The 70,129-nt window shown below is 39.7% G+C and overlaps 8 protein-coding genes across 12 annotated transcripts; 5 read left to right on the top strand and 3 right to left on the bottom strand.

Annotated features, from left to right (window-relative positions):
* Positions 1-2,199: 2,199 nt before the first annotated feature.
* Positions 2,200-5,436, bottom strand: LOC129729047 (collagen alpha-2(I) chain-like). Its single transcript, XM_055687525.1, has one exon. It carries the CDS (start codon positions 5,434-5,436, stop codon positions 2,200-2,202), a length of 3,237 nt encoding a protein of 1,078 aa, XP_055543500.1.
* Positions 5,437-5,474: 38 nt separating this feature from the next.
* LOC129729046 (uncharacterized) lies at positions 5,475-8,771 on the top strand. Its single transcript, XM_055687524.1, has one exon. It carries the CDS (start codon positions 5,475-5,477, stop codon positions 8,769-8,771), a length of 3,297 nt encoding a protein of 1,098 aa, XP_055543499.1.
* A 195-nt stretch (positions 8,772-8,966) lies between these two features.
* LOC129729045 (uncharacterized) lies at positions 8,967-10,841 on the top strand. Its single transcript, XM_055687523.1, has one exon. The coding sequence runs from the start codon at positions 8,967-8,969 to the stop codon at positions 10,839-10,841; it is 1,875 nt and encodes a 624-aa protein (XP_055543498.1).
* Positions 10,842-19,453: 8,612 nt separating this feature from the next.
* On the top strand, positions 19,454-21,244 carry LOC129729666 (ribokinase). Of its 4 annotated transcripts, none has more exons than XM_055688409.1 (6): positions 19,454-19,620; positions 19,690-19,807; positions 19,875-20,028; positions 20,091-20,636; positions 20,692-20,845; positions 20,906-21,244. In XM_055688409.1, exons 3-6 carry the CDS (start codon positions 19,973-19,975, stop codon positions 21,110-21,112), a joined length of 963 nt encoding a protein of 320 aa, XP_055544384.1. In that variant the 5' UTR covers positions 19,454-19,620; positions 19,690-19,807; positions 19,875-19,972; the 3' UTR covers positions 21,113-21,244. The 4 variants fall into 4 exon arrangements, with proteins under 4 accessions (XP_055544384.1, XP_055544385.1, XP_055544383.1 ...); XM_055688410.1 differs by having other exon boundaries at positions 19,673-19,807; XM_055688411.1 differs by having other exon boundaries at positions 19,525-19,543.
* On the bottom strand, positions 21,134-35,867 carry LOC129729665 (nucleolar protein dao-5). Its single transcript, XM_055688407.1, has 5 exons — positions 35,395-35,867; positions 34,371-34,911; positions 32,386-34,282; positions 31,683-32,317; positions 21,134-21,452 (listed from the first exon to the last, which is right to left on the bottom strand). Exons 2-4 carry the CDS (start codon positions 34,855-34,857, stop codon positions 31,855-31,857), a joined length of 2,847 nt encoding a protein of 948 aa, XP_055544382.1. The 5' UTR covers positions 34,858-34,911; positions 35,395-35,867; the 3' UTR covers positions 21,134-21,452; positions 31,683-31,854.
* A 7,599-nt stretch (positions 35,868-43,466) lies between these two features.
* On the top strand, positions 43,467-44,676 carry LOC129731053 (26S proteasome non-ATPase regulatory subunit 8). 2 transcript variants are annotated; one of them, XM_055690785.1, is made up of 4 exons: positions 43,467-43,560; positions 43,624-43,774; positions 43,832-44,004; positions 44,064-44,676. In XM_055690785.1, the coding sequence occupies exons 2-4, from the start codon at positions 43,676-43,678 to the stop codon at positions 44,575-44,577; spliced, it is 786 nt and encodes a 261-aa protein (XP_055546760.1). In that variant the 5' UTR covers positions 43,467-43,560; positions 43,624-43,675; the 3' UTR covers positions 44,578-44,676. The 2 variants fall into 2 exon arrangements, with proteins under 2 accessions (XP_055546760.1, XP_055546759.1); XM_055690784.1 differs by having other exon boundaries at positions 43,495-43,774.
* LOC129731052 (DNA repair protein XRCC1) lies at positions 44,610-47,425 on the bottom strand. The gene is made up of 5 exons (XM_055690783.1): positions 47,144-47,425; positions 45,718-47,085; positions 45,559-45,647; positions 44,892-45,464; positions 44,610-44,833 (listed from the first exon to the last, which is right to left on the bottom strand). Exons 1-5 carry the CDS (start codon positions 47,192-47,194, stop codon positions 44,677-44,679), a joined length of 2,238 nt encoding a protein of 745 aa, XP_055546758.1. The 5' UTR covers positions 47,195-47,425; the 3' UTR covers positions 44,610-44,676.
* A 16,501-nt stretch (positions 47,426-63,926) lies between these two features.
* On the top strand, positions 63,927-69,036 carry LOC129730213 (splicing factor U2AF 50 kDa subunit). Its single transcript, XM_055689365.1, has 6 exons — positions 63,927-64,092; positions 64,219-64,833; positions 64,894-64,985; positions 67,358-67,480; positions 67,552-67,665; positions 67,741-69,036. The coding sequence occupies exons 1-6, from the start codon at positions 64,089-64,091 to the stop codon at positions 68,080-68,082; spliced, it is 1,290 nt and encodes a 429-aa protein (XP_055545340.1). The 5' UTR covers positions 63,927-64,088; the 3' UTR covers positions 68,083-69,036.
* Positions 69,037-70,129: the final 1,093 nt, after the last annotated feature.

Raw genomic sequence — 70,129 nt, 5'->3', positions numbered from 1 at the left:
ATGTTCAGCAAAGTGTTCAGTTCCTAGTTCACTTTTTCCAGCAACGGCTACAGTGACTTTTGGTTTTTGTGTTCGTTTTTTTGTGTATACTGGTAAATCCATTATGTAGAATATCAGATATCTGTGTAATATCTGTATTATACTAAATGTCTGTATAAAATCTGTAGGCTTATGCGTGTCTGTATCGCAACACAGAAAGTCTGTATAATACAGATTTGTCTGTATATCTGGCATCTCTGTCTGCGATAACGCACACATATATGAATTTTGACAGCAGTAAATCCCCCCTGTCAATGAGCACTTTGATGCACACTTTTTTGTTGTTGCCAGTTGTTGCACTTTCAAACTGTGCAGTCCATTTTGGTGGGAAGCTCGCAGTACATCGCTTCGAAGACATTGTGGACGTGTGTGATGATCATACCTGTGCGTTCGGATTGCGTTCGCAAAACCAGCAAGCGTCCACTTTTACTCAAAAGACTGCGTTCAATCCATGAAGATTTTTTATCAGTACTTCGCCTCATTTTCAATTCGACCTGCTATAAAATACGCCACCACAATTGGAGAGCCAATCTAGCATTTGCGCAGTGCGTATGTACTAGTCATCTGGGCAGACAAAAAAAAAGTTTCAATTTAAAAAAAATGTTTCAATTTTGAGATTTTTTAATTGGGTTGTTTAGCTATATTAGTTTTTTTATAACATCTTAAAGAGCTGCATTTTCTAAACGAAACGTGATTTTCAAAAATTTTCTATCGTTGTCCTTCAATTTTCAAACCACGAAAACTGCTCAAAATCTGCTCGAAATCGCTACATGGACAATTCGCCCATATACAAACTGTCATTGTAGCGATTTGGAGCAATTTTTATTCTTCATTTAAAAATCGAAGAACAATGATATGATTTTTTTTATATCACGTTTCGCTCAGAAAATTACACTCTTATAGATGATATATAAAAATCAGAAATCCGTGAATAGCTAAACAACCCCATTGTCAATTTTGATTTGGCTGGATTTCGCACAGATGTTATTACTGCGAAAAAAATTATTGTAAGAAAAATTTAAAATTTAATTTAAAATTTAAAATTTAAGTTGTATTATTTATCTTTAAAAGCTCATTTTTTAAATTATCTTTCATGAAAACTTTAAAAGGTTAGCTTAATCATGATGGCGAACATGAAAAATGAAACTTTCTGGAACAAAGAAAAAATAAAATTAAAACCAGAACAAGTTTTTTATTTGTATGATGTCTTAGGCGAATTTGCAGGCAGTAATTTTGTCATTTTTCTACACTGTTAGACATAAATATATTTAAAGACAAAACCACAAAATATTCTCTTATAAAGTAAATGTCTTAAAAACTCCTTTTTTGAAAATCTTCTATTTTCACTGAAAAATTTACACAATGTTAGCTAAAAATTGATAATTCTTTAAACTTGGAGACAAAAAATAAAAAAAACAGGTTTTTCGCAGAGTATATTTGTTTAGTAAAAAACAATATTATCTGCAAACTTCACTAAAGATACTATACCAATCAAACAAATAGATCATTGCACGATGACGTCACAAAACAAGAAGAAGAAAGAGATTTGACAGTTGTCGCGGGTTTGTTTATATAGTAAAATTTTCGTCTCGAATAAAAATGCGGAAGTATCTTGTTCAAAATTGCGTTTCCAAGAATAAACCAAAAGATCACAGTATTGAATTCGAATAGGCGGAGATTTTTTAAAGTTCTGCGTTTTTTTTCGTACTCGTATCATTCATTTTCACTCCTATCCCAAAAAAGTGGCTGGAACACCTTGTAAACAAACCCGTGGGAAATGTCAGAAAAGTGAGGTTATTTTTCGTGTGCAATGATCTATTGGAGCAAATTATTTGGCTCTAAAAATATTCTACGTGATTCACAGTATTTATACTGATTGCAACACACATTCCGTACGAAAAGTAACACGCATGAGTTTGTTTACTTTGCACACTTGGAGCCTCGATTTGACGGTTCACTTGGAGTTTTCGACCTCACTCTCTGCGTAACTGTTCATAACACCGTCTGTATTCTATACCATTAATAAAATTTCAGTTGATCAATGATTGTTGGCGACAAGCAAGCCATGCACGGATAAGTAGTGAAAAATTTTCATTCCTTAACAACCATTGTAACAAACCAGTCGATAAAATAAATAGCTCTTCAAGATTTGTTCGAACATTAATCGACGAGTGAAAAATAGTTTCTTGTTCCGATTTCGTCCCCTTGTCCGGATCCTATCTGGTCGTGAAGTCGCCCCGTCAAGATAGTCCGTCGCAACACACTGGTTGCTGACAGCGGTCCGTTCTCTCCGGCAGGTACGTCTCGCCCCGTCAAGATAGTCCGTCGCAACACACTGGTTGCTGAAAGTGGTCCGTTCTCTCCGGCAGGTACGTCTCGCCCCGTCAAGATAGTCCGTCGCAACACACTGGTTGCTGACAGTGGTCCGTTCTCTCCGGCAGGTACGTCTCGCCCCATCAAGATAGTCCGTCGCAACACACTGGTTGCTGACAGTGGTCCGTTCTCTCCGGCAGGTACGTCTCGCCCCGTCAAGATAGTCCGTCGCAACACACTGGTTGCTGACAGTGGTCCGTTCTCTCCGGCAGGTACGTCTCGCCCCGTCAAGATAGTCCGTCGCAACACACTGGTTGCTAACAGTGGTCCGTTCTCTCCGGGAGGTACGTCTCGCCCCGTCAAGATAGTCCGTCGCAACACACTGGTTGCTGACAGTGGTCCGTTCTCTCCGGCAGGTACGTCTCGCCCCGTCAAGATAGTCCGTCGCAACACACTGGTTGCTGACAGTGGTCCGTTCTCTCCGGCACGTACGTCTCGCCCCGTCAAGATAGTCCGTCGCAACACACTGGTTGCTGACAGTGGTTCGTTCTCTCCGGCAGGTACGTCTCGCCCCGTCAAGATAGTCCGTCGCAACACACTGGTTGCTGACAGTGGTCCGTTCTCTCCGGCAGGTACGTCTCGCCCCGTCAAGATAGTCCGTCGCAACACACTGGTTGCTGACAGTGGTCCGTTCTCTCCAGCAGGTACGTCTCGCCCCGTCAAGATAGTCCGTCGCAACACACTGGTTGCTAACAGTGGTCCGTTCTCTCCGGGAGGTACGTCTCGCCCCGTCAAGATAGTCCGTCGCAACACACTGGTTGCTGACAGTGGTCCGTTCTCTCCGGCAGGTACGTCTCGCCCCGTCAAGATAGTCCGTCGCAACACACTGGTTGCTGACAGTGGTCCGTTCTCTCCGGCAGGTACGTCTCGCCCCGTCAAGATAGTCCGTCGCAACACACTGGTTGCTGACAGTGGTTCGTTCTCTCCGGCAGGTACGTCTCGCCCCGTCAAGATAGTCCGTCGCAACACACTGGTTGCTGACAGTGGTTCGTTCTCTCCGGCAGGTACGTCTCGCCCCGTCAAGATAGTCCGTCGCAACACACTGGTTGCTGACAGTGGTCCGTTCTCTCCGGCAGGTACGTCTCGCCCCATCAAGATAGTCCGTCGCAACACACTGGTTGCTGACAGTGGTCCGTTCTCTCCGGCACGTACGTCTCGCCCCGTCAAGATAGTCCGTCGCAACACACTGGTTGCTGACAGTGGTCCGTTCACTCCGGCAGGTACGTCTCGCCCCGTCAAAATAGTCCGTCGCAACACACTGGGTGCTGACAGTGGTCCGTTCTCTCCGGCAGGTACGTCTCGCCCCGTCAAGATAGTCCGTCGCAACACACTGGTTGCTGACAGTGGTCCGTTCTCTCCGGCAGGTACGTCTCGCCCCGTCAAGATAGTCCGTCGCAACACACTGGTTGCTGACAGTGGTCCGTTCTCTCCGGCAGGTACGTCTCGCCCCGTCAAGATAGTCCGTCGCAACACACTGGTTGCTGACAGTGGTCCGTTCTCTCCGGCACGTACGTCTCGCCCCGTCAAGATAGTCCGTCGCAACACACTGGTTGCTGACAGTGGTTCGTTCTCTCCGGCAGGTACGTCTCGCCCCGTCAAGATAGTCCGTCGCAACACACTGGTTGCTGACAGTGGTCCGTTCTCTCCGGCAGGTACGTCTCGCCCCGTCAAAATAGTCCGTCGCAACACACTGGGTGCTGACAGTGGTCCGTTCTCTCCGGCAGGTACGTCTCGCCCCGTCAAGATAGTCCGTCGCAACACACTGGTTGCTGACAGTGGTCCGTTCTCTCCGGCAGGTACGTCTCGCCCCGTCAAAATAGTCCGTCGCAACACACTGGGTGCTGACAGTGGTCCGTTCTCTCCGGCAGGTACGTCTCGCCCCGTCAAGATAGTCCGTCGCAACACACTGGTTGCTGACAGTGGTCCGTTCTCTCCGGCAGGTACGTCTCGCCCCGTCAAGATAGTCCGTCGCAACACACTGGTTGCTGACAGTGGTCCGTTCTCTCCGGCAGGTACGTCTCGCCCCGTCAAGATAGTCCGTCGCAACACACTGGTTGCTGACAGCGGTCCGTCCTCTCCGGCAGGTACGTCTCGCCCCGTCAAGATAGTCCGTCGCAACACACTGGTTGCTGACAGTGGTCCGTTCTCTCCGGCAGGTACGTCTCGCCCCGTCAAGATAGTCCATCGCAACACACTGGTTGCTGACAGTGGTCCGTTCTCTCCGGCAGGTACGTCTCGCCCCGTCAAGATAGTCCGTCGCAACACACTGGTTGCTGACAGTGGTCCGTTCTCTCCGGCAGGTACGTCTCGCCCCGTCAAAATAGTCCGTCGCAACACACTGGGTGCTGACAGTGGTCCGTTCTCTCCGGCAGGTACGTCTCGCCCCGTCAAGATAGTCCGTCGCAACACACTGGTTGCTGACAGTGGTCCGTTCTCTCCGGCAGGTACGTCTCGCCCCGTCAAGATAGTCCGTCGCAACACACTGGTTGCTGACAGTGGTCCGTTCTCTCCGGCAGGTACGTCTCGCCCCGTCAAGATAGTCCGTCGCAACACACTGGTTGCTGACAGTGGTCCGTTCTCTCCGGCAGGTACGTCTCGCCCCGTCAAGATAGTCCGTCGCAACACACTGGTTGCTGACAGTGGTCCGTTCTCTCCGGCAGGTACGTCTCGCCCCGTCAAGATAGTCCGTCGCAACACACTGGTTGCTGACAGTGGTCCGTTCTCTCCGGCAGGTACGTCTCGCCCCATCAAGATAGTCCATCGCAACACACTGGTTGCTGACAGTGGTCCGTTCTCTCCGGCAGGTACGTCTCGCCCCGTCAAGATAGTCCGTCGCAACACACTGGTTGCTGACAGTGGTCCGTTCTCTCCGGCAGGTACGTCTCGCCCCGTCAAGATAGTCCGTCGCAACACACTGGTTGCTGACAGTGGTCCTTCGAAACCAACTTCCAGTTTATATGGAAAACCGCCTACCCCGGCCCAAAAGGCGTAACGCAGGAATAGTCCCCAAAACCCTTCTGTCATATTATTACGAAATACCAACGCTTACGCAAAACAGCAATATGCTACGAGCTCCCGCAAGGCAAATTGAGTCATCTGAGCAGCCTGTCGTTGTCCCTGAAGATATTATTGACGAACAAAATGCTACTAGTGGTGTCAACAACGAAGTAGACGATGTGTCCATAACGGTGCGAAATAAGGTTTTCGTACGTGGTGGTAGCAGGATATCGCATAGAAGCAGAAGATCTTCGGCTATTAATGCAAGCCAAATCCGTGCGTTAGAACTCGTCGAGGAATTCGAAGAAGACGAACTGCATGTCTCTTCAGAGCAGGACCGTATAGTAGCAGAGCAGCGTTTGGAAGAGTTGAAAATTCAAAAGGAGTTAGAGCTTAAAAGCCAGCAGAAAAAAGCTGAATTCCTCAGAAAAAAGCGCGAACGAACAATCCAAATCAACGAGTTACGATCCCGTTCCGATTCTTCATGTTGTAGTTCATTTCGGCGTGTTCAAGACTGCCAAAACTGGGTAAACGCAAGTGAGTTACCATTGGAAGAGCCCGAATATTGTTCTGTTCGTCCCGACCGTTCTGTTCGTTCTGACCGTCAAGACCGTCCGGATTATGCTGCTTTTCCCGTTCGTCCTGAACATCCTGACCGCTCAGGAAATCTCCAATATAATGTAGCAGCCACTGGTACAAACGAGGTTCTATGTCAAGCGTTCAAGGCCCTCCAAAATCGGCGTGTGAGAGATCTACCACAGTTCTCGGGAAACATCATGGATTGGCCAATCTTCGAGAACGAGTTTAGAACATCCACTGCGGAGTGCAAGCTGACAGATCGGAAAAACCTCAGGCGATTGAATAACGCTTTGCAGGGTAAGGCTCGTAAAACCGTTGAGTCTTTGTTATCTGACCCTGAAAACGTTGGCCTGGTAATGAAGATGCTCAAATCGAATTTTGGACGCACCGACTGGGTGGTAGCCAACCGTATGGAGCAACTCAGAAACTTGGATCCTGTTAAGGACGGCAACATTGAATCGTTCCGTTCTTTCTTTAACACTGTCATTGGTACAGCAGCAGCGCTAAAAAATGTAAAAGCTGATGTGTACCTGATGAACCCCGAGCTTACCTCTCACTTAGCTGAAAAGCTTCCACCTTTTAGCAAGCAAATGTGGGTGAGGCATAAAGCATCACTTATGAAGGGGGACAAGCTCGTCGATTTTCATACATTTTCGCGTTGGTTGGAGGATGAAATGAAAAACCAGTTAGCAAGTATAAATCCTCACTTTTTTGGCAAAAAGGACCGCAAGGATCAGCAGTTTGTGCCGTTTACAAAACCGAAACCTCCTGTCCTAAATGTCAACACTCGTGAACCTGAGCAGAAGGGAAAATGTCCCCTATGTAAGTTGAGCGGTCATGTGAGTCTGGTAAAGTGCGAACAGTTCGCCAAGCTTTCCGTAGAGCAACGTCGCTCTGTTGCAAGATCCTGTAGAGTTTGTTACTTGTGCCTAAAGCAGGATCATTCTCGGCGTGATTGCCGATCCGATAGGACATGTTCGCTGTGTGACCAGAACCATCATGAGTTGGTGCACTCGGATATTGAAAGCAAGAAACCAGCACGGAAGATCGAGAAGTCCTCCGAAGATCTTTGCCATGTGAACGGTAGAGATTCCAATACTCTTCTTCGTATCGGAAGAGTAAAGATTCGATGCAACGGTTCCCTCCGAATTGTTTTCGCGCTGTTCGACGAAGGATCTTCCCTGTCAATGGTCGACGCGGAACTGGCTGATCAAATGAAACTGCGTGGTCCGATATCTCCAGTTACCTACCGCTGGACAAATGGAATTTCGCACAAGGATGATACGTCAATGTTGTTGTCTCTTCATGTTTCCGGACCGGCCGAGAAGGCAAAATGGTATGAAATGAGCAACGTACGGACCATAAATAACATTAACTTACCACGAGTAAGTATCGATATCGAGAAAATTGAGCGATTGTATTCACTTCTGGAGGAAGATAAACTGGCGGCCATACAGAACGCTGTACCGAAAATGCTGATTGGTTCCAACAACGCTGGCCTAATCGTCCCTTTGAAAACCGTACAGTATTCAACAAGAGGTCTACAACTGACGCGTTGTCATCTTAGTTGGACTATCCATGGGGAAGTAGAACCTGCAACAGACGACATCGTTGACCAATTCCATGTGTTTATTTGTAATGACCAGGATTTGAAGCTGACGGAGCTGGTCAGAGAAATGTATAAAGTAGAAGATTTCGGCATCAAGCAACAAGACCCGAAGATGTCTGAAGAAGACGAGAGAGCACTGGATATCATGAACAGAACATTAAAACGTAATGGAGACCGATTTGAGGTCGGTAAACTTTACAAATACAACAACTTTACGTTCCCGGATAGCAAGCCTCAGGCACTTCGTCGTCTAGCGATCATTGAGAAGAAGATGGATGCTGATCAGAAATTTGCTGAACAATATTGTCAGAAAATTGAAGATTACATCGAAAAGGGATATGCGAGGAAACTGCGAACTGAAGAACTACCGGAAACACCCAATACTTGGTATCTGTCGCATTTCAGCGTTGTTAATGCAAACAAATTTCGATTAGTGATGGATGCCAAAGCCAAATCGCATGGTTTTTCACTGAATGATTTGCTGCTTAAAGGGTCGGATTTCGTTCCATCTTTGATTGGAGTACTAATTAGAGGAAGACAGAAAAAGATCGCTTTCATGGCCGACATAAAAGAGATGTTCCATCAGATCCTGATTAGACAGATGGATCAGAATTCCCAGCGTTTCTTCTGGCGTGGCATGGATCGTACTTCTGCTCCTCAAGTATATGTCATGATGGCGATGATTTTTGGAGCTGTATCATCTCCTTCCATTGCTCAATTCATTAAGAATTTCAACGCTAGGGAACTCGAGGACCGATTTCCTGGTGTGGAACGTGCAATAGTTAGGCAACACTACGTTGATGACTATTTTGATTCAACAGACAGTGAAATCGAAGCAATCATTCTAGCCAAAAATGTTATCGAGGCGCACAAGCAAGGCGGATTCAAGCTAGTCAAATTCGTCTCCAACTCAAGCGCAGTGCTGAAGTCTCTGGATCCTGCAATGAGAGCTGAACCGAAGGCAGATGTTCATGTCCTGGGCCTGCAGTGGCATCTATCTACTGACGAGTTTGTGTTCCCTCTGAATTTTCCGAAGCTTGATACAGTTTTGCGATCTGGAGCTGGTATCCCCACCAAACGGCAATTGCTAAAATTTATGATGGGGATTTTTGATCCGTTGAGTAAACTTAGTCCCATCACTATTCATTTGAAGATATTGTTTCAAGATTTATGACGTTTGCAAGTTGCTTGGGATGACACATTACCTGATGGGTTGATCTCAAAATGGAATGATTGGCTTGAGCAAACGGCGAAATTGAAGGAAATACGTGTGCCGAGATACTACTTTCCTGATATTCCGTATGTCAAGACGGTTGAACTTCATGCATTTTCGGATGCAAGCGATAAAGCTTTCGCTAGTGTGGTATACATGGTACATCGATACTTGAACAACACCCATGTTTCATTAGTTCTGGCCAAATCAAGAGTGGCACCCCTCAAATCGCAGACTGTCCCTAGACTTGAATTGCAAGGATGTGTGCTTTCTAGTCAGCTGGTAAAGGTGGTACAGGAGGAACTAGAGGTGGAAGTAACGTCAACACACTTTTGGACGGATTCGAAAATTTGTCTTGCTTGGTTATGCACCAGAGAAAAGCTGAACGCCTACGTTGGATCTCGAATTGGCAAAATTAAGGAAAATGGACACAATACGGCAATGTGGAATTGGATTCCATCAAATTTGAACGTTGCAGATTTAGCTACAAAGTCTTCAAAGTTTGCAAGTATTAAAGAATGGCTGACTGGACCAGATTTTTTGAAACATGACCGAAGCGAGTGGCCGAATCAGGACTGCGTTGCGTTGTCAATGAGCGAAGGTGTGAATTATCATGATGAATTTCAAGATGAAGAAGAAACAGTATACTTTCTAACCGTTGAGAAAATTGTGGATTTACCTGATATTACTAGATTTTCGGACTACAATCGTTTAATAAGATCGACAGCTTATTATTTTAAGATGAGAAAGATTCTTGGCCTTCCTAAAAAGTATAAACCAAAGAAGTTTTCAATTAACGTTCAGGACATGGAGGAAGCGAAAAATCTGTGGTATAGAAAAGTACAAATGGATATATTTCACGACGAGGTCCACAGTTTGAGGACAACCGGCTATGTGAAAAGGTCAAGTCGATTGTTCACGTACTCCCCCATATTGGTCAACGGAGTCATAAGAATGAAAGGCCGCATTCAAGATCTGGACAAGTTCAATGTCAACAATCCTGTGATTCTACCGGACAATCATAATTTCACCAACTTGTTAATACGTACGTTCCACAATGCAAATGCTCATCAAGGACTGGAAACAATAATCAATAACCTGAAACATCGGTATCGTATTTTGAAGGTCCGTTCTCAAGTTAAAAAATTTGGACAAACATGCGTGAGATGCAGAGAGTTAGGTGCTAAACCAAGCGTGGCTCAGATGAGTAACTTGCCACCGAAGCGGACAACTCCGTTCGTTTTTCCTTTTACTCATACAGGGATCGATTATTTTGGACCTTTAACCGTAAAAGTTGGACGACGACCTAAAAAACGTTGGGTTGTGCTTTTCACGTGCATGACGAGTCGGGCAGTACACCTGGAAGTGGTTCCATCACTGGATACGAGCAGCTGCATGATGGCAATTAGATGTTTTATGGCGATTCGTGGAGTTCCAAAGAAGATCCTATCTGACAACGGGACCAATTTCACCGGAGCAAACCAAGAATTGAAAAAGTTGGTGAAAGAGCTTGACGAGAATCAAATAGAAGAAACATTGAGCGCGAGAGGAGTAGAATGGTCATTTATACCACCTGGAGCGCCTCATTTTGGCGGTTGCTGGGAGCGGTTAGTTCGGTCTGTCAAATCGGGTTTACAAGGTATGCTGAAAGACAGAAACCCTTCTGATTTAGTTCTACGAACAACACTATGCGAGGTAATGAATGTTATCAATAATCGACCGTTAACGCATGTATCAGATGATCCTCACGATGCTGAGCCTTTGACGCCAAATATGCTGCTACTAGGAAGAAACAACCACATGCAATATGATCACAATTTCGATGAGAATAGCGTGATGACGAGAGCTGCTTACAAACACGCACAAGTTTACGCGGATCGTTTCTGGCGAAAATGGGTGTCAACTTATCGTCCGGAATTAATAAAACGACAGAAATGGCCAGACAATCGTAGTTACTACGAGTATTCGGTAGCCGATCTGGTGATGATTATTGACGAGAACCTACATCGAGGCTGTTGGCAAATATCTTAAAATGACAATATAGTTCACTCTCGAATTTCCCATATATTCCCGTGAAGACAGACAGGGAACACCCCCTCTTGTGGTGAAAAAGGTAACTAAACTCATTGCACAGTGGTACAGTAAGGCAATTTAGGCGGACATAGGCTTTTCGTTGCGATTTTGGTTTGCGGTTTAAAGCCATAGTTTTTGTAAAAAGTTGTTTCTTATACATAGTCCTCGATTCATGTGCGAATGAAAATTAGGGTGGTCCTAAAATCAACGAAATAAAACATTCTTTGGCAAACTTGTAGACCAACTAATTCTAAGTAACTTTGTAAAAAAACTTTTTTGTAGACATGAAATTTGGTTTCCAAAAACAGTCTTTTCGCTCTATTTTTTCAATTCAAATTTAAAAACAAAGTTTTCTTCGGTAACTTTAATCAAAAATACGCCAATTTTGACGAAAAAACATTGTCGATATATTATACAGATGAAGAGTTTTCACTATTTCTATTTTAAAAATAGGCCCTTTTGATATATTGATGTCTCCGTTTAGGGCAAACATAAATAATATTTTTTGGTATCATTTGATAGAACAAATATTGTATAAATATTGTGAAGAAATACCGAAAGTTGCTTAAAATTAGTTGATCTACAACTGTGCCGATGAATGTATACATTTATTTATGCTAATAAAAAGTTAGTTTTTTCGTTTAGTCGATTTCAGGACCACCCTAATTTTCATTTGCACATAAAAAATAGACTAAATATAAGAAACAAGTTCTTAGAAAAAAATTTTACTCTAAAACCACAAAATCGCATCGAAAAACTCGTGTCCGCCTACATTGCCTTACTGTACCACTGTGCGTTGTTGTTGAATTTCTGTGAGCTCGTGACATTCTCACACACGAAACTGAATTTACTCAATTTTAGATTTAGTTGACTCAATTTCATACTTTCACAGAAAAAAATATGTTGCAGATTTCGTGCGTATATTGTTTGTATGTAAAACTAACGCCATTCCGGGAGTTAAATATTGATAATATAATAGATGTAACTTATCGAGGCACGAAGAAGAAATATTCAAATAATCAGGCCACGACGTGTAAATGGTAAACTAATCCCAAGTTGCTATATACGTGGTTCCCCGTGTAATTCACTAGCTCAGATCCATCACGGGAAGCAACTACGAAATGTGCGGCCGTCAAGCTCAAGCTCAATAATCAGGCCACGAAGTGTACAAATAAATGAATATTTCAATTACCTCGTGAAAAAGATAAAAAGAGAAACCGCACAATGGTTGTCAATAGTCGTATATGGTTGTTGTGCAACTTTTAGCTTAGCTAACACTTGAATGTTCTATCAATTTAACAATTTAAGTATGGATACATATCATGTTGTAATTGGTTTAAAAGCTTTATTATATTATATATAAAAGATATTCAACAAAACAAACATAATTAGTGATAACAACTGTTATGCAAAAACTATTATTTAATGTTTAGTTTTCTTCGTTTTGAAAGTATTTTTTGTTTTTTTATCCCTCCGAATTTTTTGCTCTCGAGTTCTAATCTTCGTATTCATCACTTGCAGCTTTGCTTTAACCAGCATATTTATGTATTTACTAGCTGACCCGGCAAACTTCGTCCCGCCTATTTTTGTGTTTAATTCAATAATTTTCAACATTCCAAATTCATTGATTTCTTGCGATTTGTTTATATCGTTTGAAATTATTGGTTTTATCGGAATGACAACATCCTTGACTTTTGCCTTTAGTACATCACCTCTATTCCGAAAACACTCATATTGGGTGGTATTCAGTTATTTTCGTTGTTTTCCAGAAACTGAAAGTGGTCATCTTCGAATTCAATATGGTGTCCAGGGTCAATGCTTGGCTTCTTTACATTATTTCGATTACGGAAATATTCATATGCAGTAGTATTCGGCTGTTTCCCAGAAGTTGCCATATTACAATTCAAAATGGTGTCTGAGGTCAATTTTTAGCTCCATGCATCATTCTGGTTAAAGAAACACTCATATTGGGTGGTATTCGGTCCCTTTAGGCTATTTTTTTGGAGACAATTTCTGGCCCCTGAGCGTCATTCTGGTTAGAGAAACACCAATAATAGGTGTTATTTAGTCATTTTCGGCTGTTCTACAGAAACCGGAAGTCACCATCTTAGAATTCAAAATGTTGTCTGTGGTCGATTCTAGCTCCTGTGTATCATTCTGATATCGAAACATCTTATATTGGATGGAAATCGGCCGGTTGAAGAAATACCCATATTGGGTGTTATTTGGTTATTTTCGGCAGTTTCCCATTCACCGGAAGTCGTCATTTTACAATTCATAATGTTATCTGAGGTCGATTTGTAGCTTCAGTGCATCATAACAATCCCGGAAATACCCATAATGAGTGTTATTTGGTCTGTTGCCACTGTTGTTTAGGAACCGGAAGTCGCCATATTGGATTTCAAAATGGCATTTGGAGACAAATTCTGGCCTCTGAGCATCATTCTGGTTAAAGAAACACCCATATTTGGTTGTATTTGGGTCATTTTCGGCAGTTTTCCAGTCACCAAAAGTCGCCATTTTACTACTCAAAATGTTGTCTGAGGTCGATTTGTGGTTTCAGTGCATCATCACGATTTCGGAAATACCCATATTGGATGGTATTTGGTCATATCTCGCTGTTTCTCTGAAACCGGAAGTCGCCATCTTGGATTTCAAAATGGTATTCAGAGACAATTTCTGGCCTCTGAGCGTCATTCTAGTTAAAGAAACATCCATATTGGTGGTATTTGGTCATTTTCCTCTTTTTTCCAATCACTGGAAGTCGCCATCTTACAATTCAAAATTTTGTCTGATTTTTCAAAAACCGGAAGTCGCCATCTTGGATTTCAAACTGGCATTTCGAGACAATTTCTGGCCTCTGAGCGTCATTCTGGTTAAAAAACACCCATATTAGGTGGTATTTGGTCATTTTCGGCAGTTTCCCAGTCACCGGAAGTCGCCATTTTACAACTCAAAATATTGTCGGAGGTCGACAAACGTACAAACCGTGGAACACCACCCATGGATTGCCTTATGCATAGGTGAACATTATTATTATAAAATATTCGGCCGAGTTCACTTCACAATAAAATGTGAATTTTTTTCAGTGTACCCATTAGGGTAATATTATTGTCAAAAGTTACTCTATTTCGCATGTCGTGTAGAACAAAATCAGAAGTGGCGCACCTAGCGGTCGAAAAGGTGACTAACGCTTCTGTCATTTTCAATTTGTCTTCATAATTTCACGTAAGTGAACTATATTGGTATTTAATATATTTGCTGTTGGCCTAAGGGTGTAATTGAACAGGTGTATAAGGGACCCGATGGAAGAATCCGAACAGTAAAGATACGGACTTCAAAATCAACCTATCTTAGACCAACGACGAAGATAATCCTATTTTGGGCAAGTTCCGCTGGTGGCCCGGAGGATGTTGGCGACAAGCAAGCCATGCACGGATAAGCAGTGAAAAATTTTCATTCCTTAACAACCATTGTAACAAACCAGTCGATAAAATAAATAGCTCTTCAAGATTTGTTCGAACTTTAATCGACGAGTGAAAAATAGTTTCTTGTTCCGATTTCGTCCCCTTGTCCGGATCCTATCTGGTCGTGAAGTCGCCCCGTCAAGATAGTCCGTCGCAACACACTGGTTGCTGACAGTGGTCCGTTCTCTCCGGCAGGTACGTCTCGCCCCGTCAAGATAGTCCGTCGCAACACACTGGTTGCTGACAAAGATTGTCGATTAAAATGGACAACCCTTTTTTTGTTCAAGCTCTATTTAGAGTTCCAAGTGAAAATCTCATACAAAATGTTCATTTTTTCACGCTCGTGAAAAATACAACCTGCAAAAATTTCACTTCGCTTGGAACTGTGGACAAATTCGATCCAGCGAAATCGAAGGTTGTGGATCTCCTCTTTCTCACTTGGGTTTGTCTTTTTCACGCATGCAAACGCTGGTGGAAAAAGCAGTAGCGAGCGACAATTTGCGTGCGTTCCTATTCTGTCAGTTGCAACCAATTTTCACTTCGCTCGGAGTGTAAACTCGTGAATTTCGCTTCACTTAAACTGTAAACTGTAGGCTGGTGAAATACCTGCGTGTTCCACAAACGGGTTTCACGACAGATTTCGCAAGCGAAAATATACGCTTTTTCACTTCGCTTGGAACTGTAAACTATGCTTCAAAAGTAAAATTGAAGTCATTTTTTGCTAGAATCGGTAAATTTGTGATTATGAAAAAGTGCATACGTTATCGGGATTAGTTTATGAAATGAAACGACAAAATAAAAGTAATCGCTGATCGGAAGATATTCTAGAATTTGTAATTTGAGTGAGGTTGGCAAATGGTTTGAAACGCGTAACTTGAGACCCTAATGTGGTCATTCACCTCTGTCCAGCAACTCCTTTCCCAACCTCTCCGAGGTGCCGACCGGGATACGAGTAACTTTAGCTGAAATCGGGTAACCAACCCCCGGTGGAAACTATGGTCGTATGCTGACTGGAAAGGGGGTCGTACGCGGCTGTGCTTCTGATCCGGAGCGGGCGGCTGAATTATGGAATGCTGTATCTCGCCAGCTACACCTAAGATGGCAGCCCAATCAGCAGGATGTAGGTATCGCGACCCTGGTAAGGTAGCATAACGAATTCTTTCTTTCATCCACGAACAACGAAATTAGAAATATGGAACGGATCAATCGGCAAAGACCTAGGCTACGAACACGGAAAAAGGTTACGGTAAACGATTGGAAATTAGAAACATGGAACATCCGATCTCTCAATGAACCGGCGCGAGCTGGCTTACTTGCTCGAGAACTACAACGGCAGAGAGTCGAAATCGCAGCGATTCAGGAGGTTCGGTGGCCAAATTCCGTAGAAAGGTAATTCCGTGCAGTAAACCCTATTGCACGCACTTCTTTCATGCACCACATCTACTACAGAGGCGGCAAAGCAGCGGAACGGGGCGTCAGTTTCGTAGTGCTGGGAAATTAGAAAACAAGAGTCATCCGGTGGAGGCCCGTAGATGCGTGTTGAGGATTAAGGGCAAATTTTTCAACTACAGTTTAATCAACACTTACGCACCGACAAATGACAAATCCGATGATGTCAAAGATGAGTTCTATGACCAGCTTGAGCAAATCTATGAAGAGTGCCCTAAACATGACGTAAAAGTCGGCATCGGAGACGCAAACGCACAGGCCAGATGAATGACCAGGCCATATGCAGCTCCTACTTCCCACGTTTGAACGATCACGTACTGGTTGACGGTCGGCACTTTTCGTATGTTACTGATGATTGGTCTTTTCTGGGACCAAACATTGACTCTGACCATTATCTCGCCGTTTGTAAGATCCGCGCACGGTTGTCGAACGTGCTGAAATCTCGCACAGAGAGGACGATACGTTTCAACATTCAGCGCTTAAAGGCTGATGGTGTGGCAGCAGAATGCGCCAAAGAGCTGTATCAACGGTTCGCAGAACAGCAGAAGGAAGGAATGAAAGACATAAATAAGCCGTGGAGCAGTATCCACAGATGAGAAGAACCGTGCCAGGAGCCGCATGCTCACTGCGGCTACGCGTCAGAGCAGAGAGAAGTACAGCGGGCAAGAAGCGGAAGAAGCGTGGGTACGAGGAGCAGGTTCTCGCCAGCGCAAAGGACACCTATGCTCAAAACGACGTACGGAGCTTTTATAGAACCGTCAACAGAGTCAGGAATTTCCCTGTGTCGGTCGGGGTCATGTATAATGACGGCCACCTGCTCACTGATAAACCGACGGTTGCAGCCAGGAGGAAGGAGCATTTTCAGGCGCGATTGAACGGTGAGGAGCCGGATGAGCAGAGCAGGAACAAAATGACGATTATGAGTGACGAACAAGCTGTGGAGCCACCAACACAGGAGTGAGCTGAAAACAAAACAAGGCCGTTGGGAAGGACGGTATCCCGGCCAAACTTTTAAAAGCGGGAAGCGAACTGCACTGTACTGTACTGAACTATGCGATCCACCAGATAATACTAAGGATCTGGGTGAATGAACAAAATGGCCTCATATGCCCTATCTATAAGAAGGGTTGCAACCATCGAGGCATTACGTTGCTCAACTCCTGACTGAGACCGTTAACGAAATCCTTTGTTGGCGAATACCAGGCTGGTTTTTGACAGGGGCGTTCAATCTGTTTGTGGATTTCAAGGCGGCATACGACTCAGTGAAAAGAAACGAGCTGTGGCAGATCGTGCTGGAACATGGTTTTCCGACGAAACTATTTAAGCTGAGTCGTATGACACTGGAGGGATCGAAATCATGCGTGCGGACAGCTGGCGGGACATCGGCCGCGTTCGTAACGTTGGATGGACTGAAGCAGGGGGATGCGTTCTCTAACTTACTATTCAACATCACCTTTGAAGGTGCATTACGAAGAGCAAACGTGCAAAGAAACGGTACGATCATCAGAATCTCTTATGCTTCTTGGTTTTACGGACGACATCGATATCATCGGTATCGACCGTAGGGCCGTGGAGAAGGCCTTCGTACCTTTTAAGAGGGAAGCAGCGAGATTGGGACTTGTCATTAGCTTTGCCAAAACGAAGTACATGATAGCTGGCGGGAAGCGTGGGAGTTCCCGTGGTGTTGGTACTGAGGTGAAGATAGATGGGGAACGATTTGAAGTGGTTAACGAATTCGTTTATCTTGGTGCGCTTGTGACATGTGACAACGATATGAGCCGTGAAGTGAAACGACGAGTTGCAGCTGCGAACAGGGCCTTCTACGGACTACGTAATCAGCTAAGGTCCCGTAGTTTGCAAACTCGCACAAAACTAACGCTGTATAGGACGCTAATGCCCCCGGTGGCCCTTTACGGACATGAAGCATGGACGCTGAAGGAAGCTGATCGAGGAGTGCTCGGAGTTTTTGAGCGTAAAGTTCTGCGGTCGATATTTGGTGGTAAATTGGAAGATGGAGTGTGGCGCAGGCGCAGGAAGCATCACGAATTGTACCAGGTATACAAACATGCTGATATAGTGAAGGTAATTCAGCGGAGCAGGCTTAAGTGGGCTGAACATGTAGCCAGAATGCCTGACGAGAGAGCCGCCAAAACTATCTTCAGTAGAACACCAGGAAGAGGCCGTCGACTCCGTGGTAGGCCTCGCACGTGGTGGATGTGCACAGTGGAAGAAGATGCACGATCTGCTGGTGAACGGCTGCCCAAGCCAGAAGAAGCTGGACATCTCTAATTGGGTTGTTTAGCTATATCAGTTTTTTATATCATCTGAAAGACTTGCATTTTCTAAGTAAAAAGCGATTAAAAAATTTTTCTATCGTTGTCCTTCGCTTTTTAAATCACGATTTAAAAAAACTGCTCGAAATCTGCTCGAAATCGCTACAATGACAGTTCGCCCCAGGGATACCAGATGTGCAGATTTGTCTGCAAAACGCAGATTTTTAGAGTCCGTGTGCAGATTTTTATTGATTTGCAGATATTCACAGATTTTCCATAGTTTCTGCAGATTTTTGTCAGAGTCTCCGCAGTATTTCTCAAAATGTGTGCAGATTTTCACAGACTTTTACCAGCGCGAGCGAAATTTTTTCGAATCACCAATAGTTTTTTTTCAGATTTCAAGCTGATTTTTTCAGTTTTTCGAGCAGTTGACGACATATTTCAAAAAACTCTAACATCTCTGGTTCGCCCATATACCAACTGTCATTGTAGCGATTTTAGGCGAATTTTAATTCTTCATTTAAAAATCGAAGGATAATGATATAAAGTTTCGAAAAATCACGTTTTGCTCAGAAAATTACACTTTTTCAGATGATATATAAAAATCGGAAATCCGTGAATAGCTAAACAACCCAATTCGTTCGGCCCTAGACCAACGAACAGTCCGTTAGCCAAAAAAGTAAAGTAAAGGAGGGGTCAGCGAAACGTTCCGTTCCGAACCGACTCAGAAGAACGGCTCATGGTTCACAACGTTTCACGAGCGTTGACAGTTCGTGTTGTCTCGGTGAACTTCGCGCGCTCCTATCAGTTATGGTGCGCTCAAAGAACCGTGGCTCTTGTTCGTGAGCCATTCGTACTTTCGCTCTTTTCTAAGAACCGGTTCATATGAACGGCTAAGCGTAGATTATGATTTTTGTTATTCATTGATGTGTTAACACTGTAATGACCATTCATTGATAATTTATAAATTTGCATTTTCAATCAATATATTATGGGTATTCATGTCGAGCTCGTATACAAATACCCAGCCGTAAAAATACCCGCCTCCACTGACGAGTAACAGAAGATACACAGTGAACGGCTGGGTATTTGTATACAAGCTCAATGTGAACACCCCTATTATCTCTTCGGGGTTGAATAAATAAATAATAATAGAATTTTTACCATAAAAATTGGATTGGATTTGATTGGATTCACAAAGAAACAGGTGAACAACTCTCATATCGCAGCAAAGTAAATTAATGGTCAATCTGCGTGTAAGTGTAGCAACAGATTTAGCCATGGCTCTCGAAGATTTCGAGAATTACAAAGCGATCGGAGTTTGCTTATTACCCCTGACGATAATTTTTTCTTTCATTTTGGACTTATTTTACTACCCTAATCAAACGGAATAGAAACTGCAATACATTATTTTTCTCTTAAAAGGTGTTATTTCGTACAAATTTCTTTTCGAATTTAAGTTTTATTTGCAGTTAAGTATGATAATTGAAGATATAGAATTTACTTGTCTTGTATCACGGGGTTGATTTTCAGTGATATGAAACAAATGTAAACAATTGATTTACTGCCAATTTATAGGTGAATTGTAAATGTTTAAAAGCTTTTTGCACTTTATAGATGTACGACAAGCGTTGTATCTATAGGAAAAAATTAGAAAAATTAAATTTGTTTAGATAGTGTTTGAATTACTTGATGACTAGCAGATTGGTGGGTGATGATTTCGCTGTGCACACAGGTACTGGCTGAGGGTTCTCTTTCTTATCGCTGTTTACATTTATCGTTTCTTAATCAATTCGCGGCAGGTTGATTTGAAAATAGTCGGTATTGTTCACTTATCAGAATTAATTTTACGTACTGTTCAAAATTTGGAAAAACGATCGTAAAATAAAACCAATCAGAAATGTCACAAAAATTTGATGTGGTCGTTTTCGGATCGTGCATCGTTGATTTTATTAGGTAGAGCCCAGCAGTTAATATTTTTACCCACATTTATTTCTCAATGTTGCATCTATTGATAGTTATGTTCCGCGTCTGCCGAAAGTGGGTGAAACACTTCATGGCTCACGATTTGAGACTGGATTTGGTGGAAAAGGAGCCAATCAATGTGTCGCGGCAGCTAGACTTGGCAGCCGTACAGCTATTGTTGGGAAGTTGGGTAATGACACATGGGGTAAAAACTACCGAGTCGCGCTGCGATCGGAAGGTATCAACGTCGATCATGTGGACATTGTAGATGGTGAAAGTACGGGAATTGCGCAGATTAATGTGGCCGCAAATGGGGACAACCAGATCGTGATTGTTGTAGGAGCAAACAATCGGTTACTAGCTGCGGATGTGCAGAAGTGTAAGGATTTGCTAGACGGGGCAAAAGTCCTTGTTTGTCAGTTGGAGACACCATCGGAGGGAACTATTGAAGCACTGAAGCATTTTTCTGGCGTCTCCATAATGAACGCGGCTCCGGGAATGGAGAATATCCCAATCGAGCTCCTAACACTTCCAACCATTTTTTGCGTGAATGAATCCGAAGCAGCTTTGATTACCAATATGCAGGTTGAGACTGTCATGTAATTACAGTAACTATCCTAATATTGTCCATGCTTAATAATGGAATACTTTTAGGCAAGCTAAGGATGCTTTATTAAAACTTCGAAGTATGGGTTGTGGAATTGTGATTATCACTTTGGGGGAGAAAGGTGCAATCTTTCAAACGAAAGACAGTTCTAGGGTCAACCACGTCAAACCCTACAAAGTCGATAAAGTAGTAGACACGACGGTAACTACGTTGTTCCTTAACCGACTTGAATTCAGCATACATAACCTATACTATTCTCAGGGTGCAGGAGATGCCTTCATCGGTGCTTTGGCTCACTTCATCGCTCGAAATCCATCCGCCGAACTGACCGAATGTATTTCAGCAGCAAATCAAGTGGCGGCGTTTTCAGTGCAGAAAACAGGAACCCAAACCAGTTTTCCTCGCCTCAGTGAAACTGGTCTTCCAGAAGATGCGTCCTTGCATCAATGTTTCTGGGAGTACATCTGAGCTCGATGAGAAGAAAACAAGTTTCATACTACTTTCATTTTATTATTAACTGAATAAAGTTTTATTTAATTATAATTTTATGTAATAGTTTGTTGCATATAATCTTTGTAGCATGAGCCCAATATTTAGACGCTGTTTAGGGGTACACCAATAGCATTGTTTGGTTTACTTAATCGTTGAAAGAAAAGTGCCTACCGGGTATAACCGATATCTATACACGAAGAAAGTTATCTGAATAGTGGTTGCAACTTTTTAATATAATTTCTACACTCATTTTGGATTTATAACACTTTAAAAAACCAATTACAACATTTGCCTCATCCATGCGATCAAGTATATCCTGCGAAAGAAAAGAACAAAAATGAATTTGATTAACGAGTTATTTGATGGCATTAAAACTTTCGGTATCAAGGTAAAATCCCTTCTTGTTTGCGACCAAAGGGTTTGGTTCTAAATACCGACTCACAAGTGATGTCGCTTCATGAAAAATATGTATCATATAATGGTTCGCCAGTTACTCGTAGGTAGTCTCGATGAAACGAGGGGTTAGAGAGACTGGATCTAATGGGTACCAAAGGTATTTTCAATGTGACGTAAGCTGTTTTCGTTTCTGAAGGGAGTTCATATTATTGGAGAAAAAATATTCTGAGCTTCGAAAACCAAACGAAATCGAACGTACAATCAGATTTTCTTGAAAAATTACATATTTTGGTGAATACAAAATAGGTATGGACTTGAAATAACGAGCACGGAGCCAATTAGTCATGTTTTTCTACGCGGGGGATACATATCTCGTAAAAAACGCGTTTATTCAAAAATCCGCGTAAAAAATCACGTTTGGTGAAAAATCCTGGAAAAGTAAACCAACAAGAAAGGCTTAAGAAAAAAACTGAGACGCTCTACGAACAGTATTTCAAATTGTCTTCTTTGAGGGTCATTCCAGATCCTTCGGAGAGCTTTGAGATAGGTTCGTGGTACAAATTCTTTTTTTAAATCAATACTTGCGTCGAAATTCATTTCGAAATTGCAGGAGTGGTCTATTCGGAGGGTTCACACATAGAGCTTCGTTGTGATATATTTTACGTTCAGCCTCAGAGCATGTTCAATAGACACAGGAAGTAGAGCTGTAGCTTTCCAGATTATTCAACACATATGAAGCATTATTGGACCAAAATTTACGCCAGATGTAATTATGTTTCGAACAGATGAGAATTGAAATTAAATTAGAGTAGAAACACAGAACTGTATCCCGCTTTATGCGATGTTGGATAAATGTATAAAAAGTTTCTTGAATACTCTTTCCTTAAAGTAGCTTTTTATGAATGCAAGATCTCCACAAAAAAGTAGTGCATAAAAATTTTCTTTTCTCAAAAACTAAAGCATATGGAGTGTTGGTGGCGAAGAACGACAATTCGAAAGTTATAATTTGAAATAAAAATACAACAATGCTATTCACACTTTTTATGAGAGAACATCAAAATACGATTGAACTACTTTTAAACATTTAAGCTTCCAAAATGATATTTTTCAAATTTAATTGGAGTTGTAGAGGTTGCCTTTAGCAGAAAATTTCCTCGGTATACATTTATTTAGAAGTACTTTAGGAAAAAGAATTCAAGTAACATAAAAGTTGAACAACTCTAAGTAGACTATCTTTAAAACACATATGTGAAGAAGAGATTTTTCATGAAATGTGGCCCTCTATCAGATCCTGAAAAATTACCAACGAAGAACCCAGCACTCTGTATAATGCTTCCGTGAGTTGTAAGACTTCAGGTTTTCGCAATACCTCCTACTCATATTTATCCTTAGGCAAACGCCCTTCATTGATTCACGCTGGAAGTTTCGAAATATACAAAACTAAACTTCATAGTCTATGAAATTATTCAAAGTGATAACAAATATATGAGAACAAACTCTCTACATGTTTACGGACCATTATTTCGTACGATATAGTGAATGATCGTACTATGTTACCCACCCTTTTGATTTTAATGCTTATGACGGTTTCGAACTTTCGTAAAGGTACTCAGAGCAGCGATGCCAGATGTATTGAAAAAAAACTGCAATCTGCTTGAAATCTAGAGAAAAATGTATCTTAGATTCAAAAATATTTGCGCTGGCGCAGGCAAAATCCACACTGCACACATCATGAGAAATACTGCGCAAATAAAAGACTGGCAAAAATCTGCAAAAACTATCGAATAACTGTAAAGATCTGCGAATCAATAAGAGTGTGCACAAGAGTTTGCTGATAAATCTAGACATCTGGTATCCCTGACTCAGAGGGAGAGATTGGCAAAGAAAAAAAAGCAAAGCTGGCAGCTGGGTTTCTATGTCAAGGGATGCCAGATACCTTCTCAAAGTGAAATATTGACTGACTTTTTCATTCGACTTCTTAAGTCGATGCTGACGATGTAAATCCAGAGGACAAATGAAGTGCATCGCAATATTTTATAAAAATCGTAGAAAAAATTAATTATGTTACTGTTTGATTGTATAAACTGATTAATTCCAAAAAAACGGGCAACTTTGTCGAAGACACTATACCGATTAACCAAACCGTTTAGATGCTAAAAATGTGTTTTATCATTTAGATACACTCGGCGTGGGAAATGATCCCCACTTGATGTCCCGGATTTTGTACTGACATAAGTCAAACGTCGTTTCAATGGGCAACTATAACGAATGAGGAAAAAAATCCGAACAAACTTTAAATTCCAAATAAAAATATTGCGCAAATTATTCATCTAAACTTGTTTTTTTGTTCAAGAAACGTAACTCATCAACAAAACTCACAAGAAAAATTCAGCTCCACACAGCGCTGATTTCCTGACCCTTTGGGGTACTTGCCTCATAGCTTCCTGAATTCCGGATGTTTCAATTGATTTAATCTCCTTCTTGATTTTGTTGATCAAACAATCGACGTTTATTGCTCTGTAACCTCTGTGGTAGACCTTTCGCTTCAACTTTGCCCAGAAAGTTTCAATAGGCCCAGATGGTCTCGAGGTACGATGCTGGCCTATCAAGCCAGCCGTCGTAGGTTCGAGTCTCGGCTCGGGGGAGACTGTTCGTGTCAGTAGGATCGCAGCGCTAGCCCCGCAATTGTCCTGTACACTAAACAGTCGGCCGCGAAGTCTGTGTATGAACAGAAGGTCAAGTTCCGAATCGAAATATAGCACCAAGGCTTTGCTTTTTTTTTTTATTCTTTCGGGATAAACTCGAAATTGCGTTGGTGCAAATCCGCTAAACTTGCATTAGCATAGTGTGACGATGCAAGATCTGGCCAAAACATCACTTTTTCATTTTTGTGGTACCGTTGGATGAATTTTTGAAGAACTGGCATACACTTCGTCACATAGACTTGCGCATTAACCGCTAGGCCCTTCTTAAAACACACAGGTTCGCTTTTTCCACGCTCATTTTGGTTGCCATTCATTGCCCTCTACCGTAAAATATGTCTCATCATCCATGATACACTTATATTTCGAAGAAGCCGCGAAATATGTTTGGAAAAGAGCTCGTAGTCTGGATTTATCGTGCTGGACTGTTTTTCGGTAGGAACTGTTTTTCGCAGGAACCTTTTTTAGCTTTCCGTTTTATACCAATTCCATGCAGATATTTCGAGACCGTTTTTGGATCAACCTGATATTTCTTGCCCAGCTCACGATATGATTTCGCCGAACGATCAGCTGTTTCCGCCTTCAATTTCGCTCGAACTTTGCTGTCTTGCAAAGTGCATTTTCATCTAGAACTAGGTTTTCTTTCACATGTGTTTCCATTCTCGAAGCGTTTGACAGTACTGTATATGAACGTTTTTTTTGAATCCAAGATTTTCAAAATAGTGGAAAACTTCACTTTTGGATTTCTCTTTATTTTGCTCACAAAATTTGAAAATAAATTTTCGTCGATCTTCTTCCGATAACGCCATTTTGTCTTTAGCAATAGAGCAGAAAATCGTATGAAAAACAGGTTTTATTGTACCTGATGACAATACCCCTCGTTTGGCTCACAACATTAATGAACATAAAACTGGCAACATTTATATTGAGAAATCATCTGGCATCATTGAACTGTACACGGAATACGAAAAGTACCCATTTTTTATGTCTATTCAACTCAACAGACTCGTTCCCTGCAGGAAGTCAATTTAGAGTAGTTGTAGATTAATTTAATAGTAGCTAAATGTCACTAAGTGTAATAATTCTTTTTTTTTACACTCTCATTTCATTCGATTACATTAATTTTAGTTGAAAATAGTGAATAATTGAAACGTAATCTATAAAATCTGTCCAAATAATTGCTCAAGTACCTTCCAATTTGGTGTAACTGACTCCTTCGATTTTCCTTTTAGTGCCTCCATTTCTAACTCTGTTCTCACAATTCAATGTTAATTTTCTTCGGTTTTTATTCAAAAAAACAGATGCACATAAACCGTTTGTCACTTACAGTCAGCAACTTAAAACCGAAACTACCGATATTCAACAAATCTCTGCCACTTTCACGAAATCAATGTCATGGTTCAAGCTTCGGGTTATGAATTTTTCAACCAGTTTGATTTTTCATCCAACATTGGGTTCAAACTACTAAACCTTGGCCTTTTATTAATGAAATTTATATAGTTGAAATGACTCATACTCAAAATCATCTCAATACGTTGAAACTCAAAACCAGTAAAGAGTATTCTACATACTTATTCTTACAGTCATAAATAAATAAATAATCTATGGCTCCTCAATCTGTATTACTTGAACCCAGATATTGGTCATCGTAACCTTTATAAGTATAGTACACAAAAATAGATAGAAAGCATTTCACTACAATTTTAGTTCGTGTCGTGCACATTTCTAGAGAAACATTTCAAAAGGTCCTATCTGCTTTGATCGATTTTTTAATCGATCACTTTCATACAATCACCACAACTTATTTAGAACCTTTTATGACACGTTTTCTGCTCAGGGCTTTTGAGAAGCTTAACTCTATAGAGTTCTCCAAGCGAAAACACACAAACACTACGACACGGCCCGCTTTACACTGTATATTGAAATTTGCGAGAGTGTGCATCAAACTCGGTAGTTTTTTATTCTCTCTTCTAGATGACAGTTCTCACAGGTGACAACAAATTCTTACAGCTAACAAAAAAAAATAAAATACATAGCACTAATACAAACGTGCCTGGAGAACTCTATATGTATGTTAATTCAATGGTGCTTATTACGGGAGTCACTTCACGGTGAAATCAGAGTGAAGTAAACAAAATCCTATTACGGGACTCACGTAAGTGAGAAAAACGTCGCAAAGTGACATCTGCCGCGGAATCTGGGTTATTATGAGTGTCATATAAGTGAAGTGAGAACGGAAAAAGCGTCGTTTCGCGTGGAATTATTTCACGACCATTTTGAACGGTGAAATGATTCCACGAAGATGCCATAAGTCTTAAAGTTGATTGATTTGTGATCTAATGGTAAACATTGGATTTTTTCTTCAGTAACGAAACGAATCAGAATTTGATCCGTGCCTTAAAGCGGTCAAATTTTCATTTTTTTGCCCGATGAAAAAAATGCAAACTAGTTCAGGAAATTTTCTATACCGAAAAAAAAAATTTTTTTGATGCCGAATGTCTTAGAAAAGCAGAACACGTCAAGATCTGGTGTTATCTAAAAGAACGGAAAAAACGACTTTCTGGGACTTACAGATTTTTGAGCTTGGAAACAATCTCATTTCACTTGTCCTATTCTCAATTTCACTTCACCGTGAATCTCACTCCACGGAGGTGATTTTTGTCACCTCACTTGAGGTGGAATCGGGAAAAGGTCTAAAAAAGTGAAGTGAGCGTGAGAGTGAAATATATTTCACCGTGAAGTGACTCCCGTAATAAGCACCAATATGATTTAAATTACTTCGATCATTTTTCACGTCTATGCGTTTAATCGTGTAAGCATAATTGACAAAAGGGTAGTAGTTAGCATATTACGAAATTTCATTGAAGTGGCCGCCATTACGGTACGTACGCAGCTGAATAGTAATTTAAATATAGACATTTATTTCTGAAGGGCGAAACTGTTCTTCGGTTCTTTCGATAATTACGGAAGTGAATGGTGCTTATTACGGGAGTCACCTCCGTGGAGTGAGATTGACAGTGAAGTGAAATTGAGAATAGGACAAGTGAAATGAGATTGTTTCCCAGCTCAAAAATCTCTAAGTCCCAGAAAGTCGTTTTTTCCGATTTTTCAGATAACACCAGATCTTGACGTGTTCTGCATTCCTAAGACATTCGGCATCAAAAAAAATGTTTTTTTTTTCGGTATCGAAAATTTCCTGAACTACTTTGCATTTTTTCATCGGCCAAAAAAATTAAAATTTGACCGCTTTAAGGCACGGATCAAATTCTGATTCGTTTCGTTATTGAAGGATAAATCCAATATTTACCATAAGATCACAAATCAATCAACTTTAAGACTTATGGCATCTTCGAGGAATCATTTTACCGTTCAAAATGGTCGTGAAATAATTCTACGTGAAACGTCGCTTTTTCCGTTCTCACTTCACTGATATGACACTCATAATAACCCAGATTCCGCGGCAGATGTCACTTTGCGACGTTTTTCTCACTAACGTGAGTCCCGTAATAGGATTTTGTTCACTTCACTCTGATTTCACCGTGAAGTGACAATGACAATGAAATACATAGATCGTGAAATAGAAGAAAAATTAATAATTCTAAGACCCTCATCAAAACCTTCGCTCGCTTCATTTGCTTCTATTTATAGATTTGTAGGCGGTAGAGGAGGTACTAAGAATAGTCTTCCCCAGCACACTTAAAATTCAATGCCGGGTGGTCTCGGTGATTTTGGCCGAGAACGGCGCCACTGAGTGCTCGGTTGAGAAATTAATAACAGCCGCACATTTTTTCGTAAATCTCTGTTCAACCTGAAATTTCGGCACTAATTATTACCGAGCTGTCACTACCGAGATTGCGGATATGTTGTGCCCAAATTTCAGTTAGGTGAACCGATTTTTACGAAAAAATGTGACAGCTGTCATTAATTTTTCAACCGAGCACTCAGTGGTGCCGGGTCTCGGCAAAAATTACCGAGACCCGATAATAAATTTTAAGTGTGCGTGTTGGCTTTTCACCTTCGTCATTCTCAAAGTAATTACTTGTATATTAGGATGCTGAATCCTAAGGCAGTATTGAATTGAATTGTATTGAATCCACAAATGACCGACTTCCAGCTACCACTTCGAATTTTCAGAAGCACAAGACTCGGTAACAGTTGTTGCGTCATATGTGAAAATGCTATTTTATGTTTGCTGCGGTGAAGCAAACATAAAATAGCGTTTTCATAGAAAACACATTATCTATTAAAAACTCGGAGTGGTGGCTCGAAATCGACCGTTTGTGGATTCAACACCGTTTCATCTTAAATTGAAAGATAATGTTATTTATAGTGGGGCTTATTACGGATGTTACCTCACGGTGAAAACGAAGTGAACAAATCTCACGGTGAAAAAAGACGCGTGCAAATCAAATGGGAATCACTTTCACCGTGCCTATTACGGTTGTCACTTCACCGTGAAGTGACTCCCGTAATAAGTCCCAGTATTTTTTTAGAACGTTTACCAAATTTTTCGCAATTTTTTTTATTTTTGAAGAGTTTTTTTTTTTGAATATTTTGCATGGTTTAGTTTAACATCACATTCATTATCTGACTCACAGAGCCCATCAAATATGTATATCTCTTTTACAAAAATATGATAACAACATTCTCTTTCAATTTACGGTTGAGCACCTTGACTTTTTCAACATCGATGTTTTCTTCAATGTTCAACAATTCAGTAGCTTTCGCTTTGTCTAGATGGATAACGACGTCAGCTACGTTCTTTTACCCCTGCATTTCTAACGACTAAAATGGAATGTTACAATGTCACCGTGATAAATGACGGATTTTTTAACCTTTACTCTTCCTCATACACTCTACTGCTCTTCTTTCCTGAACCTCGTCAGTTACCCCGCCAAGAATCGGCAATTATAACTGCCTGAAGAGGTATTCATTCAACTGTATGACTTTTTCTGGAATTTAGCGTGAGGAAAGTACCAAGCAAGGGAATGAAAGGGCCTGAGAATAAACCCATGCGTGAAAAGTCCCTCTGACACCGAACGGTCTGATTCTGCTAAGGTTCGAACTCATGTCACCGATCGCATGTTAGAACGGATTCTGAAACCTTGAGGCTACGAGTTCGCCTCAATATTTAAACATTCATAACATTAAACATAATTGGAAAAATTTAGTTGATTATGACAATTCAACAATCGAATGTACCGAAATAGAACACAACAGAACACTGGGAATTTCTAAACAATAATTGCTTTAATCGACCACACAAAAAGAGTTGTAGATTCGTCTGTTTCGACAAGGCAACAATTTGATAAAAAAAATGACGTCATTGGATACGCATTCATTTTTTTACCCTGCCTCTCTACCTCATCCTTGAAGCAGTGGTACAGAAGTTCAGAAAGATTCAATGCTGAATTGTATTAGCAGGATTAGACTAAAAAGAAAACAAGTAGTACTACAACCATTTCTACATGTTCTTTTTTTTTCACCCAAGAAAAATACAAAAAGTGAAAAAAAAACTTGCTATAACTCGCAAAAAAAAATATAGAGAATTGGCCCCCCCTGATTTTTCCTTAGTTACGCCGATGAGAGAAACAATAGAAAACATGAATAATAATGTTTTAGGTCATCTTTAGTATACTTTTCGCGCAGGAATCATGATTGTTCTTTGGGCTTTATCTCATCAAGCAGCTAATTTGTTTTCATTATTTTATGTCAGTCCTGACTACAAGAAAGCAACAACAACTTGTATAGAAACTTGTGTTTTCAAAATAAAACCGCAATCACCAAAATTGTAAGAAAAGTAGTAGTTATCTACCGCGGATGTAATAGTTAAAAACTATAAGTTCTTCAATGTCTAAGCTATGAAAGGTTGGTTGGTCTGTTGGTTGTTAATTACATATCCATCACGCAACATGGATTTATACCGAATCGCTCAGTGTGTACAAATCTATTGGAGTTCACTTCAACGTGTATCTCAAATATGGAACAAAGAGCTCAAATAGATGACATTTATACCGATTTGAAGGCGCCCTAGATCGCATTGACCATTGCATATTGTTGCATAAAATTACACGTCTAGGAGCATCACGTCAGTTCATCGAATGGCTGAGTTCGTACTTATGTGGCCTGATTCTACGTGTGAAAATTGGTTCTTGCGTTTCATCGCAGTTCACGAATATATCGGGAGTTCCACAAGGCAGCAACATGGGGCCTTTACTTTTTGCGCTTTTCTTCAATGATGCTATGCCACTGTTAAAGATTGGTTGTAAGTTGGTATACGCGGATGATTTAAATTGTATTTGGTAGTCCGTACAATTGACGATTGCCGCCGTCTACAAGCTCTGCTAAATGTTTTCGTCGACTGGTGCCACAAGAACTGGCTAGCAAATAGAATTAAAAAATTCGAGGTTATGACATTTGACCGAATTTCAAACCCGATTATGCTCGAGTACCGCATTGAAGGAGTTGAGCTGAAAAGAGTCGACCGTGTGTGCGACTTTGGTGTTTAACTCGATGCCACGCTCAATTTCCATTTGCATCCAGCTTAATATCGAAAGCGAATCGACAATTAGGATTTATTGCTAAAATTAGCCGTGACTTCTGTTCACTGGTACGACCATTACTCGAAAACTGCAGCATGATTTGGTTCCCCTACCAGCTATCTTGCGCACTACTATTCCCACCGTATACTGATCGCTGTAGGCTACTTGGCCTTGACACACTTGAACGTCGCCGAAAAATACAGCAAACTGCTTTCGTTGCGAAAATTATGAATGGAGAAATCGATTCACCGTCGCTCCTGTACCAGCTAAACTTCCGTGCTTCTCAACGTGCTTTACGATCTACTGGCCTGCTTCAAACCTTTTTTCACCGCACATCATTTGGATTCTACTACCCAGTCACCGCTGCAATCAGAACCTTCCTGAGTGTTGAAGATTTTTTTGAGTTTGGCGAATCATCCCGCAAGTTTGTGCATAAGTTGAAGCAAGCAAACATTTTGTAGACTTTACCCTGATTCTTGTTATTTATTAAGACTTTTGTCAGATAAATTGAAGTAAAATAAACAAATAATTGGTTCATCCTTCATCTGTAATGTTTCAAACGAGGATACCGCAATACTTACCATGTAAATATTGTACTCGATTATTAAATGACATCTAATACGCATAGGCGAATAAAATAAATTGTAGTAGTGCTAAGATTTCAAAATAAGAAAAAAGAATTTCTCGCATTTTAACGTGTTTATGATAAACCCAAGTGCAATGCATAATGTACCTATCATTTATTCTTAGTTTGTAAAGTTCCGTCAGCAAATAGTATTGCCTAGTAAAATGCATGCTAATAAATAACGAGTACATTGTTGAAGTTTATCATTGCTCTAGTAGAGCAATACGAATGTTTCAAAATAGTCATTGGATAAAACAAAAAAAAACTCTAACGATATTTACCTCTAGGTGGATATACTTTCAACCAAAGTCACTAGTCTCGAAAAATCAATTCGGTTTATCCGCTTTTCGTACGGTACGGGCGTACTGCGTTGCTGGGCTGAAGGATGAGTGTTCTCTGTTGGGTAAAAAAAGGTATTTACAGTTTGCGATCGTCCGTCGACTGCTTTCGGGCTCAGGCCGTGGATAGTTCCACGCAATTGTTTTTCAGATTGACGAAATCCACGACGGCCAGAAGTGTTTCAATATCTTCGGTATCGTCCAGCTTGTTGGGTGCTCCCACGAGCTGGCAGTTTTTACCGTCAACGTTGATGAAAAACGTGTCGTTCTTGAATATAACTGCCCGATCGTACTGTAAATTGAATTTGCCCGGAATGGCCGTTTTTCGTCGAAACATGATATTGCAAGGCTCGTAGTTTCGCTTTTCATCTTCACTTATGGCTCGATCCTCCACATCCCCGTTGAACACTTCTTCCCCCTCAAGCGGAGAAACTTTTCGCTTTGTCAGTATGATTTTGTGGGACCATTCCGTCGACGGAAGCTGGACGTGGCCAGCGATGTTGCCTAATCCAATCATCGACATTGCAAATGACGGCCTCTCAGGTTTATTCTCATTGTTTGGGATGTTAATCACGTACCTGATATAAAATAAAATATGTAATCGGGAGCTTTTGAGAACAAAAAAACTAGAAAAATAACTACTTACCAGGTCTCGTAGCAGGTGATCTTCTTCATTTTAGGACTGCTACCAACAGAGCTGGTCAGTGACGAGACTGAACGCTGCACGGCTCCACCAACCGGCTTGTTGAGGGCATTGGATGCATTTCGGAGACCACCAGAAGTTACGATGGGCCGAGGAACTACTTTCGAAGGTGTTCGCTTGACCGGTGATAATGTGGGTGATCCAGGTGATGCTATTAGCTTAACATCATTGTCCGGATCAGTCAAATCTATCGAGTAGTGCTTATCACCACTATTCGCCACAAGCTTTGCGAACGGTCGACCGTCACCCAGCTTCATGGTAGAATTGAGAATTCGCGGCGGATTCTTATGTGGACTGGCAGAACCCGATCGATTAGCGGAACTCTGAGAACCGAACCGACCGTTGTTGTTAGATTTGTACACATTGTTGTTGTTGGAAGCTACAGTGGATCTGGCGACAGGTGTCTTACGACCGCTTCTAGCGATATTTTCATCCGGCAAGTTAGATGACCTTTGACGCCCAGGGATCACCTTTTGTATCGTTCCCTTTTGAACTGTGTTTGCTGTGACAATGTTTGTTTGCAGCATATCCTCGAAATCTATCTCATCTTCTTCTGCCAAATCAATGACGGACGGACGTACGATTTTGGAGGCTGATTTATCCAACGGGGTTGGCGTTTTCATCCCGCTTATGGAAGGACGTCCTCGTTTGCCTGTACGATTAATTCGCAAATGGTCTAAATTGATAGGTCTTTTGCGTTCGAGGATTGATGCCACTAATTGGTTATTTGTTTTTGGCTTCTCAGCCGTGGGACTGCCGTCAGAATCTTCACTATCTTCTGATTGAGCATCCGATTCTTTCGGTAACAATTTTTTGTATGTAAGCCCTGCCCTATTGATGTCCGGGGTACTAGCGGACTTGTTTTTAATAATATCTCCAATATCGACAATTCTTATTGTGGCGTTTTTCAACTTTCCTTTATCAGCAGCTTTCGGTCCTTTCTCGGGTGAACAGATGGGATCCACGAGATTCATTTCAGATTTACTTTTTTTCTCGGCCATCATACCCAACGTAGACTTCGGTGTGTTTGGTTGCGGCGATGATTTCATTATAACGGACGATTTGGACCCTAATTGCGCTGACAGCTTAGTTATAGCGGGTCGAATAATAGCTTTACTTTTGTCAAGTGCCGGCATGCTGGCGGTTCTTGTAAGGTTGGGTTTTGATCCTTCGGAGCTTCGCCCAAATTTCATACCACCTGAAGCCGGTGATTCTTTAGCCTTTGTGGTAGAAATATTTTGAGGTGTCGAGGTGGCCGAGCTTTTATCAGAGAGCAAACTGGATCTCGTTGATCGGCGAAAAGGTTCATCATCACCATCCTCTTCGTCTTCAGAATCAGCAGTTACAGAAAGTTTAGCTGCTTTCGATGGGAGTCTTTTCTTAGCGCCCTTGACATTCATCTCTTCATCGGATTCCTCTAATTTTCGCTTGTTAAGAGCAGAGACTGCTTGAGTTTCTTTACCGGCACTCAGTGATTTCATCACCCTCACATTGGCCGGTGTAACTTGTTTCGTAGCCACCGCACCACCTTTTCCCGCTGATTTTCTACCCAGGAAAGGTGCCGTTTCGCGGCTTATTCCTACAATCTGCACTTCGTCATCGCTCTCGTCACTGTATACTGTCGGTTCCTTTCGATTCCGGTTCACCAGAATCGACTTCTCCACTTGATGTTTTTTGACGGCCACGGGATTGATGACTTTCTTTAAAGAATCTGGTTTTTCCGGTGCTACGGGACTTTCCTGTTGCCGTTTACGCATCGGTCGAACGTCCGGTTTGGTTTTTTCTTCCGGCTTCGATACCTTTTCCGAAACAGATGGCCTCGGTTTGGTTATTGGTTTTCCTATTGAAAACGTAATGCATTTGAAATCGTATATATAACTATTTTAATAAGAATAAAGTAAATAAACGAAACATAAGCAAAATTTTACCTTTTTCGATCGACTGATCTAGGTCTAGTCTACGTTTGATGTCCATCTTATTTATCGGGGTGAGAACCACCCTCGGTTTACCAATATTAAGGGTAGTCAAATCCATCTTTTTCATTACTTCCTTACGCAAATTCTTGATTGGTTCAGTTTTTGCTACAGCCTTTACAATACCACTCTTTCTTGGTCTTCCGCGTGGCTTTCCTGTAGGCGTATGCACTCGACTAGCCGCTACGCTTCTACGTCCGATGCTTGGCTTAGATGGAACCTCATCATCATCGTCGTCTGCGTGGGGAAACTCGTCAGCACTGTTGTCACTGTCCGGGGTGCTCGAACGAGAGGAGTTTTTGGAAGTCGTAGCCAACACTACGCTGTCGTTCAGATATTTACGGTTTGGTTTGATGGTGCGTCTCGAGCGGCCGGCTGTTAACGTAACGGCCGCATCCGTAGGTGACGCTACGGGTTCTTCCTTTTTCTTCAGCCGAGGCATTGCGTCAACAAATCACAGTTACCTGCAGTTCCTTAGTTTATTTGAAGATGTTCTCTGTAAATGGAGTTTTTGAACCCGTATTTAAAATTATACTTTTACACGGTGTTTTCTTATCATGAAAAACTTTTTCAACTTCTTGAACACACTGGAGCCAACTTTTTGTTTAACAGTTTTAATAATTGATGGTCCCACAGTTATTTCTAATTTTCCCTTGCACTTTCTTCGTGCACTGCAAACACCTCACTGCTTGAAGCATAAAAAAAAACATTTTCATGAATTCCCGCTGACAATGGATTCGAATTGGAAACATTAAAGCTTATTTGAGCAGTTGAAAATAATCAACTTTACCATTAAGAATTTACCAATGCATGCGGAATATCCCATAGAATCATGAAAAAACAACGTAACTCCACATCTAACCAAGTTGGCATCAAATCAAGCTCCGTGGCAGCTTTTTCTTAACCTACTTTATATACCGTAAATTCTGTTGCACACAAAACTAATTGATTCCCGATCTAGGATAAGCGATTTACTCACTTTGGTGTTTCGGCTAGCAAAACTCAAAACAGCAAAACGTTTTAACAGTATTGTTTATGTTTATCTCTGTCACAGCAATTGACTTTCGCGTCTAGAATAACTGTTTTACTCGCTATTCATGAGTAAAAGACAGTTCCCAATGCAGGCGCTAGTTCCCGCGTTCTCTTTCTCAACACTGCTGCGCTACCGTCGCCGCCACTGCCGCTTCACTTTTCCAAGCGCTTTCCTACGTAGTTTGGTTGGGAAGAAAATGGAATAGCCGCTGCCGAATATTCACTGCTCCCTTGTCCTGCACTTTGAGTGTTTCAGCCGGACACGCTAGTTTAGCGCAAGTTACGATTGAACAACAGCACATAAAATTGCATCAGAACTACAAATTATGAAAATCAAAAAACTAACGCGTCTCAACTTGACACTTTATCATAACACAACCGCGTACAACGAGACCTGATGCCGAACTCGCTCCGAATCCGATTAGACCCTTTTTCGAACGATTAGGCTTTCGCGAGCAGCAGGTACAGTCAACTGTCAGCGCAAGTTTGCAACCAAACACGCAAAACCTGACGTCAAAGTTAACCCTTGTTATAAGAAAAATATCAACATTACGTCACGATTTTCACCAATACTACAATGTAACTGACAGAACGACGACGCCTGGCAGCCGACATAATTCACATTCGGTATGGATTCAAAAACTAAGATGGCGTCCCTTGATGAAAAGTATTCGCTTACGAAGGCGCTCCCGTTCGGCTTGCGAGAGAAACACGGTTAGGCTGGTGGTGAAATGTGTCGTACCGCTGCAATAATATTTTATACGAAAGGAATGTGCAGAGACCTAAGCCGGCGTTGAAACTTTTATTGTGATTTTCCAGTTTGTTGACATCTGAGAATAGTTCTGAAAATTATTATTCATTTTGACAAAATCATGGAAATTTTAAAAGTAAATACAATCAAATTATTCAATATTAGTATGGGCAGGTAAGTATTGAAGTCAAATGTATGATTATGATTGTTGACAAAACATGTTTTCTGAGGATTGAAGTGTATGTCTTTTTAAGCAAATTTTTTGTTCAAGTCTATTAAGCAAATAATAAGTTTCGTATGAGAAATGCCAAACTGTAATTTATGTTTTCATATACATGCATATGTGCTCTCATTCACTAACCTAGGAGACGGTTGAGCCGATTTCTACAATCTTACTGTCGAATAAATAATTTGTAAAAAACGATGCATGAATTAATATTAGTTTCACCAGCATATTCAGAAAAGAAATTAGGGTAAACGACCTATTTCCGGCCTTTTAGGTGGTCCTCCTTAACATTTTCCTAAATTATTGCTCGAGAAAAATGAATGGATTTGAATATGAGCTTTTTTAAAAAGCCTAGTGTGTTTGGGTACGTATAAAATGATTTCAAATGCGAAAAATAGTTATGCAAACACATGAGAGTTTGGAGGGCGATTCCGGCCCAAAGATCATATTTACAGCCCATATGGATTCTTTTTTCAGTGTATGTCTGATTGGTCATTCGCCTACATATGTGTGTGTAGAACAGCAACACTGAAAGCAGGGTTGCCACATTTATATCTGTATTTTTCTTTGAAAATATCTGTATATCTGTACCTCGGGGCAAATAATCTGTATTAAAAATCTGTATCGAGCAAACTCAGCATGTTGGATGGAAAAAAATTAACTTGCAGAACATATTTAAACAAATTCATTCTTCTCTACGTGATGTTTATACAGGTTTTTGTTAAATTTATTTGTTAAAGTTTTCGTTAATTTAATATTAGTATCTCCTCCTTGGTCTGCAACGTAGCTTTCAGCTTTTAAATTTGAGATCATTAGCTTTTTCTGGTTTCAACTATATATTAAAAGTATGCGTTCTAAACAAGCAGAAGAGTGTGGATTTTTTTAAAAAATTCTCACAATTGATCTGTAATAAAAACTTGAAATTACAATCCCGCCTAATGGTGTTCAACAGCTCAAACCAAGTTAAGTCATTTGTTCCAATGAATCTTCCGATCAAAAGGTTTTTTTTTTGCAAGCGTGCGAAATTTGTTGGGCAGCCCTTGTCAGTCAGTTATTGTTACGAATTTGGGGAATTGTTGCATCAAATCGTTTTAATTTTCCAATTTCACGAACGCTTTAAGATTTAAGTGAGCTGCCATTTTAACAACAGTATCGATGAAATCGCAATTTATTTTACGAATTTTGAATAGAAATCCTGACACGTTCATTTTCGCGCTTCGTTCAAGTCACATTCCATTTCTTCTTTATCGATACCTACATAATCCTGATGTTTTTTTCACAAAACTTTGAAAATCGAATCGGATTCTACCTTTGAAATTGATTTCAGTTCGTCGGTATAACAAAAAAAATCTGTAAAATCTGTATTTTAGGCAATATTCTGTAATACAGATTCTGTATTTCTTTTCCAGTTCAAAAATCTGTAAAATACAGAAAAATCTGTACATGTGGCATCCCTGACTGAAAGTCCGATTGTTTGTCAACACTAAACAGCTGATCACCTCCCGACGCGACGCAATGCTTTGTGATGATTCCGGGCTGCCAATATATCTCGCAAATGTATATCATATAAGTATGGTTTCACTAACAACACATGCTTGCGAGTCGGCGTTGTGTGCATGTATGAGTATTAATGATGCAATCGTGCTCAAGGCCGAAATAAGATTCCTGGTCAAGTTGCTGGCAATCTGTTTTTATTCTTTAATTTTCCAGTACTACAATGTACAATATAGCAGATTTCTCCTTAAATATTCATTCAAAATCTTGTAGTTCCTGTCTACAAATAAATTTAGGATTACCGCTAATAATAAAATACACCAGTCAAGTTTTCAACCTATGTCCCTTAGTGATTCTCCGTACGCGATAGCTTCTAATTTTTTGGCCTATCGGAATGCTGCATAAAATTAGTGTGCAACGTGATATTGATTTGCAAAACTTATCAAAACCAGTTATATACAGTCATACCTCGATATAAGGCAACTTTATTTTTATTTTCGTTACGTTATATCGAAGCAAAAACAATTTTTTTTAAATTTATGCAAGAATGTTGATGGTTACTCAAATATGCGCGAAAACCCATTTAGAATTTTTTTTCAATTGATACACAGATTACTCAAAAATTCGTGAAAACCTATTTCCCATCTCCTATCAGTAATTTTAAACCATTCTTATGCCCATTTAGGACAATTTTCAACAATCAAAAAAATTTTTTTTAATTCATGCAAGACTGTTGATGGTTACTCAAAGATGCGCGAAAACCAATTTCTCATCACCTATCAGTATTTTTTAACCTTTTTTATGCCCATTTAGAAAAATATTCAACAAGCAAAAAAAAATTTTCTTTCTAATTGATGCAAGACTGTGAAGGATGCGTGAAAACCTATTTTCCAACACCTATTTGTATTTTTAAACCTTTCTTATGCCCATTTAGGACAATTTTCGCATTAGTTTCATTAATTTTTAAACTCACTACAAACATTTTTTTGAAGCAACTTATACCCCAAAAACAGTTGCTGTATCATTTATTTTCAATTTCAATACATTTTAAAAAGTTACGTTATAACGAGGTAAAAGTTACGTTATAGCGAGTTACGTTATATCGAGGTTGCCTCATATCAAGGTATGACTGTATTGGTATTTTCCAGAAGAAAACTATCAAAACTGGTAGCCATCAAACCAAAGAACGTTTTTGCATTTGTTTTTTTGGCTGTAAATTTTTTGTGTATGTGAATGCGTTTTTCAAATCGATTATAACTTCTATTATTTAATGGCGCTATATACTAGGGTGGGGCAAAGTGATCGATTTTCCAGAACCAAGTTTTTTTGGTTCTTTTTGGGGCCCCAAACAACCCTAAACTTACCGGAACTCGATTGGTTTTGTCTCCGCTTGGCGCATTGCATTTCAAATTTGTATGAAAATTTATATGGGAAAACCTAGTTTTTTGCATATACCTTTCTAGAGAGCTCAATAATACTCTAATAATGCACTACATTATGTTAAAGTATAGTCACAGACAAACAGACGTGCCTCTTCAAAGAAAAATCCTGAAAAATCTTCGTCCTTATTCGAAACGTTACACTCGTGCGCCATCATTTGAGCTTATTGCCTACTAACTTATTTTCGTAGAACGGTTTTTGTCTTTGCTAATGGGTGTGCACTCCAGCTTAAATTAACACCAGCGGCATTACTAACGGTTTTTGTCTTTGATAATGAATGTGCACGCTTGCTTGTAGCGACACTAGCGGCATTACTGCCCACTGAGCAAAATTTCAAAATGATCGTTATTTTTCTGGTCGATGAAATCATCATCGAGTGGCACGTCTGTTTGTCTGTGGTATAGTATTTTAGAGCCTGATTTGTTTAAGATACCCGTACCCGACCCGAACCCGTACAATATTTTTTGGCGTTACCCGAAACCCGACCCGAACCCTTCGGGCACAAAGTTGTGTTTTTTGACTCCACAAAATGAACCAAGCAAGGAGTACATGAAATTGGGAAAACCCATTTTTTCAGATGCCCACTGACGTGGCGTGAAAGCGGCGGAGGGGGTGGGGTGGTCCGCCCCGGGTGTCATTATCTAGGGGATGACAACCATGAGGAAAATTTCCATGCGTGTCACCTTCAAAAGGGTGTCGGTCGGGGTGAAATCCTCGAAAATTACATAAATTTGCTCCTAAGAGTATAATCCCAACCATTTCGTTTGTTAAAAATGGGTAGATTTAGTGCAATTGAAACGAACGGCTTACAATTTTTGATAACATGATATTTTCACTGCAACCTGGTGGGGGTGACACACAAATTTCCTAAATGGTTGATTCGCTAACTGGAAAATTTAGCTCGATAAGCGCAAAACGCCAAACTCATATTAGCAGAACATTCGCTAATCGTTAACTTCCTAATACTTAGGTTGTCATATGGTTATGTTTATTGGCCATAAAAACAAACGAAAATAGTTACTTCTGAGTGATTCTGCTCATATGTAAAATGAATATTTTTAGGAATGTTTTTAATATTCTCTGAATCGAAAAAGTAGAACCAAAGTTGCCGTAATTTCTAGTGCATTGCAATATGCTGAAATTTTTGGTGTTCCAAAAATTTAGTCCGGATCACCTTGACGTTGTTCTCCAGAATGCTGATGTGGATATACGATAACTGAAATCCCATTCTAGAGTAAATAGGCCGACTTGCTAAAATTTTAGCGACGCTAACAGTCCGCTAACCAGCTCAAAAATAAGCGACCACTGAGAGAAATTGATGTTATATTAGGGGATTCAATTTTAAAATTATTTTCGCCATCTTGGGTTTCCTTTAAGCAAACATCATAAAATTGTGAATCAACAATAATGATGCTACAATTGCTTGTTAGAAAAATCGAAAAATTGCTTAAAATAACGGAAATAGCTTTAAATGGTTGCTCCACATTAAAGAAGCATTAGATAACGCCACCTTAATCTTAATGTGTTCTGCAATGGAAGCAAAAGACCTGGAAAACGGTGTTCTTTGATGGATGGTGGCGTTGCTAGAAGATGTAAAATCTGCTGACCTAAAAAGTGTGCAACTAACTATTAGATAGATAGAGGGCTTTTCTCAAGGAAGAGTATATTAACCCTTCTACTGATCCTCAGTGTAGAACTCCCTAAGGCTTGCAGAACTAAAGCGTGTGGTGAATGGTTATGCAGACGATGTAATCAGAACAGCTCGTGAACAGTTTGTTGACAGGGTATCTAATCTGTCCCAAACTGCGCTCAATATAATTTTGAAAGAGTTTAAATGCAAAAAATCCCTAAACTATTGTAACACCTTTTACTAAAAGTGTAATGCTAAATTTGAAACAGTTTTTTCTAAACTTAAATTCAGCTCGTGGAAAAAATTTCTGATGAAAAACTGAATTGAAATTTCCATCTAGACAAGGTTATCGCGAAGCGTACACTCAAAATATTCTTCACATTATTGTTACGTGAAATTTCCTGTACTTATTCATTTTCTGTCATTTTATATAATTTATGTGACAAACATAACATCTACGTGAAAATCACATACACACCATGGTTTATCACGTACCATCTACGTGAACTTGACAACGTCAAACAGGATGTATCGCGTGAACTCTATGTGCGAAAATATCCAGAAATCAAAATGGCGAGCTATTATCTGATTCAGTGTCAGAACATAAAACAGATTTTCCCGATGGCTTACCAATAAGTAAATTTTCGGGAAATTTTAATAATATCGAAGCTTAAGCTTACAGGTTTCATACAGCTTTAGTTCTGATGTGGAGGAGCTACCCGAACACAAACAGCTGCAGCGGACAGTATTGCCAGTGAATGTCGTTATATTTATCAGTTTTTATGCCGTTTTGTTCATTTACGAATAGACTAATTTGCATAACCGAGCGATACCCAAGTAACCATAAGCATTAGGAGATAGCATTTCATTAGCACTAATTCAGCCTTGTTAATGCCAAATAGCTTTATATTTAATGTTAAGGGGATTATGCTAAACTAGCATTACTGAGAGCAAAATATGCGCTTAAAGGGCTACCGTAAGTGCTACGATGTAGTGTTTTAAATGCATCTAGAAGACGCATTGCATTTTTTCGTAAGTGCCAATAACGAGCGATATCGAGTGGTCAATCAAGAATAAACAGAACATGGATACTCCACGTAAATGAAAAAAAAAAAACTTCAAAGAGTGGGAATTTTTGGACGCAAAGTTCGGGTGTATGAAAGCTTGAAACTTTCCGAAATACCCAATGCAAAACAATTTCAAACTAGTGAGTTCGATCCAGGATCTACATCTCCTTGGCTCGTGGTTTCTGAACCGTCAATATCAGAAGATGAAAAAAGTCCCTGTTGAACTTCAAATGATGTTGAGGAAGAACATATGCACAAAATAAACCATACGTATTCCTTTTGAATTTTTTTTGCATTCATTCCAGACACCAAATAAATAAGGTTCTAAATTTTTTTTTCGTTTGTTTTCTTAACTCACATATCAGAAAAGAGAGATCTCATGGGTGCTCCAAATCAGCATTAGCATTGGTTGCCATTTGCAGCACTTCATCAGCCCGCTATTTCGCCTTTTTAACATTATATCAGATATATACAAGCATTTAAGTTAGAATAAGTTCTCTTCCACAATTCTGTAATCAAATATAGTATTGTTGTAGGGCAATGATTTAGTGCTTACTGGTTACTTGGGTATATTGCGCAATATATTTCTCGAATTTCTGAAAACCATCTCCTATCTCTTAAAAAATTAGAGAAATAATTGAAAAATTATACGTTTCATAAAACGTGATAGCTATCAGATACTCAAATGCTTTTCACTTTACCAGTAGATAAATTCTACGTGAAACTCACATAAAATGCATATGTCTACTGAATAAAATTCAAAGGATAATTCATCTCACTAGGCCATGATGAACTCGAACGATAATCACCCCAACAAACAATTTTGTTGTATAACAGCTCGTTCAGCTGAAATCCGCCTAATAGCAGCTTAACAAGCTGTTAATCAACCAAATTGTTTGCTGGAACGTAAAATCTACTTGAAAATGATAGCGGAAAATATTCACGTATGAAAATGATGGCCGAAAATATTCACTGTACTCATAATACTCACTTACCGTTACACTTTATAAGGTTGAAGAAATGGCAAGATTGTATCTTATCCTTGTTAGTATTATAAACTTGGGAGTAACATTCAAAATTATTATAAAAACTATTTCTAGAGAAACATTTCCAAAGGTCCTATCTGCTTTGATCGATTTTTTGATCGATCACTTTCATTCAATCACCACAACTTATTTACAACTTTTTATGATAAGTTATTTGCACAAGTTGATAGCGAAGGGATCACTCTAGCCTTCAGAACTAAAACCACGCTTGGGAGAGTTACTAAAGCTGAATCATTACCAAAATGAAAAGATGCTCCGGAAAAACAAGAAAAGCAGATAGGACCTTTTGAAATGTTTATGTAGATTTTTGTGCTCGCCTGATTTCGATGTTTGCACGTCTCTGATAATTTTAGACTCTAATGTCATGTCGCTGTAACTATTTCAGGTTAATGTGTCAAATTGTTCAGCTCTGAAAAAGCCTTTTAGGTTTTGACTAGCATGACATTACAATTTTGTGCAGTTTGTAGTCGGCATTGTGTTATTTGAAGTAACGAAAACTAAAAATATATCTATATTTTACAGTTTATTTAGAAAACCACAACTATCTAGTTATAAACGAAAAGAAACGACAGCTATGGATAACGTTCTTGCTCTGTACAAGCAGCTGAAAACAGAATGGTTGAAAAGTCCTATCAACCTAAAGTTGTGCGGATCACTTCTTGATAAGCTGAAGGTATTGTTAAACTCTTGAAATATTCCAAACTATGCCTCATTGTCCTTTTCATTTTAGATCGCTCTTACTCAATTGTCCTATTTGCCTAGTAATAGCTCAGCCCCTCAGCAAGAGTTGTTAATCGCGCGAGATGTCCTCGAAATCGGTGTGGAATACAGTGTGGCCACTAAAAATATTCTTTCATTTGAAAGATATATTTCACAGCTTAAGTGCTATTACTACGATTATAAGTAAGATGATAAAAGAAAATAAAAAAAGTTGGGTTAAACAGTTGATTAAATTGTTTCAGGAACGAAATCGGTGAATCTAAAAATAAATATCAACTGCTTGGACTGAACCTACTGTTCCTTCTATCACAGAATCGCGTGGCTGAGTTCCACACCGAATTGGAGTTGCTTCCGGCGGACATCATCCAAGCCAACGAATACATCAGGCATCCGCTGGCTTTGGAGCAGTACTTCATGGAAGGAAGGTACAATAAAATTTTCCTCGCCAAAGGAAACGCTCCGGCGGAAAGCTATAACTTCTTCATCGACATTCTGCTGCAAACAGTTCGTGATGAAATCGGTGCATGTCTGGAGAGTTCGTACGAGAAAATTTCGCTCCAGGAGGCAGCCAAACGGTTGAATCTCAAAACTAAAGACGAAGTCAAGCAGTTTGGTGAGAAACGGGGATGGAAGTTAAACTCAGATGGATTCTATCATTTTGTTAGTGAGCTTGTTAAGCCGAAAGAGCCAATTCCTTCCAGGGAGTTAGCAGAGCAGGCCATCTTTTATGCACGTGAGCTTGAGATGATTGTCTAAGGTATTCTTTTCTCATGCAAAAAAATCAGTGCTTTGAAGTGATTTTCATATTCAAATCAATAGTTATCGGAAACAAATAAAACGCAATTAATACTTCGATTATAGTTGATACCGTTGAACGGGTATGAGGCATTCCATGTCGTGGCATTCATACACCCACAGAGGTTTCACGAGTTCACCGCTGAAGTTTTCCGCCATAGGCCTTTTCTGGCGTGTTACGACATAATGTGCTTTGTTAGCGCTGTCGGTTATGGTTCTGCAATGAACTGTTTAAGCCATGGTTCATGTTATTCTTTTATTGAGATTCAACTTACCCCTTGTACAACTCCACGTATCGTTTCAGCTTGATAGAATCTACCGCACCGACTCCATCGTCAATGAAAAATATCTTTCCGTCAAAAAAATGCAATTCGGTTGAAGAAGTTTCTCCAGGCGCGGCTTGTTCTTCATCCTCGGTACTCTTGTCGTACGTCCCATTTCCGTCTGATTTTAGCTTCTGCTTTTGCTTAACACGTTCGATTTCTTCCTCAGTATCGGAACCGGAAATCACGTAGCTTTCTGGTTTTCGCTCTTCAACCATGACCACGTCGTCCAGGTCGTAATGAGCTAAAACTTCCTCTTCTGTCTCTGTAACGCTCTTTTCGTTTTCCCGATGTTTAGCTTCAGGTTCGTGAGAAGCTCTCCTCCGGTCTAATTCCGGAGGTTTTTTAGCTGCGTCAATGATTTCTGGTTCGGAATCAGACTGTTGGGCATCATCCGAGTCTAGCGCAAATTTGCGCCATGAGATACGCTTTCGCAGAGCAAAGCATCTGTCGATCCATTCTTTTTTCACAATTTTCCCATGCCCGTGTACTTGGTTGTACTTAGGAGTATTTTTGAAGGCGCAACTGGAAGAAGTTGAAAATGAAGTTAAAACCCTTAAAACTATACTAACAAATTCTATGCTTCTAAAAAAAATTCAGTCAGTCACGTTCAACTTACATCAGATGAGTACAACTGGAGTCCCAGTCCGATTTGTACTTAGCACCCATGGCTAGTGCTTGGCTTCGAAGGTTCGCTCGATCTGGATTCTGGAAAATAAATGCATTGTATTGAAATATCTTCACAACCTTGATCCGCACGGTGTGGGCGGTCACTAACCTGTATGCCACTGATGACCAAAACTACGTTTTCCAACAATTTATTAAAGGGCTTGTAGATTGGAACGTTTCCTTTTTTGTTGCTTATCGCACCGGTTTCCTGCCTATCGACACTTTGCTGGCGCTTTGGTTTCTTCGCAGCAGACCGGTCTTCATCCCTGGCACGGTTACCGAATGTTTCAGAAGACCGTTTGTTTCGTTCTCTGCCTCGATCGTCGTGTTTGTGATGCTCTTTTGAATCATGGCGTTTTTGCTCCGGTGATACTAGCGGTTTACAATTGTTAGTTTTAGTCGGCGAGGGAGTCTTTTTGTTAGTCCGTGAAGGCGTAACTTGCGTGGAGGAGCTTGACGCCGGTGCGTCGATTAGAAAGTCTTTGAATTTGGATGACGATGTGTCGTGAAGCTTTTCCTTCTTTTCTGCTAACGCTCGATCTCGTAGTTCTTTACTTTCTTTGGCTAGCTTCTCGCGTTCCTTTCGAGAGCGTTCTTCCATCAACTTCTTCTCCAACTTTGCATTTGGTTTATCGTCTTCCTCATCATATAATAGAGATTCGCGATTTCGATTAAGCAGCTTCGGTACTTCCTCTTCGTCATCGTCATCATCGAAGATTAATGGTTTTGCTTTGTGGGTTACGGTAACAGGTTTCTTAACCACGTGCGTTGGGGGATTGTTTTTCAAAGAGGCTGGCTTAGAAGCGTCACGAATTGCAGCGGCTGTTGAAAGGTGCGGAGTAACTTTCTTTGTTTCTACTGAAGAAATTGGTGAGCCTCCTGTACGTGACTCTTTCCACCGAGCAAACAAGTTTGTCGATGACGTATTGCCTCCGTCAGAGTCAGGCGATTCTTCCCTAATCGTAAATCTTCCCAATTTTATAACCGTTGGCGCTTCTGGCGGTTTTTGCGAGATCGAATTAATTTGCTGTTGAAATTTTTCAGGTACAAGCAGCTTTTCTCGACGCTGTGTATCGTTGCACGTTGTGTGCAATTTAATGAATGCAATTCCGTATTGAACTCGACTATTGAATGGCTGGGTACAGATGATTTTTACCAGGTCCCACTTTTCCCGTGCGATTGGCTCTACAAGGTCCTTTTGTGTAAAGCATCTTACTCGATTAACGCTAGTGGAGTTACGGCTTTCGATCGGGGTCATAAATGATGACGTTAGTAGTATTTCCTTGAATTCCGGATTCGATGGACCGCTCTTAGCTACCAATACTTCAACGAACGCGGAATGCTCATTTCCTATGTCGACACCACTGATACAGAATGCCTTTTCGAGACGTAGAATAACGTAGGCACTTTTTTCCCCTGAATCTTTACTTTTCCATTTGCGGGCATCTTTCGCGAGTAGGTTCGATGCCGGAAAATTCTGATTCAAAAACAGAAAACTATAGTGAAACTGTAGCACGGTTTTGATCTAAACCTACCGTATCCTCACTACTGAAGCTGTCGATAGATTGTATTACAACACTTGACATTATTTAAAAAGATTGTAAACTAACAAGTAAAACATACACCTTTAGATATTTTCAGAAACAAAGTTCTGATGCTGCCACAAAAGATGTAATACAAATTTTCGTAAAAATCAATAACAAAACCACAAGAAATATCACGTTGGAAATGTTCACGATGAAGTAAATAATTTTATTTATCAACAAAAAACCGCGCCGGTGAGTCAGCTCAAAACTCACCACTGAATATTACTACACAGAGAAATAAAATAACCCAAATATGCGAATTTTTTACCCTTTTCAGCCCTTTTGTGCGGGAAGGTATAGACCTGGGAGTAGTCAGCCTATACACCAGAGAGACGCCGAGACACTCACCGTTAAGGCAACTGTCAACATCAAAACGGATAACGGCAATGCAAAATTATACAGATCGCCCGTTTTGATGTTGACAGCTGCCTTAACGGTGAGTGTCTCGGCGTCTCTCTGGTGTATAGGCTGACTACCTGGGAGGGAGAAACGGATACGAAGCTGTGTGAGTGTCAAAATGAACCAGAATGAGCTGTCACTGACTGTCAATTTAAACCAAGAGAAAAAATCGTTGTTTTCGTAAAGAGTATTGTTATAACTGAACGGTATCGCGTTGCTTGAAAAAATATTCATCGCAAACAGTTTTTGTATTCATTGTCGTTTTACAAAATATTTTGGTTTATTTTTACGTGAGGAAACAAATTTCATAAGCTTTAAGTAATAATCATGTTAGCGAACCTCGAAACTTGCATTTTTTCTGGATTTGAGGCTTTGGTTAATATTTCGAACACAATTCGTCACGGCCGAATGTTAATTCTCGTTTCACAAAATAGTGAGATGTAGGATTGTAAAATTTTTGAAACTGCATGAAACCCTGAAAACCCTGCCTCACAGGTTACGCACTCGTACACATTTTCAGAAAGCCTGCGCAAATATATATAAAAAACAAAACCCAAAACTCCGAATAAACTTTTATACAACGGCAAATTGAAAAAACGCAGACTCGAAAAATTTGTGTTTTACAGACAAATTTGCACATTCAGTATTTCTGATGTTACTAAAAACTTCGTTTGAGTCATGCATGCGTTATAGCAAGAAGATTGCTACACGCTATCAAAAAACGTCGCATGTCTGTGTTCTCTCTTTTAAGTGTAGTATTCGTTTCTCCCTCCCAGGTATAGACCTTTTTACGTACGAATGTGTTAGTGCCACTAGTTGGGGAAAATATTTATAAATAGCTGTTTTGTTTGCAATGCTATGTTTTTAGCAGCCAGTAAAATAAATAAATTCAGTTGAACACTCATTATATATTTCAAACTTGTTTCTGAATAAATTTTCTCATTCGTAATCAGAATTCGGAAGAAGGCGCTAAATATAATTGACCAAAAATAGTGAAAAAGTGATAATAGTCGAAGCAACGAGATGCGATGATTTACAGGTTGGAAGAATCAAAAGCAACTTTACACGGGTTTACACGTTTTCTAGTGTGCGTAGGTGAAAAGTCACTTATCTCTATACTTTTATGCCTTGTTCAGACTACACCGGATATCACCTGATATCGCCAGATGATATCGGATATCACCTCGAGCGTTCACATTGGAGTGAGCTGATATGATTTGACATTTGCTTTGATGATTGAAAATAGGAGAGAACGAAAACAGGTCAAAGCTAAAACAAGACAACAAGAGCAATGGGATTAGGATAGAGATGTCAGTGAGTTGGCTCGCACCAACGCGAACTCTCATATGCAATTGTCAACCAGTGTTGCCACATTTTCATCTGTACTGGGAGCTGCAAAAATCTTTTTCATCTGTACTATTTCCGGGAAAAATCTGTACCAAAATCTGTACCACTGGCGCAAAGTTTTTATTTTCTACACTGTAATTATATGCCACGATTACTTCAAGTGTTTTTGCACTTGACTCGATTCGTCACGTCACACTGCATATTGAAGTGATTTAGTGTTGATTTCACAATGATTAACACTTTCTAATGAAATGATCTTGCGTTGAAACCTGTTCAATGGAAATCACCATCATATTATAATGAATATATCTTGAATTTGCACCACTGTTCAAATCAATTGAATTACAGCTGCGATTCCAATTGACAAACGTCAAAAACATAAAACGAAACAAAAATAGTCGCGGTGGCGAAAGGCGCAAGCAGCACATTTTCCCCGGAGATTTAAAATTTGTTTGGAAGTAAGTTCTATTGAATCTTTGATATTAATAAAATAATAATAAAACAACTCTTTTACAGATCCTGAATTCGAATACACCGACACAGCGACAGTGGTCATTTTGTAATCAAATTGAAAACCTAGAATAAAATAAAATTGAAAAATCTAAAATAAACAGAAACCTTTTAAATTTATTGTGATTAGCAGATAATATCCAAATGACCAACATTTTGTATCTCAAACATAAGAATATCAAAAAAGATTAACATAACAACAGAAAATCAAGTGATATGCTGTTGATTTCACCGTTCTTTGCATTAACATGTTTCGAAGGATTTTCTTTTCACTTTGAAATGTTCGGCAAGTAGTGCGAATTCAACAGCAAATCACTTCACTTCGACGTGAAATTTTTTTACAGTGTATATTTTTGAAAAAAATAGTAGGAGGGTGGGTATTCAAGACACGACCGCATGACGTTGACTACCGTATTCTTATTTTCCATTAAAACAAATAGTAGAGGGAATTGCAACTCCAGTATTTGTTGCAATTTTATCTAACAGTGCATTTCTGAATGCTGAGACGTTGAAACGATATAAATAATAATATATAGTAGAAGAATGGATCTCTCTCATTTAATCGCTGTCATTTCATACACATTCGAATCAAACCTTTGTTCGTAACTGCACTACCAAGACAATCATTTAATTTAGCGAATTGGGTAAAATTTTCCTATCTAAGCAAAAAGCAAACTTAACGAAACTATCTGAAATTGGAGCCCAGAACGATTCAAGCGAAAATTTGAAATTTAAAAATTGTTTGACATTAAATAGATAAAGCTCATGCTAGGTTAGGTCCAGCCCAGCATATAACTTCATGTATTTAAAATAGTAGGAGGGTGGTATTAAAGACCCGACCGCATGACGTAGGACTATATTTTTCATCTAACAGTGCTTTCTTATTTGCTGACATTAGAGCGCTTTGAACAATAATTAATAAATGATATAAATGACATATATGGATGAAACCTTATTTATATTGGCATCCCCGCTTCCCAGGTATTCGAATTAGAAAAGCATTTGTTCGTAGTTTGAAATGACAAGACAAACATTAGAATTAACAAATTCGCTGTATTCCGAGAATTGCGCTTATAGATCATGTTCATGTGTCGAGACATTGCGAAAATTCTCAATATATTCGTTTTAGCACTAGACGAAACTGCTAGCAAATTACTATAGCTGTAAACCTTTATTACAAAAATCCGTATCGTCCGTATGTCAATGGTGCGGTTTTGGAATCAAAATGATGGGGTGAAATGTTCGAACGGTACGTTTTATACCAAGGCTTCGTCAGATAATTAGAAAGAAGGAGAAGCTAAGTAGATGATGGAATGGTAAGGAGAATTTTTTCTTGAAAGCTGCGCCGGCCGCTGTCGTAATATTAACACCAGCACAAACATGCATTTATGCAAGGTTTTTTCCGCCAGCAACAGCATTTTGTAAAACAGAAAATTCAATTAACCGCTTCTATTATAAAACTTCGAGGCACCAAAAGGTGCCAGTTGCCGATTATTCTCGTTTACTGGTTATTCCGTCCAGAACTCCAGTCATTTTAGTATATTTATAGTATATTTAGCCATGTATTACTTACAGCCACCAGCATTACGGGTGAAACCGGCACGAGATGACCGGTACTCTTTTGTCTTTCCTCCTTTCAGCTGCTAACACCTAGCGTCCACATGTCACTGGTGCGGTTTTGGAATCAAAATGATGGGGCGCCGACCGCTGTCGTAAAATTAACACCAACAAAAAGATGCATATTTGCAAGGTTTTATCCGCCAGCAGCAGCATTTTGTAAAACAGAAAATTCAATTAGCCGCTTCTATTACACAATTTCGAGGCACCAAAAGGTGTCAGTTGCCGAATATATCCTTGTTTTCTGGTTAGTCCGTCCAGAATTCTTTCAAGATAGCGTCCGTATGTAACCGGTACGGTTTAATAATGAAACTGATGGGGTGAAATGTTCGAACGATACGTTTTATACCAAGGCTTCGTTAGATAATTAGAAAGAAGGAGGGCCTACATAGATGATGAAATGGTAGAGACAAATGTTTCTTGAAAGCTGCGCCGGCCGCTGTCGTAATATTAACACCAACACAAACATTCATTTATGCAAGGTTTTTTTCGCTAGCAGCAGCATTTTGTAAAACAGAAAATTCAATTAGCCGCTTCTGTAACAAAATTTCGAGGCACCAAAAGGTACCAGTTGCCGATTATTCTTGTTTACTGGTAGTCCGTCCAGAATTCCAGCCATTTTAGTATTTTGCAGTAGCCATTTATTACTAACAGCCACCAGCATAACGGGTGAAACCGTCACGAGATGACCGGTACTCTTTTGTCTTTCTTCCTTTCAGCTGCTAATACCTAGCGTCCACATGTCACTGGTGCGGTTTTGGAATCAAAATGATGGGGCGCCGGCCGCTGTCGTAAAATTAACACCAACAAAAAGATGCATATTTGCAAGGTTTTATCCGCCAGCAGCAGCATTTTGTAAAACAGAAAATTCAATTAGCCGCTTCTATTACACAATTTCGAGGCACCAAAAGGTGTCAGTTGCCGAATATATCCTTGTTTTCTGGTTAGTCCGTCCAGAATTCTTTCAAGATAGCGTCCGTATGTAACCGGTACGGTTTAGTAATGAAACTGATGGAGTGAAATGTTCGAACGATACGTTTTATACCAAGGCTTCGTTAGATAATTAGAAAGAAGGAGGGCCTACATAGATGATGAAATGGTAGAGACAAATGTTTCTTGAAAGCTGCGCCGGCCGCTGTCGTAATATTAACACCAACACAAACATTCATTTATGCAAGGCTTTTTTTCGCTAGCAGCAGCATTTGGTAAAACAGAAAATTCAATTAGCCGCTTCTGTACCAAAATTTTGAGGCACCAAAAGGTGCCAGTTGCCGATTATATTGCTGTTTTCTGGTTAGTCCGTCCAGAATTCCAGCCATTTAAGTGTTTTGCAGTAGCCATTTACTACTAAAAGCCACCAGCATTACGGGTGAAACCGGCACGAGATGACCGGTACTCTTTTGTCTTTCCTCCTTTCAGCTGCTATCACCTAGCGTCCGCATGTCACTGGTGCGGTTTTGGAGTTAAAATGATGGGGCGCCGGCCGCTGTCGTAAAATTAACACTAACAAAAAGATGCATATTTGCAAGGTTTTTTCCGCTAGCAGCAGCATAAACATCGGAAACAGAAAGTGACAACAACAATAACAACAAAGTCAGATCGATTGTATCCGTTAGTGTCGACTGTGCTTGGGAAGAGAGGTAGTGATTGGCTGCGCGGTATGATTTAGACAATCGATATTGATTACCAATTTTTCAATAGTGTATCTCAAAAAATAGTTTGTTTTTGTTACATAAATTTAACCGTAAAAGAATTTCTGATCGATTGATGCCAAAACCTCGAAAACCTGATTATAGATGACTGCAAAATAAGCGCTCAAAACCTGACCACTTTTCCCTGGTTTTCCCTGGTTGAATTACTAGATTTTCAAATTCAGGGGCCTAACTTCGATAAGACGTTAGTCAACGTCAAAAAAAAAAACAGCTTCAACGCGAATTGTTTACAGAAAACTGTGACTGCGTTGACTCAGTTAATAATAATTCCAAACTACTAGCTCGATTGTCAGTAAAACTTTTGCACACTTATGCCTTATTCAGACTAGGCCGGATATCACCTGATATCCGCAGATAATATCGGATATCACCTCGAGCGTTCACATTGGAGTGAGCTGATATGATTTGACAGTTGCTTTGGTGATTGAAAAGAGAAGAAATAATTCTGCCACAGCCGTCAAAGAATGCTGTAGAATGTTCTCCTATTCGGTTTGTAGCTTCCGTTGCAGATTATTGTTTGTGATCTTATATTGCGCAGTTTGCACCCTTGAAGCTCCTCGCAAAACCTCAAAACGTCGTCTGTCCGGATCTTAATAGCTCTACGCTCCAAAGCTTTCCAGGAAAGTCCCCCTTGATGCAGGATACGGCACACAGATGATGTTGATATGGGGATGCAAAAAGTTTTTTTCGAATTCTTTTTTGGCTTCGTCCAAGTAAAGAGTTGGTTCTCAGAGATAAACTTGGACAAGCCATTGCCGTTTATCCACTCCAAATTTTTTTAGTACTGCTTTAGAGAAAAGCACCCGTTTTCTTGGTAGTTAGAAATCCAGTTAGCAATAGTTGAGCTGTGCTTACGGTAAATCACAGCAAGTTTTGCCTTAGACAAGCCCAAGAAGAAAGCCATCCACATACCACGTGGACAGCTTTAGGGGGGAGGGGGGGGGGGTTGGCTAATGTCCACGGTCCATATAATTTTTTTAAAATTTATATGGGCAGTTGTCCACGGAGGGAGAGGGGGAGGGGGTCAAAATCGTTAAAAATCTGTCCACGTGGTATGTGGATGGCCCCTAAAGAGCGTGGTGCACGGTATTGTTCGAAGCACGGTGTTTGCTAATTTCTTGAAAAATATCCATGCTCTAAATACTTGGAAATTGTTATCAAATTTATTAGTATTGTAGAATGTAGTTTTACCATATGTACTGAAAAGTCACTATTTGACAGATAGTTCAGTAGTATTAGTGAGAGCGGAAAGTTAACTGTCATTCAAGTTTTTTCTCAACAATATAAGAATTGCTGCAAGGGACAATAACGATATTAAGTTTTTATTCCTTATTGAACAACTGTTTGTGTAATTCATGATGATCGCTTGTAGCTTCCACCAGATTATCTACTTCGATTTCCGTAAATGACCACCTAAGCCACATTTTTACAAGCCTTATAAGAGCTTTACAGGTATTCCAAATTTTTTCGGTACAAAGTGGCAAATAACAAAAGGAAAACAGTTAACCGCGTTTAGCTGGACGACAGTTGAAATGAAATGCTTTTTAGTATAAGAGCTCGGTGTATCATTTATTTCAAACTCATTGACATACAGCCAGATTTGTTATTCTGGATTTCAATGTCATTCTCTGAGTCTAACTGTTCCAAAACAGTATCTCAGTATTTTTATTTATGGTAATAGTCGATTGTAATTCAAAACATCAATTTTTCCTTATTTTATTAAACTTAAACTTTAAATCAATGAACTTGAAAATATCTTTTTTGAAATATAGCTTTCAAACAGCGATGCCAGATTGGAAGACATGTCTTCAAATGGAAGACATTTACCCTGCGGTGAAGACATCTTTGTTTGTGAAGACAAATGGAAGACATTAAAAAATATGTGAAGACATAAGAAGGAAATATGTGATATGACCCGCATTTTGCAGAAGTGGGACCTTTTTTTGCTCGTCAGTTTTCGATTTGCCGGTAACTTTTTCAGTCTTTGGTCGGTCCTAACGAGTCATCTCGGGTTGGAAGGCATGTGAAGACATTTTTTATTGGAACGTGAAGACATTTGGAAAAATGACCTGGCATCCCTGCTTTCAAATAAAAACTGTTCTTTCGCGTTAGGTGCTAACATATCTTGTATCTGATATAAAACGTATCTCTTTCTCAATATCATAAACATCTTTTCGCGTAACATTTGATTTCATTTTAGTCGTTTGATATGCTGGTTTTCTTCCACAACTCGTTCTGGTATCGTTGGATGATCGATATTAGAAAGGTTATGCTCCTTTTTAAGACTTACGATTTCATAATCTGCGTGACCAAAAATGTGTTTAGAAAAAAACTGACCGCATAATGGCACAGATAAGATGTGGTGCTTGAATGCATTTGGAGAAAGTGAGAGAGAGAAAGCTTTTATTTTTTCGTGCCAAAGTGCCAAAAACGAGCGGTGTTTCTTAGAAACAGGTATTCTCTGCCCATTCATGTACTTCAGCAGCAACCGAAACAACAACGAACGAATGCATGAGATAAACCATGTGGATTACGTTTGAAGACTTTCATTTGCTTACGTTTTGGATAATTGGTAACATATAATTGATTGAGCATGTGTTTTTGTGAAAAAGTGACTTAACGAATTTTACCACCAAACGTCGTATTAGTAGGTTCCTTCTGTACTTAGATCTTGTAGAATTTGAGATTTCTGTGGAAATCGTTAAAAAGTTACAGATTGATTGAGGAGATTAATTTGATTCACAGTAATCAGGAAAATAAAACTTACATTGCGCATTCATCGATGTGTTTGAACATCTTGTCTTTATTCCTTTCAACGGAACTTTGCTCTGAACTTTTTTGAAATCGTCCGAACACACTAGAAATTCAAACAGCTGAGTTCCCTACTCTTAAATAAATTTAATTTATTTCCTAATTTACATAATTTCAATAGACTTACGTTGTAAAACTTGCAAGGAATCCTTGGAAAATGCCAAATTTTCTTGCACCCTATCTGCAACATTCGACATCTTGAATATACTGCCCAAAAAAACATTATTTTTACATCTGAAAATCACTTGACTTTTATCTGCTTAAGCCCTATTTAGAGTTCCAAGCGAAGTGAAAATCTCATACAAAATGTTCATTTTTCCACGCTCGTGAAAAATGCAACCGGTAAAAATTCACTTCGCTTGGAGCTGTAAACCAATTCGATCTAGCGAAATCGAAGGTTGTGGATCTCATGTTTTTCACTAGGGTTTACTTTTTTCACGCATGCAAACGCTATTGAAAAAAGCAGCAGCAAGCGAAAACTGGCGTGCGTTTATATTCTGTCAGTTGCAGCCAATTTTCGCTTCGCTCGGAGTGTAAACACGTGAATTTCGCTTCACTTAAACTGTAAACTGTAGGCTGGTGAAATACCTACGTGTTCTACAAACGGGTTTTCACGACAGATTTTGCAAGCGAAAATTTACGCCTTTCACTTGTCGAATTTTTCACTTCGCTTGGAACTGTAAACTATGCTTTACGCACAAAAAGCCCAATAAGTCTAGGAGCTAGACACATTTATTATCATGAAAAATATTTTGATAAAATTACACGATAATGGTGGATATATTTTGATATTGATCGTTTTTCTGTCGATTGACATTCTCGATAATGATAATGTAACGCGTGATATAACGGCAATTAGCTATGATATAGATAGAGGGGTGCCCGAAAATGGAACGGTAAATACTTTTTAATATTTAATATTGGAAATATTTCGCAATATATCAATACTGTCTTACCCCTAGCAATAAGTGCTATTTGATAAGTTATGTTACATGAAAATAAATGAGTAATACAAATAATAGAAAGATATTTAAATTATTTCAAGGTGAAATAAGTATCGTTTGATAAGTGTTATGTTAGGTGAAAATTAATAATGGAGAGTAAAAGTCTGTGTGTTAACCGAGTGAACTTACCTGTCCTTTTTTTTAACAGCATGGCGTCAATCGACAACATACAGGCTGTTGGGGAGCTCACTTAAAATCCTTTAAGGGGTGATAGAGAACCCGATTTGATGAACAAATTCTTCTACGCATATGGCCAAAATTTAACTACTGCAGAGTTATTCATTTTTTTCAGTTTGACAGATAGAAAGTGTTCCCACGTCCTAATAAATGTCATCTAGTTTTCATATAAAGTACACATGTACACACATAATATGAATTAAAAGAACTAGATTAAAAATTAAGTGAAGGTATGTGAGGTTTCCAATCTACTATATAAAAATGGAATTCCGTAACGCTTCGTCTCTGAGGTGTACAGTAACTACGTAAAACATGCAAAATAATGACTTTTTTTTGCTAAATTTGCCTCTAAATCAAAATTTAAAGCGATGACATATGATTCTTTTTTATTTAAGATGTTTGTCATTGTCCACAAAAGAAATTTGAGGAAAAATTTATAGTATCTGATCACTAAAACTTGAGATATTATTCACAAAACTACGTAAAACATGCAAAATAATAACTTTTTTTTGCTAAATTTGCCTCTAAATCAAAATTTAAAGCAATGACATATGATTCTTTTTTTATTTAAATGTTTGTCATTGTCCAGAAAAGAAATTTGAGGAAAAACTTTTAGTATCAGATCACTAAAACTTGAGATATTATTCACAAAACTACGTAAAACATGCAAAATTTTGGCATTTTATGCTTATTTCGTCTCTAAATCAAAATTCAAAGCGGTTATATGTGATTCTTATTTCGTTGAAATGTTAGTTGATGTTCAGGAAAAACGTTTGATGTTCAGGAAAAACGTTTGTACTCGTCCGTTTGTACTCCACCGTAGATAGTCCACAGCACCTTCCGTTCGAAAACACCAAGAGGACTTCCCTAGAGGACTACCGGTTATATCAGAGTTTTGTAGTTTTTTGTATTGAAGTAGTCATGTCCGATCAGCACGGTTATTGGTGCGTACGTATGTAATGTCTGTGAAGAACGGGCCGTCGATGAGAACGTGGTCAATTGTTTTGCTGTACGTTGGTCGAGGAAAGAAGGGACTTTGGACTGCCAGCCCGTGGGAAGCTGCGAAGTTGGTGCATAGCTGGCCGTTGTCGTTCGTTACGGTGTACAGGCTGTGCAGGTCGAACACCGACTTATATAAGTTTTTCCTTCTGTTCATGTCCCCAATGACGATCTTGATGTCTCTACGCGAGCAGCTATCGTAAAGTTTCTCGAGCTGTGCGTAGAACGTTCCTTTTTCTGCATCAGGTCTTCCTTCGTGAGGGCAGTGCACATTGAGAATAGTGTAGTTGTAGAACCAGTCTTTTATTCTCAACAAACACAACCTGTCGCTGATTGCCTGCCACTTCATCACACGACTCTGCATCCTGCACAGCACTATAAAACCGCTACCAAGCTCATTGGTTGTGCCACCGCTTTGGTGGTACTGTGCCTTGCGGTCACAAATCCACCTTACCTTCTCTCCTTTCAGGCAAAGCTCCTGGAGCGCAACGATGTCGAATGGCGGGATTCTAGCTGATCCAGCGGAATCCAGTCGACATCCGGGGCGTTGAGCGATCTACTGTTACATGTACCGAGCTTCTCATCGTCGTCCTTATTTCGGCGACTGGGTCATTGCCTATTGTTCCGGTTCGTTTTGAATTCTTGATTCTTCGTAGTATGTTTATTTTAGTGTGCTGCCTTATCAGTGCTGCGATGCCTAGTCTCGCGACGGGGTATAGGTGTAGCTGGCGAGATACCGCATTTCATAGTTCAGCCGTTCGGTCCGGATCAGTCGCTGTTTGAGCCGCCCCTAGCCTGTGGGGTTCAGACAAGCTGCTCTCTAAGGAGAACAACTACCCCTTTCCTGTCAGCATACGACCAAGTTCCCACCGGTTCACCGGTTTTCTCTTGGTTGCTCGTATCACAGTCGGTAACACGTGGAGGTAGGAATAGGGCATTATGACTTGAACCACACTGGGGTCTATTTTATTCCAGCTAGTACGGGTGTGCTGTTAAAAAGCACTGCCCAGCCATTTACCAAACCTGGCTCTCCTCAATATCAAATCAGTGTTGCTGAAAGAGGTTGGCGTTGACGCTGTGTTCAAGATATTCAGTACATCTTCGGAGATTCTATCCCGAAGTGATTTTTTCTGCTGTTACGACACTATTTTAAGCGTTATTAAATAAGCATATTAAAACTCCTTTTTCCGTTTTTTTTTAAATTTCATACATGAAAACTAGCCCCCTCTAGAAATTTTCCTTAGTTGCGCCCATGGTTTTACTGTAAACGATTGTGGAATGGCCAGGTTTAAGGAAAATAGTCTAAAGTGGTATTTGACCAACAATTTCAATACTTCCGAAAGTGGAACTCCATACGTCATTTCGAAATTCTAAATGGTGACTTCAAGTTTACGTTCTGTGCGTTCTTAGAATATTGATGTACAGTCCCTCTACAATTATGGGTCAGTTAACGTGTTGCCTAAATGTTGAAAAATGAATTGGCATGTGTTTTTGTGAAAAAGTGACTTAACGAATTTTACCACCAAACGTCGTATTAGTAGGTTCCTTCTGTACTTAGATCTTGTAGAATTTGAGATTTCTGTGGAAATTGTTAAAAAGTTACAGATTGATTGAGGAGATTAATTTGATTCACAGTAATCAGGAAAATAAAACTTACATTGCGCATTCATCGATGTGTTTGAACATCTTGTCTTTATTCCTTTCAACGGAACTTTGCTCTGAACTTTTTTGAAATCGTCCGAACACACTAGAAATTCAAACAGCTGAGTTCCCTACTCTTAAATAAATTTAATTTATTTCCTAATTTACATAATTTCAATAGACTTACGTTGTAAAACTTGCAAGGAATCCTTGGAAAATGCCAAATTTTCTTGCACCCTATCTGCAACATTCGACATCTTGAATATACTGCCCAAAAAAACATTATTTTTACATCTGAAAATCACTTGACTTTTATCTGCTTAAGCCCTATTTAGAGTTCCAAGCGAAGTGAAAATCTCATACAAAATGTTCATTTTTCCACGCTCGTGAAAAATGCAACCGGTAAAAATTCACTTCGCTTGGAGCTGTAAACCAATTCGATCTAGCGAAATCGAAGGTTGTGGATCTCATGTTTTTCACTAGGGTTTACTTTTTTCACGCATGCAAACGCTATTTAAAAAAGCAGCAGCAAGCGAAAACTGGCGTGCGTTTATATTCTGTCAGTTGCAGCCAATTTTCGCTTCGCTCGGAGTGTAAACACGTGAATTTCGCTTCACTTAAACTGTAAACTGTAGGCTGGTGAAATACCTACGTGTTCTACAAACGGGTTTTCACGACAGATTTTGCAAGCGAAAATTTACGCCTTTCACTTGTCGAATTTTTCACTTCGCTTGGAACTGTAAACTATGCTTTACGCACAAAAAGCCCAATAAGTCTAGGAGCTAGACACATTTATTATCATGAAAAATATTTTGATAAAATTACACGATAATGGTGGATATATTTTGATATTGATCGTTTTTCTGTCGATTGACATTCTCGATAATGATAATGTAACGCGTGATATAACGGCAATTAGCTATGATATAGATAGAGGGGTGCCCGAAAATGGAACGGTAAATACTTTTTAATATTTAATATTGGAAATATTTCGCAATATATCAATACTGTCTTACCCCTAGCAATAAGTGCTATTTGATAAGTTATGTTACATGAAAATAAATGAGTAATACAAATAATAGAAAGATATTTAAATTATTTCAAGGTGAAATAAGTATCGTTTGATAAGTGTTATGTTAGGTGAAAATTAATAATGGAGAGTAAAAGTCTGTGTGTTAACCGAGTGAACTTACCTGTCCTTTTTTTTAACAGCATGGCGTCAATCGACAACATACAGGCTGTTGGGGAGCTCACTTAAAATCCTTTAAGGGGTGATAGAGAACCCGATTTGATGAACAAATTCTTCTACGCATATGGCCAAAATTTAACTACTGCAGAGTTATTCATTTTTTTCAGTTTGACAGATAGAAAGTGTTCCCACGTCCTAATAAATGTCATCTAGTTTTCATATAAAGTACACATGTACACACATAATATGAATTAAAAGAACTAGATTAAAAATTAAGTGAAGGTATGTGAGGTTTCCAATCTACTATATAAAAATGGAATTCCGTAACGCTTCGTCTCTGAGGTGTACAGTAACTACGTAAAACATGCAAAATAATGACTTTTTTTTGCTAAATTTGCCTCTAAATCAAAATTTAAAGCGATGACATATGATTCTTTTTTAATTAAGATGTTTGTCATTGTCCACAAAAGAAATTTGAGGAAAAATTTATAGTATCTGATCACTAAAACTTGAGATATTATTCACAAAACTACGTAAAACATGCAAAATAATAACTTTTTTTTGCTAAATTTGCCTCTAAATCAAAATTTAAAGCAATGACATATGATTCTTTTTTTATTTAAATGTTTGTCATTGTCCAGAAAAGAAATTTGAGGAAAAACTTTTAGTATCAGATCACTAAAACTTGAGATATTATTCACAAAACTACGTAAAACATGCAAAATTTTGGCATTTTATGCTTATTTCGTCTCTAAATCAAAATTCAAAGCGGTTATATGTGATTCTTATTTCGTTGAAATGTTAGTTGATGTTCAGGAAAAACGTTTGATGTTCAGGAAAAACGTTTGTACTCGTCCGTTTGTACTCCACCGTAGATAGTCCACAGCACCTTCCGTTCGAAAACACCAAGAGGACTTCCCTAGAGGACTACCGGTTATATCAGAGTTTTGTAGTTTTTTGTATTGAAGTAGTCATGTCCGATCAGCACGGTTATTGGTGCGTACGTATGTAATGTCTGTGAAGAACGGGCCGTCGATGAGAACGTGGTCAATTGTTTTGCTGTACGTTGGTCGAGGAAAGAAGGGACTTTGGACTGCCAGCCCGTGGGAAGCTGCGAAGTTGGTGCATAGCTGGCCGTTGTCGTTCGTTACGGTGTACAGGCTGTGCAGGTCGAACACCGACTTATATAAGTTTTTCCTTCTGTTCATGTCCCCAATGACGATCTTGATGTCTCTACGCGAGCAGCTATCGTAAAGTTTCTCGAGCTGTGCGTAGAACGTTCCTTTTTCTGCATCAGGTCTTCCTTCGTGAGGGCAGTGCACATTGAGAATAGTGTAGTTGTAGAACCAGTCTTTTATTCTCAACAAACACAACCTGTCGCTGATTGCCTGCCACTTCATCACACGACTCTGCATCCTGCACAGCACTATAAAACCGCTACCAAGCTCATTGGTTGTGCCACCGCTTTGGTGGTACTGTGCCTTGCGGTCACAAATCCACCTTACCTTCTCTCCTTTCAGGCAAAGCTCCTGGAGCGCAACGATGTCGAATGGCGGGATTCTAGCTGATCCAGCGGAATCCAGTCGACATCCGGGGCGTTGAGCGATCTACTGTTACATGTACCGAGCTTCTCATCGTCGTCCTTATTTCGGCGGCTGGGTCATTGCCTATTGTTCCGGTTCGTTTTGAATTCTTGATTCTTCGTAGTATGTTTATTTTAGTGTGCTGCCTTATCAGTGCTGCGATGCCTAGTCTCGCGACGGGGTATAGGTGTAGCTGGCGAGATACCGCATTTCATAGTTCAGCCGTTCGGTCCGGATCAGTCGCTGTTTGAGCCGCCCCTAGCCTGTGGGGTTCAGACAAGCTGCTCTCTAAGGAGAACAACTACCCCTTTCCTGTCAGCATACGACCAAGTTCCCACCGGTTCACCGGTTTTCTCTTGGTTGCTCGTATCACAGTCGGTAACACGTGGAGGTAGGAATAGGGCATTATGACTTGAACCACACTGGGGTCTATTTTATTCCAGCTAGTACGGGTGTGCTGTTAAAAAGCACTGCCCAGCCATTTACCAAACCTGGCTCTCCTCAATATCAAATCAGTGTTGCTGAAAGAGGTTGGCGTTGACGCTGTGTTCAAGATATTCAGTACATCTTCGGAGATTCTATCCCGAAGTGATTTTTTCTGCTGTTACGACACTATTTTAAGCGTTATTAAATAAGCATATTAAAACTCCTTTTTCCGTTTTTTTTTAAATTTCATACATGAAAACTAGCCCCCTCTAGAAATTTTCCTTAGTTGCGCCCATGGTTTTACTGTAAACGATTGTGGAATGGCCAGGTTTAAGGAAAATAGTCTAAAGTGGTATTTGACCAACAATTTCAATACTTCCGAAAGTGGAACTCCATACGTCATTTCGAAATTCTAAATGGTGACTTCAAGTTTACGTTCTGTGCGTTCTTAGAATATTGATGTACAGTCCCTCTACAATTATGGGTCAGTTAACGTGTTGCCTAAATGTTGAAAAATGAATATAAAATCGGGAAAGTTATCAACTATGAATGTTTCACTTTCCATTTCTGTATTCTGATGTATACTTTCGATCGACAATTTGTTTCACTGCAGCTGATGCGTTCCAATCGGTTAAGAAGAAAAATAGTACTTGCTTAGCAAAGGACACAATTATGGGTCACTTTTGGCATTCAAGATCATTTAGTTTATAAAATCATCATAATCCATCACAAAAGTTATTTTATGGTTGTTAAAGCTTTATTATAAGTTATTTTATTAGGTCGTGATGTATTCTCATGCAAAAGTAATCAAAAAATACCCAAAACATGGACTGACCCACAATTGTGCACCGCAAAACGTATCATTACTACAATTATGGGTGATTCACTTATTGCAACGAGCAGAATTATTATTTTTAGTAACATTTTCATTTCAATCGTATGAATAGGGTTACAATTGAGTTATAAAAAATACCACTGCCAATGAAAATTGTTCGGTTTCATGAGAATGGACGTATTTGTGTAAAAGTGACCCATAATTGTAGCTGACCCATAATTGTGGAAGCACTGTAAACGATGCGAAATATTTTTGAAGTGAGTTGTGCTAATGCATCTATGAAATATAAAAATTGATTCTCAATTTTGAAACCTTTGATCCCGAGCATCGCCGGGAACGTTCAACTAGTAACAAATAAATGATTACTTGGTACAGTGGGATTCAGTGCAGATTACAGATTCGAAACCTACTGGCAACCCTTGTTGACAACTAATTTGACATCTATACTCACCTCTATGCTCTTTACACATTTCACCTGCAAAATTCAGAATTGCCTTCATTTTGGTTATCGGCATCGCGAGTGAAAACTGCGTTTCAATCACGAAAACGGGTTTATTTTCTAAAATTTGCAGGGAATCAGGCAATATTTGCAAGAATCAGTTAAACTACCGTTGTAGGAAGAAATAAAACCATCTATTGCGATAATGGGTAAGTATAGGAAATGATTTTCGCGTTTTTTCTTTGGCGTTATTCCCAACCGCAAGCATTCTTCGATGGCTTCTCTATCGAATCGATAGTAACGTCATAAGCTATATTTTAATCGAAACATTTCAGATCGTAATAATGACCGTAACAACGATCGCGAACGCGGTCGTCGTCACCGCTCCAGGTCACGTTCCCGTGAACGACGTCGCAGTCGAAGCCGTGGGGAACGAAAAGGGCGTTCCCGGTCGAGATCACCGTATCGGAAGGGACGTTCTCGCCGGAGGAAGCCTTCTCTATACTGGGACGTTCCTCCACCAGGTTTCGAACACATCACGCCTCTTCAGTATAAGGCTATGCAAGCGGCTGGCCAAATTCCTGCAAATATCGTAGCTGATACGCCGCAAGCTGCTGTTCCGGTTGTGGGTTCAACGATAACCCGACAGGCGCGACGACTGTACGTTGGAAACATTCCGTTCGGTGTAACGGAGGAGGAAATGATGGAATTCTTCAACCAACAAATGCATCTATCGGGATTGGCACAAGCAGCCGGCAATCCGGTACTAGCCTGCCAGATAAATTTGGATAAAAATTTTGCTTTCCTCGAGTTTCGTTCTATCGATGAAACCACCCAGGCAATGGCTTTCGACGGTATCAACTTCAAAGGACAAAGTTTGAAGATTCGCCGACCGCACGATTATCAACCGATGCCCGGTATGACCGATTCTGCCGCCATCGCTGTGCCAGGTTAGTTTGCGAAAATCGCAAATAGTGTAATAAGTTTAACAAATTCATGTTTCATTGTAGAAAAATTCTCCGGCGTCATAAGCACGGTGGTACCGGATTCGCCCCACAAGATCTTTATCGGCGGTTTGCCTAACTATTTGAATGAGGACCAGGTAAGTTGTTCTGCCAGTGGCTCTTTGCTCCGGTTTAATAATGAGAAATGGTTCATATTGTTCCTAGGTGTTGGGCTTTAGAGGACACACAACTGGTGTACGTTCTTTGTCTATTGCAGGGTTGTTTTCAGCTTCCTATTGCAACATTACTGCGGAGGTTTCTGCTTTGACTCCTGCTAATGTTTGCAAACAAGTGCACCATTTGTTTTGGGATGGATTTGGGATATGGTTTTGTTGAAATGAGTTCCAAATCTTCAGTGGTTTATTATTCATGAGTTGTTGAATGAACCGTTAAATCATCATTGTTTAAATTTTATTGGGTTGATCAAAAGGATTATCCAAGCTAAACTTTCGTGACAATCATGGAAATATAGTTTATACATAGTTTTAAGATGTAGAAATTACCTATTACGAGATTTTGTAATACTGCCCTGGTGTTTGTCAGTATTACCAATTATAAAATGTCCATGACTGAGGAAGTCATCTAGGGATTCACTGTAAAGAAAGTGTTTGTTTTGACTCCAAGCGGTCTTAGTAAAATTTTAACATATGAATACCCACTTGTCTCTAACCTTGCGGCTCCCCCAGCATCTCTAACTAATAATAGCCTAACCGAAAAGCTTTGCGTCACTGATTGTTACACATAGATTTGCTACCTTTTTTGTACAGTCATGAAAAAATTGAAACAATTCATTATAAAAGCAGTGACTGATACAAAGCGTATCTAAAAAAACAAAATCCTTTTACTTAAAAAAAGGAGTGCTAGATTTCCGCGTTGTTTTTTTTTGCTAATATTAAAGAATCTGTGAGGATTATTCTCTAACTGAGTTGTACAGTTAATGAAGCAACCTGCTACGCTAATCTGCCTTAAATTGAGTGGAAACGCTTAATCGAATTGAAGCGAATATCTGCTCAACACTGAAGATTGGATATTTCATTTAAAATTAAATCTTTCACCTTCTTTTGTACGGTTTATGCACGTTAAAAGAAAATATATGTTTTTGCTCAACCATTGAATTTACTTGAGTATAATTGTGGAATAGATTGTTGTAATGTTTGAACAGATTTGATGAAATGTTAGAGGAAAATCTAAGGAAGAAAAAAATGTGTTCCACGAAGGTGTCTTAAGTTTGATGTGATGTTTTTTCCGGCAAAATCGGATTAGCTCACAAAATGCATACTAATACATTATACATTAAAGTATCTCAATTTCAACAACTCGGTATCCCAATCGATTTCAATCTAGCGCACACAAAGTTTCACTCCCCTATTGCAGCTTTTACAGCGAGTTGTGCAAAAAAAAAAAAAACGAAAGGCGAGCGATTTCTTGTGACAGTTTTTTCAGGAAAGTGTTTTGTACTCCTAACTTTTGACAGCTAAGCCGCATCCAGCAGTGTGCAACAAGAAGTATTCTACGGATATTCGCATCATTGCGAAAGAATGGTGTCGTTGTATCATTTTCATTTTGCAGGAAACCTTTCTTCCTTATTTCAGCTAGCGCTATTGCCAAAATATTTTCATCTGAACAGAAAGTTTATGCCATCTAGCGAAACGGCAGTAGATGTTCTTGTTTTCAGCCTTTCAGGTTTCCATCGTCCGTTTCCTTTTATTTGCAGCTTTTCAATTTTCAGCCACAAATGAAATGCGTACGACTTTTTCTAGCAAATACCAGAAACGTTAAAGAAAACTCCGTTACTGATTCATATTTTTCTTCTTTTTTCGTTTTCATGTCAACGTTTGTAGATGCTTGAGTCGGTTCGGGCTGGCTATGTCTCGGTCACTGTCCGGCTACGAAGGCTCTACACACAACTTGTTTAGGCAAATTTGAAAGCTCGTTAGAAAAAAAAGCTTGTGTGCCAATAAGTTGTTTGCAAGAAAACAATACAGTAATTTGAAAAGTTTAAATCGACGGAAGAGCAAGCAAGCAAGGCAAGTTCTACCAAACACACGATCGAATTACAAAATGCTTTCTTTGCAGCAGCTGTCCTGTCCAAGTAAAAAAGGGTTGAACTTGGCGTTGGAACATTGTAGATAGTGTGTTTTTCGTAACATGTTAGGGAATTTCAGGGGAACCGCCACTAAGGGTTTTTGAAGATTAGGGTCGAGCTAGGGAGATGTAGATCAGGGATAAATGAACCGTGCGCGTTTGTTCGAAACACTATGCCCTTTGGTGGTAAGTATATATTTGGTTATTGGAAAGGACTTCATCTTTTCCAGTAAGCCAACTCACAGAAGAACCAAAGGGCACACTAGCGCAAGATCAATTCTAAATAAATCTACATACGATAATACTTATGAAGTGAAACTAATTATATTTCTGCTTTTTTCTCTGTGTTTTTCACTGCGTTCCAAATGATTCCCAAACGTAATAGGTCAAGGAATTACTGCTTTCTTTCGGACAATTAAAGGCCTTTAACTTGGTCAAGGATGCTGCAACTGGTTTAAGCAAAGGTTACGCTTTCGCTGAATATGTGGAGTACAGTATCACCGATCAGGTAAGATTTTTAATTTATAAGTCACAAGTACATGTTACTGGAGTTAACGATATGTATTATGTCTAATGTAGGCTATTGCCGGATTGAACGGTATGCAACTTGGTGACAAGAAACTAATTGTACAAAGAGCCAGCGTTGGCGCAAAGAATTCGAACGTGGCCGCCGTGGCACCAGTACAGATTCAGGTATGTAACAAACGTGTAATAACTCAGTGCGTAAATCGTGTAATTGTAAAATTTATTTTTATTTCACCCCATCAGGTCCCAGGTCTTTCGCTGGTTGGTTCCTCAGGTCCACCGACAGAGGTACTCTGCTTACTCAATATGGTTACACCGGACGAATTGAAGGATGAAGAAGAATACGAGGACATCCTGGAGGATATCAAGGAAGAGTGTAACAAATACGGCGTGGTGCGGAGTGTGGAGATTCCGCGGCCCATCGAGGGAGTCGATGTACCCGGCTGCGGCAAGGTCTTTGTCGAGTTCAACTCGATTGTGGACTGCCAGAAAGCGCAGCAAGCTCTCACCGGGCGCAAGTTCAGTGATCGCGTCGTTGTTACTTCATACTTTGACCCCGATAAGTATCATCGTCGCGAGTTTTAAAATGACTAAAAGATTTTCACTGCGCCGCGTGTAGACGGCAAGTTAGGCAGACACCAGACTTAACAACCAGATAGGTATAGCACAATAGGTCTTGTGAATGTAAAGTTTACCTCTTAGGACAAAAGCTGCATAACGTGGTTTAAAAGCGTATGCAATAAAAAATTAAAGGAGGGTTCATTAATTCCAAATCAAACAACACTTGGGAAAAGGCAACACACATCGTGCGAACAAGCAGCAACGAAACAAATATCATGTAGCCAAACAGATACACTAAGATACAAAAACAAAGCAGTGTTGACTCGTCTCATTCAAAGTTTTATTGCAAAAGTTATTTTAATGTTTCGTCTGCAGGTATTTTATTCTTATCAGTAGTATTTCTCATAGTGGAACAACGCAAATTAATTTACAAACTAGTACAAACTAGTGATTACCATGGAGTACAGACATTGAGAGAGCATCCCAAAAATTGTTTGTATTTCAAAGCACCACAATAAATGCTTGATCTAAAACAGTAGTGTGAACTGCTTTGGAAGCGCGTAATTGGAAACAAAGTGAGCGGCCTGCTCAACATTGTCCGTGTTGCGGGCTGTGTGAATACAACTCTTGATTTCTTTAATTATTTTGCTACCTGTCTGCACCCGTCGTGAGCAGAATAGGAATGAGTTGTAGGTTGAGTTGACGTACGGATCCACTATAGTGACTCAATTGAGGGCTTAATGCGTCTGATGAAATGATTTTTCAATTGAATTGTATCGCATGCGCAAATGCATTCATCTGCATTCCGCGCGACCATCATTTTCTCACACAGTGATTGTTGCCAGCTAGGTGGTCCTAAGTGTTTTATTATGGTTTTTAATTGTGCAGCTCCATCATGAAATCTGTGTAATTGTAAGTTTCTCAAAACGGAAATCTGGTGAAAATTGAGTGTAATAGAATAACTGTGCTGTACCGAAATGCCGTTTTTGTTATTTCTCGTATGTATCCTAATTCCTAACTAGCTGATTCTAATTGAATTTTCTAGCTGGAGTTCCCAGGTGTGAATGTTTAACTTTTTACTAACAAGTGGCAATGAATGAGGCAGAGAAACTAATAATGATGAATATTTTTCTCATTTTAATTTATATTTCGATTTGTAAAAGGAATTTAACCAAAATAAATTATTATTGAATATATCGTATCAAAGGGCCCTATCACAGAAGACGAGGCGAGCAACTCCATACCAAATTTCCTATTTTTTTACGAAGTTTACGTGTGAAAGTAACATCGTATTCAACAACTACTCTTTTCCGATCTTCTGTTAGCGGTGTAAGTGGCGTATAAGATTTCCTTTGTTAGATTCGTTTTTTTTTATCACAAATAGCTTAGATGGTTCTTCTATTATATCCATTCTGCTTACCAATTTCAAAAATATATTCCATTTCGTTTTTTTACCTAGGTACAGGTTCTATACGGTGGATCATACGGTAAAAAGCAGCCATTATATGTTGGAAGGAGTGGTTAGAAGTGCTAGGTATTACCCGTTTTGTATGGTTGGGTTTCCCAAAGATTTCGAATTCAAAGTGATTGGAGTTTTTAATAACGACTACATCCAAAATGGGGGGACTGTTGTTTTGTTCAGTTTTCGAAGTGAACCGGATGTTTTTATGAATACTATTCAACATTCCTAAAAACCTTTCTAAGTTCCCCTGTTTCAAAATGCAAGAAATATCCACAGTTTTTTTTCTTTAAATTATTTTCCAAATGTATCATAAAAAGTTCACATAGGAAAGGTGAAAGAGGATTCTCCATCGGTGCCCCTTTTGTTTGTTTGTAGAAATTACCATGAAATGAAAAATAATTGTCTCCCATGCAAAGTCGAGTAAACTCAACTTAATAACTACGTATTTTAGTTTTCCAAGAGTTGTCAGCCAATCTTCCAAAAGATTTATAAATTCTTCCACTGGCTGATAATTCTACGCAAATAGTCACTTTTTCTGTTTTCACTTCAGTAATATGACACTCATAATAAGTTTAATAAAGCGGGCAATGTATGCAGTTTGCGAGGATG

This window comes from Wyeomyia smithii, chromosome 3 (assembly GCF_029784165.1).
Source record: "Wyeomyia smithii strain HCP4-BCI-WySm-NY-G18 chromosome 3, ASM2978416v1, whole genome shotgun sequence".
Classification (NCBI taxonomy): Eukaryota; Metazoa; Arthropoda; class Insecta; order Diptera; family Culicidae; genus Wyeomyia; species Wyeomyia smithii.
Note: the sequence above shows the minus strand (reverse complement) of the source record. Positions and strands in the feature narration are given on the sequence as shown.

Coding starts and splice junctions, on each gene's coding strand:
- LOC129729047 (XM_055687525.1), bottom strand. CDS start 5,436: ATGACAGAAGGGTTTTGGGGACTATTCCTGCGTTACGCCTTTTGGGCC.
- LOC129729046 (XM_055687524.1), top strand. CDS start 5,475: ATGCTACGAGCTCCCGCAAGGCAAATTGAGTCATCTGAGCAGCCTGTC.
- LOC129729045 (XM_055687523.1), top strand. CDS start 8,967: ATGGTACATCGATACTTGAACAACACCCATGTTTCATTAGTTCTGGCC.
- LOC129729666 (XM_055688409.1), top strand. CDS start 19,973: ATGTCACAAAAATTTGATGTGGTCGTTTTCGGATCGTGCATCGTTGAT. Junction 20,637..20,691: donor ATGCAGGTTGAGACTGTCAT/GTAATTACAGTA, acceptor GAATACTTTTAG/GCAAGCTAAGGATGCTTTAT. Junction 20,846..20,905: donor ATAAAGTAGTAGACACGACG/GTAACTACGTTG, acceptor TACTATTCTCAG/GGTGCAGGAGATGCCTTCAT.
- LOC129729665 (XM_055688407.1), bottom strand. CDS start 34,857: ATGCCTCGGCTGAAGAAAAAGGAAGAACCCGTAGCGTCACCTACGGAT. Junction 34,283..34,370: donor AGATCAGTCGATCGAAAAAG/GTAAAATTTTGC, acceptor CGTTTTCAATAG/GAAAACCAATAACCAAACCG. Junction 32,318..32,385: donor ATCACCTGCTACGAGACCTG/GTAAGTAGTTAT, acceptor ATTTTATATCAG/GTACGTGATTAACATCCCAA.
- LOC129731053 (XM_055690785.1), top strand. CDS start 43,676: ATGGATAACGTTCTTGCTCTGTACAAGCAGCTGAAAACAGAATGGTTG. Junction 43,775..43,831: donor CACTTCTTGATAAGCTGAAG/GTATTGTTAAAC, acceptor TTTTCATTTTAG/ATCGCTCTTACTCAATTGTC. Junction 44,005..44,063: donor TGCTATTACTACGATTATAA/GTAAGATGATAA, acceptor AAATTGTTTCAG/GAACGAAATCGGTGAATCTA.
- LOC129731052 (XM_055690783.1), bottom strand. CDS start 47,194: ATGTCAAGTGTTGTAATACAATCTATCGACAGCTTCAGTAGTGAGGAT. Junction 45,648..45,717: donor TGGTCATCAGTGGCATACAG/GTTAGTGACCGC, acceptor TTTATTTTCCAG/AATCCAGATCGAGCGAACCT. Junction 44,834..44,891: donor TACGTGGAGTTGTACAAGGG/GTAAGTTGAATC, acceptor AGTTCATTGCAG/AACCATAACCGACAGCGCTA.
- LOC129730213 (XM_055689365.1), top strand. Junction 64,986..67,357: donor ACTATTTGAATGAGGACCAG/GTAAGTTGTTCT, acceptor CAAACGTAATAG/GTCAAGGAATTACTGCTTTC. Junction 67,481..67,551: donor AGTACAGTATCACCGATCAG/GTAAGATTTTTA, acceptor TGTCTAATGTAG/GCTATTGCCGGATTGAACGG.